This window comes from Lemur catta, chromosome 15 (genome assembly GCF_020740605.2).
Source record: "Lemur catta isolate mLemCat1 chromosome 15, mLemCat1.pri, whole genome shotgun sequence".
NCBI lineage: Eukaryota > Metazoa > Chordata > Mammalia > Primates > Lemuridae > Lemur > Lemur catta.
In genome coordinates, this window is record NC_059142.1 from 10127807 (window position 1) to 10188754 (window position 60948).

Sequence of the window (60948 nt, forward strand, 5' to 3'; positions counted from 1 at the left end):
TTTATTTTTTTAAAAACAGGGTCTCACTCTGCTGCCCAGGATGGAGTGCAGTGGGGTGATCATAGCTCATTGCAGTCTTGAACTCCTGGGCTCAAGGGATCCTTCCACCTCATCCTCCCAAGTAACTAGGACTACAGGCCCATGCCACGATGCCAGGCTAATGTTTTTATTTTTTGTAGATATGGAGTCTTGCTATGTTGCTCAGGCTGGTCTCAAACTCTTGGGGTCAAGGGATCCCCCCCACTTTGGCTTCCCAAAGTGCTGAGATTACAGGCACGAGCCATGGCCCTCAAGTTAACTTTATTGTTTATTCTAGGAACTTCCTGAAAGATCTATCAACTCTTCAATAGAAAGAAGCAATGGACAGTTTACTCCCTTCAGACTTTCTGAAGATCCTCACCTCAAAATCCTCCCTTTGCTGTGTTCATCCTAAACTATTATAGTATGGCCCTTGCCCAATCCTCATCAATCCCTGCCCCTACCCCAGCATTGAAAGCCAAGCCCCCACAACCAGACTTTCAAGTCTCAATGAATATCATGGCCTTGCCCTTCTTCCCACAAGGTACAGTCAGACAGTCGAGGGGTGAACCATAAACTCAGCTTTGTCTTTTCAACAGGTTGTTCCAGTAATAGCTGAGAAGCTGACATTTCATACGTGCTGGGGATATAAGGGTGACTAACGTCCTCATAGAGTTTACATTCTAGAGATGCAATAAGCAGGCAAATCAGGAAATATGAAATTTTATACAGTTTTACAATGTATTTGGGGAGGTGGACAAAACCCAAGTAGCCAAGTATATCATTCCAAATTGTGATAACTAAGAAAGAAATAAAGCTCACCAGGGTTCGAACGAGGGGACTTGGGGGGTCCTAATTTTAAAAGATGATCTGAAAAACTCTCCCTGAAGTGACCGAAATTGCAGGTGGAGATGGCTTGAGTATTCTAGGTAAGGGAATAACCTGTGCTGAGATCCTGGAGCAGGAAAGGCTGTTCAGCCGGTGACAGGACAGCAGCCACGAAGGGAAGGAGACCTGCCCGGCGGGAGGCTGGCCACATTCTTACCTTATTCAGAAACATCGCTTTACCCTGCTCTTTAATGATTACTCTCACGCAACTGTTTTCTAACACCTTCACTGCAGACGTGCGGAAGCGATCATTATAGGTTCAAAGGACTTTTCGCGGACCTTGCTGTGTACGAAACTGTTTTCACGGCAAAAGGGTCCAACTTTTCTTCCCCCAAACTCGTTTACAGGGCTCATGTTTGTCAGCTCTGCCTTGAGCTCCGTAAGCCCTACCATTAGCTGAAGTGGCGCCCGTGTTTCCAGGGAAGTACGTTCTGGGGACACACTGCCTGAGGACGCGCCCTGCGTCTGGCTCGCTCTCCCGAGCCGCAGGAGGCTGCAGTTGCGATCAACTACCAATTGATTAGCTCAAAGAAGTGACAACATAACCCATGTTAATAGACGTCCTCAAGCTCTTTTCCAGTTACTTCCTGGAAAGTACTGTCTTTAGTTGCAGCTGATAAAATCCAAACTGTCTACAGCGGAGGAGGAGGAGGGCGCCTCGGCCCTAACCGTGTAGACGGAGGGAATAACGACCCCGGCCCCGCACGGCCGAGTGCCGGGTTCCCTCGAGGGGGCTCCAGGGGCCTCGCAGCCGCATCGCCGCGCAGAGGCCCGGTGCAGTCCCTGCTCATTTCTGCTCTCACTGCCTCTCGGGCGCCCTGCCTGCAGTGCCACCCCGGGCACCGTCCCGCGAGGCCGCGGTCGCTGGGGCGCCTGGCGCTCTGAAGTCGGCTGCGCGCCCACCCCGTCCGCGCCGCGCCGCGTTCGGCGAGAGCGGAGTTTAATCACACAAACAGCGTCCGGCTTCCTGTCCTCGTCCCCCCCCTCCCGCCCCGTTTCCCTTGCCCCTCCCTCTCCCGAGCGCGGCCCGCCCGCCCGCTCCCCCTCCCCCGATCCCTCGGGTCCCGGGATGGGGGGGCGGTGAGGCAGGCACAGCCCCCCGCCCCCATGGCCGCCCGTCGGAGCCAGAGGCGGAGGGGGCGCCGGGGGGAGCCGGGCACCGCCCTGCTGGCCCCGCTCATGCTGGGCCTGGGCCTGGCGCTGGCCGGCCTTGGCCTCCTGCTGGCCGCGGTCAGCCTGGGGAGCCGGGCATCGCTGTCTGCTCAGGTGAGGCCCCGCTGCAAGCCCCTCCCTGGGCACTTTAGGAGCAGAGACTGCAGGAGCCGCTGGGGGCCGGGTGGGCTGAGGGCAAGGGTACCGGAGGATGGGTGGAGGGTGAGGTGTCAGGTGGAGAAGGACAGGATGACGCTGCCTCCTTCCCAGCAGGAGCCTTCCCAGCGGGAACTGGTGGCAGAGGAGGAACAGGACCCTCTGGTGAGTGGATGTGTGGGCGCTGTCTGCAGGCTGCTGGGCATGGGAAGTGTGCCAGTGTGCATGAAGGTGGTGCATGCATGGGTGTGTGTTGAGTGTGTGTGTGGGTGTTTGTGTGGGGGAGAGAGGGTGACCAGTGACAACTTTGTGTAAGGGGGCTTGTGCTGGGCTAGTGCCATCTCAGTCCGAAGTGTTTGTTGGCTGTGGGTGACATGGGAGTGTGAGATATGTGAGTGGGGAAGAGGGATGCTGTTGTGTACAGGGTGTGTGCACGCCGACTGTGGGTGGGGCTGTGTGCAATGTGCCAACTGCGTGCAGGGTCTGTGTGGGTTCTAGGGGGTGGGGAAGGTGTGGCTGGTCTCCAGAATGGGGTGAGGACAGGGCCTGATCTCCAGCGCCTTGCTCGCCCCTTGGCCCCAGCCATACTTGACCAAGGGGCGTGATCTGTCCCGGAGACTTCTGTGCCTATTGCTGACTGGGTGCTCTGCTGATAGGCCCCGTGTGTCTCAGTTTATGTCTCTGGGAGTCCCTGGTTGAGCTCTGCCCTTAATTCCCCTAGGAACTGAATCCCCAGACAGAGGAAAGTCAGGATCCTGTGCCTTTCCTGAAACGATTAGTTCGGCCTCGCAGAAGTGGTGAGCATCCTGCTATCCCAACCTCGGGAGTAACAGTAGAGCCAGGCTGCAGTGGCTTCTGGATTCATGACTGCTTTTGTTCATAAAGCCCCATAAAGTGGGCAGAGCAAAACCCTTATCCTCACAGAGAAAGTGAGGCCCAGAGAGTGGAGGGAGGTCCAGAGACACACAGCTAACCACTCCCACCTGGGGACTCTGGCCCTCCCTCTAAAGGGACACGCTTCTTCAGACCCTACTCCAAATATGAAGGGGGGATGGCCAGGAGTTAGGAGAACCCCTGGGGCCAAGGTGGCGGAGTCAGAGGCCTGGGATCCAATAGGCAAAGAGAATGGGATGACCATACGACCCTGTATCCAGGCTTTTTGTGGGACTGTCCTGGCGTGTACCCGTTATTGCAGTGTGGTTATTAATGGTATCCCGTTTTACTCTCAGAAGTACCCCAGTTTGGATGATAAATTATGTGTAACTCCACTTATGGAAGAAGATAAGGCCTGAGATTCTGAGGCCAGGAGTCTGGACAAGAATGAGGATGCCAGGGTCCCTGAGAGGGGAACAGGGCTGGGGGAGTGGCCCCAGAGGGGCCCATTTTGCTCATCTTTCTTTCCTTGATTCTCAGCACCTAAAGGCCGGAAAACACGGGCTCGCAGAGCAGTTGCAGCCCACTATGAAGGTGGGTGATGGGTGAGCCATGCCCAGGGAGGAGGGGCAGCAGAGGGGCAGGGCAGGTGTCACTGATGCTTTCCTGTCTTACAGTTCACCCTCGACCCGGACAGGATGGAGCGCAGGCGGGTGAGACCCCATCCCCCATGCAGCACTGGCCTCCTGGGAAAGGGACCCCTCAAAACCTTTGGCTTACTACTCCCTCCCTGCCTTCAGCCTTGGAACCCCAGAAGCCGGTTCATGAAGGTCCTCAGGGCTTGGTGCTCTCCATGATCTAGGCAGGGACCCCGCCCCTTCCCAGAACCCAGGCCAGCTACCCTACCAAACCACTGCCCAGCTGTCTCCTTCAGCCCTCATTCTTCTCCAAGAAGCACCTTTGATTCTTCTCTCTCCTTTCCCCCATATTCCATGTGTCTTCCCGCCTTGATCATTTTTCCTCAGAATGTTTCCACTGTCTGCTCATCTTTTCCATTTCTACCCCAGCCTCCACCTCAACACCGTGACCTCAGAACCTCAAACCCAGCCTCTTGCTCCTTCCCCCTTCCACACTCCCCCACCCCTCCCCTGGGTCCCACCTATGCTGCCAAGCAAAGCCCCCTACACTGTACTGTCGTTACTGCATTGCCTCTCTGGTTGGCCCCCAGCCTCTCTGTGGTCTGGTCTCAAGCTCATTTCCCTGCACACCTTATTCGTTCTCCATGCATGCTGGGCTAACGCCCCTGCCCCCCACCCCCCGTGTGCCTCTTCTGGGCTTTGCACATACCATTCCCTCACCTGGAATGCCTTTCCACTGTGGTAGGCTGGGAGGCAAGACACAAGGGAGCTCAGCCTAGGGGGTTGGCAGCAGGAGTGGAGAGAAGTGGGTGGATTCAGCATGTGGCTTGAAGACTTGCTTGTGGGTTGCATGTGAAGGATAAGAGAAAGGGAGGAATCACAAATGACCTCCAGATTATTAATGTGAGTTTCTGGGAATAATGATGCCATTTCCTAAGATGGGGTTGACCAAGGAAGAAATAGGTTGGGAGGTGTGTAAAATAGTAATTAACTTTGAGATGTCTAAAATAAACAATGATAATAAGTAAATTCCACAGATAGATGGCTGGAAATGGGAAACTAGCTCAGGCTAGGCCAGGACATATGAAGTCAGGAGTCACGACTAGACGGATGGTATTTAAAGGCATTTAAAGCCACAGGATTGAGTGAGACCCCAGGGGAAAGAAGGGCCCCAGGAACGAAGTGCTGAGGCCCCTGGACATCTTGAAGTCGGCCAGAGGAGGGAAACCGGTAGAGGAGACTGAGAAGCAGCTGGAGAGAGAGGAAGAAACCCAGGGAGGGTGGTGTCCTGGACTCTAAAGAAAGCACTGTTTCAAGAAGGAGGATGTGGCTGTCTGTGTTCAATGCAGCTGAGAGGTCACATGAGATGAGAACAGAGGAATGAGGCTGGGTTTGCTAACATAAAAGTCAACTGTTGACCTTAATGAGGGCGGTTTCAGTGGTGTTGTTAGGGTGGAAGGCAGCATGGATTGGGGTGAGAAGAAAATGGGAGCGAAGGAATCAGAGACAGGAACAACCCTTTTCAGAAGTTTCTCTGTAAGAAGGAGCAAAGAAATAAGTTGGTGCAGGGGGATGTGGATTGGGGAAAGGTTTAGTCCTGTCAGGAATACGAATTTAATCTCAGTTGACATTTATTGAGTGTTTCCTTGGCGTAGGCACTGTGTCTAGCACTCATGTGTTTGGTCTTAGCTAATCCTCACTACAGCCCTAAAAGGAAGATGCCCTGATTACCGCCATTTCACAGATGGAGGTTACACAACTTGTCTGAGGTCATGATGATGCTCAGTGTCGGAGCCAGGATTTGAACCCAGCTAGAGTGGGCCTGTGTACTGGACGTGGTCTGCATGAGAGGCGAGATTGCTGGTGCAGGGGTGAGGGGGACCTGCAGGGGCCACATCCAAGAAGGTGGGAGGGGATGGTTTCCAGAAGGAAGAGAGGACACATCGGCCATCATCACCAGAGGATCAGAGGAGAACATGAGAACTGATGGGTTTGCAGATTTGTGTGTGTGGGGGGGGATGAGGGAGCCGCTGCCTGGTCACTTCCAAGCCCTCTGGAGAACTAGGGAGACAGGAGTAGGAGGTTTGAGGAGAGATGGTACAACAATCCTCATCTTGGTGAGTACAAAAGCAAGCTTAGTGGGGAAAGTGGGATTGCCAGGCAGCATGAAATGTCCATGTGACATCTGTGGTTGGAGACACGTGACATCAGACAACACCTCCATGGTCCCAGGCACACCATGCCCTTTGGCCACAAGCAGCAGCCTTTCCTCAGACTGGCTCCATGCCAGGAAGAACAGAGCAGAGCTTCTCTCCCCTCCCAACTCTTCATGCCGGAGCCAGCCTTCCTCCCCTCCGTGTAGACCACTTATTTTGTCAGTTACCCAGACATTCATTCATTTATTGAGTCAACATACATCACTGAGAACCTGCTGTTTGCTAGGGGCAGGCTAGGCACCCACAGCGACTAATCCCCAGACCTATTCTCAAGGCGTCACTGTCTAGGAGAGGAAACAAGCATATACATTTGTGATTACAGTGTGATATGACAAGAACAATAATGGAAGTGGCCAAAGATCCATGGCAGCATGGGGGAAGACAGACAGCTATGTACTGTGGAATGAGGGACTCTCTCTCTGCGATGGCCGCTGGGCCTGGAAGTGTGAGTGTGAGATGGGCAAGGAATCAAGGACGTTGCAGGGAGAAGGAGCCACTGGTACAAATGCCTTGGGTTTGCCAAGAGCATGATGAGCCTGGGGGATTGTGAATTCAGCATCTCAGAAGCAGAAAGTGCTAGAGGGATGAGGTGGGTGTGAGGCTGCAGAAGACAGAAGCTGGGCCACAGCGTGGGAGCTGTCCTGAAGTGAGCCATCGAAAGGAGTGAGGCAAGGTGAGGCCTGCTCACGTCTACATTCTAGAAACATCTCTGTGGCTTTGTGTAGGGAATAAACTGGAGGAGGCTGAGACTAATCCCAGAGAGAAACCAGACGGAAAGAAATGGGACAGGGCTATTCAGGAGGCAGAATCTATAGGAACTGGCAAGCAATGAATGAAGTGGGTAAAGGAAAGGATGCCTTGGGCACCCAGGCAGTGGCATAACCACGATCCAAATGTGGAATACAGAAGGTAAGACAAGTTTGGGGTGAGGGGAGCCAGCTCGGTGAGCCAGACAGTGGAGGTAGCAGGATGAGGAAGGGGCTGGAGACTCGGGTCTGGACTCCCCAGGGTATAGGCGTGGTGACCGCTAAGTGGGAATGAAAATGCCCAGCAAGCCAGGTGCGGTGGCTCACGCCCTAGCACTCTGGGAGGCCGAGGTGGGAGCATTGCTTCAGCTCAGGGGTTCAAGACCAGCTTGAGCAAGAATGAGACCCCATCTCTACTAAAAATAGAAAAATTAGCTGCGTGCCTGTAGTCCCAGCTCCTTGGGAGGCTGAGGCAGGAGGATCGCTTGAGCCCCCGAGTTTGAAGTTGCTGTGAGCTAGGCTGATGCCACTGCACTCTACCCAGGGCACAGAGCAAGACTCTATCTCAAAAAAACAAAGAAACCAAAAAAAAAAGAAAGAAAGAAAAAACTGCCCAGCAAGAGTTACAGTTACTTTTTACTTGTAAAAGTGATGAGGGCAGAGCCTGTGGCTGGCAGACGAAGGGGGCTGGGGAAGGAAACTAACTGCCCAAGCCCCTGTGAGCCAGCCAGGGAGGACCCAAAGGAGGAGGGGGCTGCCAGCCATGGCCACTGTGTTCCCTCCTGCCTGGGCCTACTGGGTGCCCACTGAGGCCAAGCCCAGCTCCAGGTGCCAAGGACACAGTGGAGAACAAGATAACATAAGACCATCATCCTTACTCTCTCACAAGGGGCAGTGAGACCCCAAACGAACACATAGATAAATACACAAGATAATTTCTCATGTTATTGACTGCTATGAAAGAAACAGGATAGTGTGAAGAGATTAGTGCAGGCAGGGCTGGGGCTGGTGATTTTAAACTGGGTGGCCCAGGAAGAGGAAGCCAGGGCAGGGACCCTGGGAGGAGTGTTCTGGGGAGCAAGCCTGTGAGGTGACAGTGGCAAGGGAGGCAGGGTGCACAGGGGAGGAGCTGGGATGCCACCTGACACCCTGCTCTATTGTTTCATTATTCCTGTTCTTTTCACTTTGCAATTACCCTAGCACTAGGGTTTGGGTTTGTTTTTTTTTAATGACAGCTTTATTGAGACAATAATTCACATACCATACAATATACTCGTTTAAAGTGTACAGTTCAATAGCTTTTAATATATTCACAGAGTTGTATAATCATAAATCACTATGGTGATTTTAGAACATTTTCATTGTCTCAGAAAGAAACCCCATACCTTTTAGCCATCACCCCTATTCCTGCCATTCCCCAGCCCTAAGCAACCAATAATCTACTTTCTGTTTCTATTTGCCGATTTGGACATGTCATATAAATGGGATCATACAATGTATTATATGAGCATAATATTTTCAAGGTTCATCCATGTTGTAGCATGTATCAGTACTTCATTTCTTTTTTATGGCCAAATAATATTGCATTGTGTAGATATGCCACATTTTGTTTATTCATTCATCAGTTGACAGACATTTGGGTGTCATTATATTATTTTTAATTTTAATAATTCAAGTAATGTATGTACACATTTTCAACATAAAAGAAGCAAACAGAGGCTGGGCTCAGTGGCTCACGTCTGTATCCCTAGCACTCTGAGAGGCCATGGTGGAAGTATTGCTTGAGCTCAGGAGTTCGAGACCAGCCAGAGGAAGAGCAAGACCCTGTCTCTACTGAAAATAGAAAAATCAGCCGGGTGTGGTGGTGTGCACCTGTAGTCCCAGCTACTTGGGAGGCTGAGGCAGGAGGATTGCTTGAGCCCAGGAGTTTGAGGTTGCTGTGAGCTAGGCTGATGCCATGGCACTCTAGCCCAGGTGACAGAGCAAGACTCTGTCTCAAAAAAAAAAAAAAAAGCTAACAGGCTGGGCATGGTGGCTCATGCCTATAATCCCAGTACTTTAGGAGGCTGAAGTACAAGGATTGCTTGAGGCCAGGAGTTTGAGACTAGCCTGAGCAACATAGAGAGACCTCATCTCTACAAAAAAATATAGAAATTAGCTGGGCATGGTGGCATGAACCTGTCGTCCCAGCTACTCAGGAGGCTGAGGCAGGAGGACCAACTTGAGCCCAAGAATCTGAGGTTGCAGTTAGCTATGATGACATCACTGCACTCCAGCCTGGGCAACAGAACAAAATCCTTTCTCAAAAAGAAAAAAAAAGGAAAAGAAACAATATAAACACAGATAAAGTAAGATATAAAAGCCCCCACGTCTCCTTCAATCCTACTCTTCTCCCCAGAAGTGACCACTGGTTACAGTTTGCTCTGACTCCTTCTGGTCACATTAAGTCAGATTTCTTCACATAATGCGATTCACTATGGGCCCCACAGGGCATGGCTTCTCTGTTGCCCTGGGTGATCTATGTATCTTCTGGGTAAGGTGGGCCCCAAATGTTAATACCTTCAACAGATCCCTGAGAAGCATGGGGAGTCTGGAAAAGGACTTTTCCTTATCTCTGAACATCCATGTTCAGGTGTGGATGGGACAGTGAGTGGCTGGGAGGAAGCCAAAATCAACAGCTCCAGCCCTCTGCGCTATGACCGCCAGATCGGGGAATTCATAGTCACCCGGGCTGGACTCTACTACCTGTACTGTCAGGTAAGCCCCACCTGGCTCTATGTGTAAAGCAGGAACCAGGGGAGAAGGGTTTGTTTAGGGAGAGAGTGGGGGACAAGCAGAAGGCTGGGGAGGGAGAGTTTGGGGTTTGGGCGGGATGGGATGCCTACGTCTCTAAGGAAATTTGAAACTGGGGCAAGGGCAAGCGGAGGCCTGGATGCTGTCTGCCCTCCTTCACCCCAGGTGCACTTTGATGAGGGGAAGGCTGTCTACCTGAAGCTGGACTTGCTGGTGGATGACATGCTGGCCCTGCGCTGCCTGGAGGAGTTCTCGGCCACAGCAGCGAGTTCCCTGGGGCCCCAGCTTCGCCTCTGCCAGGTGTCTGGGCTGTTGCCCCTGAGGCCAGGGTCTTCCCTGCGGATTCGCACCCTGCCCTGGGCCCATCTCAAGGCTGCCCCCTTCCTCACCTACTTCGGACTCTTCCAAGTTCACTGAGGGGCCCTGGTCTCCAGGCAGATGTCCTAGGCTGCTGGCTCCCCACAAGAGCTCTCAGAGCACCCTGGTCCCCTCTGCCCCACCCTCAGCTGCTCTTGGCTCCTGGTCTGCTCCTGCCTCTGCCGGCTGTCAGGGTTTGTTCACGTTTTCCCTCCCACATAAATACAGCATTCCCATTCTCCCTTACAATGCCCCCACCTCCCACTCTTCGCCTCACCAACTCCCAAACCCCTGATCTTTGGAGGCCTCCATTTATCCCAACTCCCCCTGGCCACAGCCCCCCAGGACACTGTGTTTGCTGTACTCTGTGGGCAAGGATGGGTCCTGAAGACCCTGCTTCAGGCACTAGGAGGGGCTGCACCTGGTGGCAGGAAGCAGAAGAGGCTGGGCCTAGGCCAGGAGTTACCAGATGTGAGGGGTGAGAGACGAGGACAAGCTCTTCCCTTGAAAATTCCCTGTGGATTTTTAAAACAGATATTATTTTTAATATTATTGTGACAAAATGTTGATAAGTGGATATTAAAGAGAATAAGTCATGGTCTTTCTCTTTATTGGGGTTCAGGGGACATTCCAGGGTAGCTGAGAGCCATGGGAAGAGGGTCTGGGCATTGGGCAGTGGGGCGCAGGACAGCTGGAATTCCAGGCTGCTGTTCAGGCTTGCGAGTGGGCCCTACCTGCCTGGAACCCCAGGTGTGAGCAGAGAGTAGAAAGGTGCACCGCCCAGGAGAAAAATCAATCCTGTGCCCAAGGTACAGCACAAGCGGCCTCATTTCCCTAAGAGGCGGACTTCCTCCTGCGGGGGAATCCCTGGCTGGGAGGGGCAGGGGCCCTTCCTCTTAGTGGCCTTGGGACATTCAGCAGGTGCTGGCACAGGCCCTGGTTGGAAGGTGGGCGGGGGAAGGCCCAGAGGGGGCTCAAAGTCAGTAGGCTCACGGGAGCCTGGTCCGCTGGGTGCTGAGAGGACCCCTACAGTGGCTGGGGGGTCTGGGGCTGCCTCTTTGTCTCTTTGTCCAGAGCCTTATGTAAGAGCTTTTCTCGGGAAACAGGAAGTCCTGCTTGCCAAGTTCAGCACAGAGAGTAGTGCAGGCCTTATTCCAACAAATCGGCCCAGCCTTCACCCCAGAACTCAGCCAGCTTCTTGCTTCCGTGCCCCCGTTCTCCCTACTGACCCCGCCCCTCTTTCCCCACCTTCAGTCACCCCTAGCAAACTGCCCCAGAGCCCTGCCGTGCCTAAGCCAGAGGGCTCACCCTCACCCCTGCCCTGGACACTGCCCAGTCTGGCCCCCCATCCAGCTCCTGGCACCATGCCCCATAGCCAGCCAACCTTCCCTCCCCCAACTCTGGGGCTGCCCCAGGGTTCCTGCGCAGTGGCCGCTCCTCCTGGGTGTCACTGGCAGCCCTGTCCTTCCTAGAGGGACTGGAACCTAATTCTCCTGAGGCTTGGGAGGGTAAAGGGGTCTCAAGGCAACACTAACCCCACAACGGAGTGCCAGGGGCACTTATAGTACCCCTAGCTTGCTTTCCTCCTCCCTCCTTTTTATTTTCAAGTTCCTTTTTATTTCTTCCTTGCGTAACACCCTTCTTCCCTTCTGCACCACTGCCCTCACCCCTACCCTCCCCGCCATCTCCTTGCCATCCCACTCCTGAGGCCACAGCTGTTGGTGGGATCCCCAGCTCATGCCAGCCTCATCTCCTTTCTTGCTAGCCCCTAAAGGGCCCCCAGGCGACATGGGGGGCCCGGTCCGAGAGCCGGCACTCTCGGTTGCCCTCTGGTTGAGTTGGGGGGCGGCTCTGGGAGCTGTGGCTTGTGCCATAGCTCTGCTGACCCAACAAACAGAGCTGCAAAGCCTAAGGAGAGAGGTGAGCCGGCTGCAGAGGAGCGGAGGGCCCTCCCAGAAGGGGGAAGGGTATCCCTGGCAGAGCCTCCGGGAGCAGGTGAGCAAGGGGAGAAGGGTGTCTGGGAGAGAAGGATGGGTGGCAGGGGGGGTCTCTAGGCTTCCTGGCCTGCAAAGTTTCAAGGGGGTGCAAGAGAGGGTCTCAGGTTTAGAAGTCAAGGGAGTGGCCATTCCAGGAAAGAAAACTGTTAAAGGTTAATGCTTCGTCTACCTAACAGATCCTGGAGGGCAGCCAGCACCAGACTCAGGGTGCTGGGGAAAGGTGCATGAGAGATCTGAGGCATTCACGGGGCAGGGGAGAGCTGGCAAGGAATGCTGTCTGGGACCCTTGCATCTTAGTCTAACCCTGACCCTCTTTCCATGAGCAGAGCCCTGATGCCCTGGAAGCCTGGGAGAATGGGGAGAGATCCCGGAGAAGGAGAGCTGTGCTCACCCAGAAACAGAAGAGTGAGGCCTCCAGGGTGCAGCAGGGGTGGGAAGTGATCAAGCAGCATGAGAACTGTCAGCCCCAGCCAGGGTGAGGGTGGAGGCTGACGACAGGGCAACTGGGGTAGGTGGACGCTGCTGAGATTCCTTCCTTCTCTCCTCAGAGAAGCGCTCAGTTCTGCACCTTGTTCCTATTAACATCACCTCCAAGGGTAGGCACTATTTTAAATAATGGCTTTTTGGGAGGGGCAAGAATTAGGACTTTGGGGCTGGCACATGGGCCCAAGAGAATCGTATGGGTGAAAAGGGGAGAGCGGATAAGCATCTGAGAGTGCAAAGAAATCCTGACCACCACACCCCTTGCCTCCAGAGGACTCTGACATGACAGAGGTGATGTGGCAACCAGCTCTTAAGCGTGGGAGAGGCCTGGAGGCTCAAGGATACGTTGTGCGAGTCTGGGACACTGGAGTTTATCTGCTGTATAGCCAGGTAACCCCAGCCATAGCCTGAGCCTCCTGTGGGGCCCCAGAGGCCGGCTTGTCGCTGTTTTCTCAGTCTGTATGTCCTGCTTCTGAGCGTTCCTGATCACTCTGTTCCCACTAAACTTAGAAGACCCTTCTTTGTTCCCTGGCTCCCTTGTCAGGGATCAAGGCCTCCCAGGATTGAGCCATGCCATCCTGTTTCCTTCAACATCTCCTCCCTTCCCTGCCAGGTCCTGTTTCATGATGTGACTTTCACCATGGGTCAGGTGGTGTCTCGGGAAGGCCAGGGACAGCAGGAGACTCTATTCCGATGTATACGAAGTATGCCCTCCAACCCAGACCGGGCCTACAATAGCTGCTATAGCGCAGGTGAGAGCCAGGCAGGCAGCGGAGGGGGGACATGAGGAGAGCAGGACGTCTCAGACCTGGGGGCAGCAGTGCTATGACAGTGGGTTGGAAGCCTGCCTAGAGACTCAGATCTGAGGAATGAAGCACAGAATACCTGGGTTGTCCTTACAGGAGGCAAAGAATAGGTGGAGCTGGAGAAGGTGGGGTATCTGGCTGGCTGTGCTTCACTGAGGATCTATTTTCTCCCTTTTCTCAGGTGTCTTCCATTTACACCAAGGGGACATTCTGAGTGTCACAATTCCCCGGGCAAGGGCGAAACTTAGCCTCTCTCCACATGGAACCTTCCTGGGGTTTGTGAAACTGTGAAACTGTTATTGTGTTATAAAAGGTGGTTCTGAGCCTGGAAGACTGGGGTGGGTACATATTGTAGACAGCCACGAGCTGACGACTCAAAGGATAGGGAGCGGGCAGGAACAGAGGCCTCTTCCTGGGTTTGACTTCATGACTCTCTGTTCCTCCCTTTTCCCTTTCTACTCCCACCCTCCACACTTTGATTCCATGGATATCTTGCTTCTGTTCCCCATCCTGCCCCAAATTCTTGTGTATGTGCTGGTGGAGTGGAGGAGGGGGGGGCGGCTGCCAGGCATTGTCCAGGCCTGCCATGGGGCCACTGGAATGCATCCAGAACAGCACCACCATCTAGCGGCAGCTTGAGGGAATCATCCCGACTACTGGCAGAAGTCCACGAAGCCTCCCCCCGCTAGGGAAAACCCCTGGTTTCCCATGTTACACCTCTCTCCAGGTACCCTCTGCCTCTTTACCCCGCTAGAAGTCTCCTTCTCACTTCCTTCTCTCCATCTATTGGGGCCCAGTTTCCATCACTATCTCCAGAGGTTTGTCTATTATGTGCCAGTCTGCAGGGGGCTCCCGACGACGACGACGATGGTCCCTTTCGGGTCCCAAGGTTTGCCTTTTATGCTCTCCATTTCCCTGGCGTGTGCAGGTCACCTCAAGCCCCTCCAGGCTGGGACTGACCTCCAGGGACCCTTGGATGAATCGTACGCCCTGGTGTTGGTCTTGCCTCATTCCTCTGACCTTTCTGCTCAAGCCCTGCTTAAAGTTAAATAAAAGATAATGAATGATACCCCGGCTCCATTGCCCCCACTATCTCGCTTCAACGCCGTCCCTGTACCGGGATCTCCCTGTCCTCCTGGCTCTCCTTTAGAGGGCCCCACCGGACCAAGGCACTGGGGGGCCACCAGGCAAAGGCCCACGAGCACGGAGACCGTAGGGCTACGTCGCGGGGCGTGAGGAGACACGCAGGCGCACCAGGGCGCGGCCAGGTCAGCTGATATGCGCAGGCGCAGCCCTGCGTAGCGCTCAGGGCAGGTCCGCCCCGTGGCGCCTGCGTTCTTGGGTAGGCAAGACAGGGCGCGTGGTAGCCGCGCCGGCGCTCTTCGCCGGGTGTGACGTAGTAATCGTGCGCCACTACCGCCGGTGGGCTTGGGGCTCGCGGGAGGGGAAGGAGGAGGAGGAGGAGGGGGAGGAGAAGGAGGTGGTGGCGGCGGTGGTGGTGGTAGTGGTGGAGGTGGTGGAGGCTGAAGCAGAGCAGGAGGCGGCCGCGGCGGGTCGGCGCGGCACGCGGCCCAGAAGCGTTGGAATCCTGAATTGAGACGGCTGTGCCTGAAGACAGCAGGAGTGGCGGGGCCGCCGCCGTCGCCGGAGAGATGAGCCGGGAAGCTTGAGGCCGGAGACGCCCGCCCTCGGGCCCGTCCGCCCGGCTTCCCTGCTCCCGGTGAGGACGCCCCCATCCCTCCCCCTACCCCTGCCGTGACCTCTCCCATTCCTGGGCCTCGCTCTTACCTAACCGGAGCCATGAGGCCCTCCTAGGGGCTTCTTAAGGCCCTTGTGCGCCGAGCCGTCCGAGCTCATAGGACCACACCGGTGCTGGGACTCATTCTGGTTCCCGGGGATGAAGCAGGCGGGGCTGGGTCGGCCTGGCTCGCGCAGCTCAATTCTGTCTCAATTCAGCCTTGGTTCGGCTGCTTCAGCACCGATTCTGTTCTCTTTCAGTTTCCTTCAAAGTCCTTCCCCTTTTATCAGACTGAATCACCTGAACCATAGCCCTGGCATCCCCATTCCCTCCTGAGATGACCTCAGCATGCCCACACCTTCCATTCATTCCAGGGTGGCAGAGAAGAACTGTCTTCCCACTCTAGCTCACAGTTTCCCTGTGAAAGTTGTATTCTCCTCAGGTAGTACTGTATCATGTCAGGATTCCTCTCTTGAGCCATCTGCCTGAGCAAAGAAATCATTCTTATTAGGCTCTCAAAGGACAGCGCTGGTGGTATTCAAGTACAGAAGTAGAGCCTGACAATACTACTGGGTTTGACCTCGCGCTCTGAGAAATAAGATCCCTGAGGCCTGGTGCTTAGCCAGTTTCCCTTTCCTGTACCTGGGCAGGGGAGAGAATCTAAAGGGCCCTTTGTGGACCATGTTAAGTGGGAAAATCTGAAGTTAGGAGTTTCATGTTTTTCCTCTTTTCTTAGTTTATCTGTGTCTGAATCCAGAGGGATCATGCTAAGGAAGAGATGCAGGATCTGGGGGACAGGATGTTTGGATTCTGATACCCTAACCTTTGTTTTACAGGGTACTGGAAGATGAAAGAGACTGTACAAGGGACTGGGTCTTGGGGCCCTGAGCCTCCCGGACCTGGCATAGGCCCAGCTTACTCAAGCCCCAGGCGGGAGCGTCTTCGTTGGCCCCCACCCCCCAAACCCCGACTGAAGTCAGGTGGAGGCTTTGGGCCAGATCCTGGGTCAGGGACCACAGTGCCAGCCAGACGCCTCCCTGTCCCTCGACCCTCTTTTGATGCCTCAGCTAGTGAAGAGGAGGAAGAAGAGGAGGAGGAGGAGGAGGAAGATGAGGAGGAGGAAGTGGCAGCTTGGAGGCTGCCCCCCAGATGGGGTCAGTTGGGAACCTCCCAGCGGCCTCGCCCTCCCCGCCCCACTCATCGAAAAACCTGCTCACAGCGCCGCCGCCGAGCTATGAGAGCCTTCCGGATGCTGCTGTACTCAAAAAGCACCTCGCTGACATTCCACTGGAAGCTTTGGGGGCGCCACCGGGGCCGGCGGCGGAGCCTTGCACACCCCAAGAACCATCTTTCACCCCAGGAAGGGGGTGCGACGCCACAGGTGCCATCACCCTGCTGTCGTTTTGACTCCCCCCGGGGACCACCTCCACCCCGGCTGGGTCTGCTAGGTGCTCTCATGGCTGAGGATGGGGTGAGAGGGTCTCCACCAGTGCCCTCTGGGCCCCCCATGGAGGAAGATGGACTAAGGTGGACTCCAAAATCTCCTCTGGACCCTGACTCAGGTAAGGTGGGAAAGGGGTGGGGTGGGGTGGGGTGGGGTGGGGGGATAGGGATGGCTAAGAGCCTGGAGCACCAGGAGCGTCTTGCTTTGGTGAGAACTGGGCCTAAGGAAAGTAGGATGGCAGAGTGAGGGGTTCAGAGTAGCTGCAAAATGTCTTCATTAAGCCCCACTCTGAGCAGAAAGTAAGCCTAGGAGACAATGAGGGCTGGAAACAGAATCCCTAAGTTGGTGTCTTCTGGTCTTGAGCACAGATGAGAAAAGGAGCTGTGGCTTAGAAAAATTAGACGGTCTTGTCCACTTGAAATCCCTCTTAGGCCTCTCAGGATAAGAGCCCCTGTGTGAACATCTCCAGAAGGTGCCATTCTCATAGTGATGGTATGGGACCTCTCCCAATATTGAAGTATATCATTTGTATGGTTGTGTGTGACATTCTCGCTCAGAATATTTCCCTTTTGGAGAACTCCAGCCAAATGATTTCAGCTTTCTATATCTTTATTAAACATTCAAATATTTGTTGAGCCTATATATTATGCTGGGTACCATGCTAGGTGTTTGGTATTTAGTGGTGACAAATATCTCTGAAATTTACATCTCTGAATGCTAATCTTTTCTTTCTTTCCTCCTGTCTGTGAGTAGGAAGTTTCTCCCTGTCCTTTTAGAATCTCTTGGACATCCTTACCTTATGCTTTGTGGTCTCCATTTCTTATATTGGTAGATTCTGCTTCAGTTTATCCTTCTTGTGGTCTTACCATTTGTGTCCATCGTTCATTGTATGTGTCTCATTGTCCTTTCATCTGGCCGATTTCTCATCCCCATTCTATTTCCCCTGCCCTGTAGGCCTCCTCTCATGTACTCTGCCCAATGGCTTTGGGGGACCATCTGGGCCAGAAGGGGAGCGCAGCTTGGCACCCCCTGATGCCAGCATCCTCATAAGCAATGTATGCAGCATCGGGGACCATGTGGCCCAGGAGCTTTTTCAAGGCTCAGATTTGGGCACTGCGGAAGAGGCAGAGCGGCCTGGGGAGAAAGCTGGCCAGCATAGCCCCCTGCGAGAGGAGCATGTGACCTGCGTACAGAGTAAGGAGCCCTAGAGGACCTAGCTTCTTTTCTCTTGGCTGACTCCTAGAGCAGAGTCTGGAGGCCTCACCCCACTCCTTTCTCTCTCCCTCACTCAGGCATCTTAGATGAATTCCTTCAAACTTATGGCAGCCTCATCCCCCTCAGCACTGATGAGGTAGTAGAGAAATTGGAGGACATTTTCCAGCAGGAGTTCTCTACGCCTTCTAGGTGAGGCTTAAAAGACCAGTGCCCTTCAAAGGAGGTCTGGGACCTGGGGGATGGGGAGAGAATGCTGCTGCCTTTTCTCCCATAGGGTTGTACTTGGGGAGATGAATGAAGGTAGAGCTGAAGGGGAGGAATCTGCAGGCAAGGGGCCAAGTCCCTGTAACCTGCCTGGGAGGGTCTTTACCTGGCACCTTGAATACTGTGTATACCTGAGTATTCATGTGCCTCTTTCTAGGAAGTGGGCCTTCAGCAGAGCCTCAAGGGGACCTATGCCAAAAAAAACAAAAAACAACTGGGTCAGTTAAGATCTTTATTCTAGGAAGTAGTAGGTATTTCTATGTGCCCCAGCTGCATCGTCTCTTGTGTGACTCCACCCTTGGCCTACTCAGGAAGGGCCTGGTGCTGCAGTTGATCCAGTCATACCAGCGGATGCCAGGCAATGCTATGGTGAGGGGCTTTCGAGTGGCCTATAAGCGGCATGTGCTGACCATGGATGACTTGGGGACCTTGTATGGACAGAACTGGCTCAATGACCAGGTGAGAATTGGGTAGAGAAACATGCCTGAGAGGGGATTCAGAGCTCAGGGTGTCTGGGGGCCCTCTGCATGGGGGAGCCCTGTACCCATGCTGCACCCTCCATGGCAAGTTGCCTCCCATCTTTTACCCAGGTGATGAACATGTATGGAGACCTGGTCATGGACACGGTGCCTGAAAAGGTAGGCCCAACCAGATATTTCAGTTCCCAAAAGAACTTCTGCAGTTCTAAGCAGCTTTTTCAGTCCCTTTCATCTCTTCCATTTTACATAAAGAAGGTCTCCGTTTCTGGGGCAGAGGTGGTAGATGATAATCTTGGCCTTGAATTTATCAATTCTTTTCCTTTCGCCAGTTTTTAGTGTTTTTCCCTATGGCTAAACTCAAGAATTGGGATGGGAGCCTATCTATAAGATAAAGTTAGGGACCAAGTGTGCTGGCTCATGCCTATAATCCCAACACTTTGGGAGGCCAAGGCAGGAGAATTGCTTGAGCCCAGGAGTTCAAGACTAGCTTGGGCAACACAGTGAGATTCCGTCTCTACAAAAATAAAAAGGAAACAAAATTAGCCGGGCGTGGTGATGCATGCTTGTAGTCCCAGCTACTTGGGAGGCTGAGGCCAGAGGATCACTTGAGCCCAGGAGTTCGAAGTTAGAGTAAACTATTATACAATTGTGCCACTATACTCCACCCTGGGCGACAGAGTGAGACCCTGTCTTTAAAAAAAAAAAAAGATAAGTTTAAAAACAATAATTTGTTTTCTTACTGTCAGTGAATTAGTGAATTTGTGTGCAGATTGTTGAAACCAGTTCTTAGAGCCATCTGAAATGGAGTAGACTGGCAGAGGGGGGAGACTTCTCGGGAGGGTCTGTGGTCTTTTAATTCCATCCAGCTCTTTTGTGTCATTGGCACAGGTGCATTTCTTCAACAGTTTCTTCTATGATAAACTCCGTACCAAGGGTTATGATGGGGTGAAAAGGTGGACCAAAAACGTGAGTTATGAATTCACATCTACTTAAGTAACACCTTGCCTCTAAAGTTCTGTTTTCTATGAGCCCTTTCCCTGATCCTATTCATTCAGTCTTTCAAAGATTAAATGTCTCCTGTGTGTTAGGCACTTTTTAGGCACTAAGAATAGAATATTAAATAAGGAAAACTTTGTGGAGTGAGAATAAACAAGTTAAATTTCAGCTTGTTAAGTGCTATGAGCAGATCAAAACAGTAATGTGATAGCATGGGAGGTGGGTGCTTTAAATTGGGTGTCTAGGAACACCTCTCATAGCTGAGAGTTGAATGATGAGGGACCAGCCATGTACAGATCTGGGAGAAGAGTATTCTAGACAAAGGGAACAGCAAGTACATGAGACCCAAAGTGAAAAAGAACATGGTTGAGGAACAGAGAGCCCATGTGGTTGGAGCAGAGCGAGCAAAGGAAGACTGATAGAAATTTGGTCAGAGAGTACGTCATGTAGGCTGAGGAGGGTAAATTTTATTCTGTGTGTACTGAGAAGCCCTTGAAGAGTTTTAAGCAGGCTGAGAAGTGCCTCCAGTTTTAAACTCCTGTTTTGCTGATAGATTGAAAGGGGGCAAAGAGCAGAAGCAGGAGAGGAGCACAGTCAGTAGTCAGGTGAGAAACTTGGAGTGCAGTGCTAAAGGAAGAGAGAGGCAGAAGTTTTATGATAAGTTTTACAGGTTGAACCAGTATGACTTTGTGTCAGGTTGTGTGATTTGTGAAATACATATTTGGTATCTGTCCTGTCTCCTGGCATGCAACTCCTAAAATCCTTGGGATCTCTAAAGGTGTCCTTTTGTATGCTAATGAGTTGATTGATGGCTAGCCCCTCTAGGTAGCTTCACAATGGAGGCTGTCACTGGAAAGGCCAAGCCATGATTAGAGGGTTGGAACTTTTAGCCGCAACCTCTGGGGAGTGGAAAGGAGCTGACGATTAAGCCAATCAATGGCCAATGATTTAATCAGTCATGCCTAGTACTGAAACTTCCATAAAACCCTCAAAGGACAGGGTTCAGAGAGCTTCTGGATAGCTGAATACATGGAGGTTCCAGAGAGGGCATGGAAACCCCACACTCCTTCCCACATGCCTTGCCCTATGCATCTTTTCGTCTGTACCCTTGATAATATCCTTTATGATAAACCAGTAAATGTAAGTAAATGTTTCCCTGAGTTCTGTGAGCTACTCTAGCAAGTTAATCAAACCCAGGGAAGTAGTTATAGGAACCCAGATTACCTGGGCAGAATCACAGGTAAAACAACCTGGGGCTTACAGTTGGCATCAGAATTGGTGGGCAGTGTTATGAGACTGAGTCCTCAATCTGTGGGATCTGATGCTACTTCCAGGTAGATAGTGTCAGAATTGAATTGGAGGATACCCAGCTGGTGTCTGTTGCAGAATTGATTGGTTGTTGGTGGGGAGAAATCTCTACTCACTTGGTGACCAGAGGTCACAGAAGTATTTTGTGTTGTGAAAATATAGTAGGAGAGTTTGGTTTTTTCCTCTACAGATTAGATATAAGAAATGAAACAAAACAAAACAAAATAGGAGTAAGAATATACTGCCTAGGTTTTTGGCCTAGGTAACTGGGCAAAAGTGGGAGAGGAACAGTTTGTGTGAGGAAAATCAAGAGTTATTTTCTCCTCTGGTTTCCCTGCTCTTCAATTCAAAAGCAAGGAAACTTCCACAATGAGGTAGGACTATTGGCTCTAGCATCTCCTAATTTTTGTCTCCAAGTTCAAGAGCTTACACCCTCAGAGAACTGGCAGGCCCACTTCTCCCAGTAGAGGCAAGGGTGACATACAGTGAAAAGGTCTTGGCCTTCAGTATACCTGAGTTTGAATCCCACGTCTGCCATTTCTTATTTCTGTGGCCTTGAGCAAGTTACCACTTTCCAACTAGCAGTTTCCTTATCCCTTAGGTTAAATGTGTGAACTTCCTGGTATGATTGTTGTGAGCATTAACTGATTGAATATTTACTTCATGCCATGCATTGTTCTAAGTGTATTACGGATATTCACTAGTTTAATCCTCATAACAAATGGATGAGGTAGGTAGTATTATTTTCACCTTCTTACAGATAAGGAAACTGAGGTATAGAAGGTTATTAAGTAGCTTGCCCATGGTCGTAAGCCAGTAAATGGAGGAGCTGGATTTGAAATCTGACAGTCTGGTTCCAGAATACTGAGCCTGGGTTCTTAGCTACTAAGCACTTCTTCCTTAATGTGTGAAAGTGCCTGGCCCATCATGGGCTCTCAGTGTTTGTTCTGACACCGCCTCTTTTGTCCTACCTTCCTTCCTTACCCTGGAGAATCTAAACATCCAAATGCTGAGCCTTGCCTACAATCTAGGGCCTGGGTCTTCTATTCTCCCACTTGGCTCCCTTCCCTGCCCCTGTGTTCCTCTTTGGAACCCTCATAGCAATAAGCAGGACTCCTGTGTGTTGTACTTGACCTCTAGCACTGTCTCCTTAGGTGGACATCTTCAATAAGGAGCTACTGCTAATCCCCATCCACCTGGAGGTGCACTGGTCTCTCATCTCTGTTGATGTGAGGCGACGCACCATCACCTATTTTGACTCGCAGCGCACCCTAAACCGCCGCTGCCCTAAGGTTTGAAGGGGTAGTGGGGAGATGGGCAAAATGTGCAGATGCCAGTGGCAAGGCATTCCAGGGAAAAGGGTGGGCTTTGGACCTTTGAGGAGCAGCCTGGGCATTGTGTCTCCCACCACTGTGCCCTGGGTTCGGTTGGGAAACTTCAGGCATCACTTTTTCTTTTTCCCCATCCACGTAGCATATTGCCAAGTATCTACAGGCAGAGGCTGTGAAGAAAGACCGACTGGATTTCCACCAGGGCTGGAAAGGTTACTTCAAAATGGTAAGTGTCCAGAGGGAGGGGTATAAATTGAAGTCATTTCCCTGGAAGTCTCCAGGTAAAGGCCTATGTTCTTTCTCTTCTCTAGAATGTGGCCAGGCAGAATAATGACAGCGACTGTGGTGCCTTTGTGTTGCAGGTAAGCACATTATGAGGCCTTCTCCTCCTCCAGCTCTGGAGTCAGTTGAGTTAAAGGGTTGGGAGGCTGTTCTGCATCCCTCACTTGGCTCACATCTAGTTGTGGAGCAGAGAGTAACCTGTGTTAGAACATAGAAACCCTGATTTCACTGGTCTTCTGGGCTTCTCCATCTCACGTTGGGATTGGTTTCTGATCCTTGGTCCCTGGCACTGATAGAGCTGCCTCCTGACACTCAACTCAATGTATTTTCTCCCTCTGAAACTCTAGGTCTATCATATACCAAGTAAGAATGCTAGCTTTAGAGTCAGGCTGTTTTTGAAACCCAGACTATGGGACCCTGGCTCCCTTTGTATGTGAAATGGGTATATTCTCTGAAAGATTAAGTGAGATATATCTGTTATGTAATGTCCTGACCTCAGGGTGGGGGATGCTCAGTAGGTGGTTCTCATGGCCTGCCTTGTTAACACCCAGTACTGCAAGCACCTGGCCCTGTCTCAGCCATTCAGCTTCACCCAGCAGGACATGCCCAAACTTCGTCGGCAGATCTACAAGGAGCTGTGTCACTGCAAACTCACTGTGTGAGCCTCGTACCCCAGACCCCGAGCCCATTAATGGGCAGGGGGACATGTGCGACCCTTCTTGAGAAACTCCAGTTCCTTTTCTCTCTTGTCTCTCCCTACCCAATTCCCTTTGGTTTTTCATATTTAAATGTTTTGATTTCTGTATTTTTTTTTTCTTTGAGAGAATACTTGTTGATTTCTGATGGGCAGGGGGTGGCTACAGTAAAGCCCCTTTCTCCGTCTGTCTTGCAGGGGAGTGTGGCCTTGTGGCCTGGGTGGGGCAATCATCCCCTTTCCATTTGCCAGGGGCAGGAAATCAGTGCTGAGGGTGGTGGGCGGGCAACGGGATTACTGCCTGCCAGATCTTCAAACATTTTTTTATATATATATATATAAATGCCACGGTCCTGCTCTGGTCAATAAAGGATCCTTTGGAGATACATAAATGGTGGTCTTCCTTAAGGGGCCTCAAACTAGTGGATATGCTTATCTCAGGCCTTCTTCCAGCCAGTGCTGTTAGCTGACCTGTTCTGGGTCTTGATACTTCAGGGGCTAGCTTTCCATCCCTGGCTTAGGCAATGGCAACACCATGTCTTCATCACCCAAACAAATCCTCCAGCCAGGGGAGCAGAGGGCAGGAAGAGGGAGAGTAGGTAAGCCTCAAAATTAAAGAGACCTTGAGAGGGAAGCTGGGGAACTGGACACTGAAGGGACTGGGGAGGGGGCCAGCTAGGATTCATGACAGCTATCCCAAATGTTATTAGGCCCAGAAGTCGTTTTTTCCACTCCTTCCTCCAGCCACGGAATCCTCCCAGTCCTTAGGATATGGTTCTTGATTCCTTCATCCCTGGCACACTTAGAACACATCCAGGCAATGCCCCATCTCTTTTCTGCGGAAGGGGAGAACGTTAAATTTGGGTTCCGTGGAGACTTAGGGCAGAAGTAAAGGGAAATGGTAGTCCCAGAAGCCCGGAAGTCCCTGGAGGCTGAGGCCTCGCCCCCCTCGCGTGATAGGGCCTACAAAGCCACATGACTAAGGCACTATCTCCTCCGCACGTGTAAGGGTGCAGGGCCCCAAGATGGCTGCCAGGCCTCGAGGCCTGACTCCCGGATGTCACTTCCGTACCGGCGAGAAAGGCGGGCCCTCTAGCCAATCAGGCTGCGGGGCGGGTCTTCACCTTGATAGGTGCTCAAGTTATCCAATGGTTCCCCTCGTGCCTGAGCGCCTACGAACTAACGTCATGCGCAGTTGCTGAGCGCCGGCAGGCGGGGCCGAGGCGGGCAAGCCAATGCGATGGCTGGGGCGGGGTCGGGTGCTCTATAAGTTGTCGATAGGCGGGCACTCCGCCCTAGTTTCTAAGGATCATGTCTGCGAGTCAGGATTCCCGGTAAGAAAGGCATTTGCAGGAGATTGTGCCTACTTACCCTGCCGCTCCCTTCCGAGGGGCCCGCCGGGGGGAGCTGAGAGGCCCACCAGGGTTGCGGGGTAAAACCAAGCCGGGAGGAACCGTCCTGGGGGTGTGTGGGGGAAGGTCCATGGCCAATGCTGCCACCAGGGCCGAGGCGGAGGGCGAGGACAGCCCGGCTAGGGCTGAGTGTGCGAGGTTCGTTACGAGGCCTCGGTCTAAGGCGGTGCCGTGCGAGAAGTCCCGGCGCTGAGTGGTGAGACGAGGTCGCGACTTAGCGTGGGAAAGAAAGACAGAGGTGGCCCAGAGCCGGCAGGCAGGTCCGGTTGCCTCGCTGTGCCAGGGGGAGGGCTCGCGCTGGGGTCCGAAGGATTCTGACGGTACCACTCGGGAGAGGCGGGGGTGGCTGGGTGTTCAGATCCAGTCGTTTCGTCGCGGTTGAAATATGGGTCGGGGGAAAAGAAACCGGCCGTTCAGTGTGCTGGTTTTCTTGACGGCCAGGACTGAGCCTAACCCCGAGGAGCGGCCGCGTGAGGCACCAGGAGCCCACCCGGCGCCGGGCGGGCAGGTCCATTTTGCCGCACAAGCCGGGCAATTGGCAAACTGCGGATGGGCAGGTCCACTTTGCTTCGGGGGTGAGCGGTCAGAGGTATGGGAGGGCGACGCCATTTCGCGACGGGGGCGGGCGGGATGTGGATTGTTCCATGGAGGTGGGGGGGGCACGCCGCCGGGTGGTCGAGGGAGCGAGCACATGGCCGTCTGAGGTGTTCCCCTCCCCCAGTCTGCTTCGCTTCTAAGTGTTGTGCAATGTCCCCCTTTGCTAGCTCGGCTGGGGCTCATTGTGCGCGAGGCCGCCACCGCCCGCGGCCTCCCACATCCGGGCACTGTAAGGGGGGAGATCGGCTGGAGGGGTGGGGGAGGGCGCGGGCGGGATGACGTGGGGGGAAGGGGATGTCCTACCCTCGGATCTGGGAGGTGAAGGGCGGGACTTCCGGCGCCCTGGTGCTGTACTGGGTGGTGCACGCGTTGGGGCTTTGAGCGGCCAGGCCCAGGACACGTGGGCCCGGTAACAGGCACCACATCCGGGCACTGAGCGTGGAGGCAATCCCTCCAGCCTTTGGGTCCTTAGGGAGGGGCTACCCCATCATTTCCAGGGCGGCCTGGCCTGAGCTGCTGCTGAGATGGGGCAAACGCTTGGTTCAGTTTTAAAGTAACTTACTTGACTGTCTTTTGAGAACTGGTGAGGCTAGAATCTGGGAGTGAAGGTTGATGGCATCATGCAGGGCCAGTTGCTGACAGGAAAGAGCCCGCTGTCAGGATTTGAGTGCTTCAGTTGGGCAGGAGACAAAACTCGTGCTTTAAACCAACAGATCCAGAGACAATGGCCCTGATGGGATGGAGCCCGAAGGCGTCATCGAGGTGAGACTGAGCCCCTACCACCACTGCCCTCCATCTCTGAGAAACGCAGTGCTTACTGTGACCACAGGTTTCTGGAGTTGTTCCATGATTTAGGTATAAGTTAAAGCAGAGCAGAAGGTTCATTTTAAATGCACACTAACTGGCGTTAGTGAAGGCCCCTTCCATGAGTATCTGATCTCCTTTACAGTGGTTTGTTGGAAATCTTATTTATGTTCCTGAGGATGTGTGTAAAACATGACATTCAAATTGAGTCCTGTCCTCCTCTCCTACAGTCCTCAGCCTCATGGTAGTGTGAAGTTAAGTAGACTGGCCCCTTAGAGTGACTTCTCAGACCATCTGTAAGCAGCTGGCTTCCCTAAAGGGAGGGGGGCTTTTGGGTGCTGAAGCTTTGGTGTAGGCACCAGATCCTACTTGCTAGCCCAGCCCACCTCTTAACACCACTCAGGCTTTAATTTCCTTGCATCCTACAGAGTAACTGGAATGAGATTGTTGACAGCTTTGATGACATGAACCTCTCGGAGTCCCTCCTCCGTGGTATCTACGCCTATGGTTTTGAGAAGCCCTCTGCCATCCAGCAGCGAGCCATTCTTCCTTGTATCAAGGGTGAGACTTTTCAGCCCCAGAACATTAGATTCTGGACTGTCCCAGCCCTGAGTAGAGTGGCATCTGGTTGGTGGTGCCCATCTCATATCAGCCAGGGACAAAGCAACCCCTTGTTTATCCTAGCTTGGCTTTTGGTTTCTGCCTATGCCTGGTTCATGCCTTGGTCACATGAATTGCCGGTTTTCTTTTAATGAGTAGTACTGTAGCCAGCTTGTGCTTGGTTTTATAGCTTTATTTCTGTCCCAACTTGGTATAATACTAAATGAGTTAATATGTTTTTATTTCCTGATTTGTTTTCATTGTGTAACTATGGTGATTAGTGAAGTAAAGTTTCTGAAGCATGCTAAATTTGCAATGTTGCTTGTTTATGGATATCACTAAGGCTTGAATGTCCTATGAGCCTACAGTATATATGTTGTACCACATTTAACTCCTCCTGTTTATCTGTTTAGGTTATGATGTGATCGCTCAAGCCCAATCTGGGACTGGGAAAACAGCCACATTTGCTATATCGATTCTGCAGCAGATTGAGTTGGATCTAAAGGCCACCCAGGCCTTGGTCCTAGCACCCACTCGAGAATTGGCTCAGCAGGTAAGAATGTGGGTTTTCCCTCCTGAAGGGCTGATTTACGGATGATAAGCACAACCAAAAGTCAAGGGAAGTCAACTCCTCCCACCTTGGAGGAAGAAGAGATAGGTGCTCCTTACCAAGGGAGATGAGTTGATGACTTCTAGCTCTCTCAAGACTTGTTGGGTTAATTATAAGCCATTTCTTTCCCAAACATAGCTACCACTTCTCCACCCATTTCCTGCGTCAAATGGGAAGGCTATTGGGTGGAGCTTGGCTGGCTAGGCAAGTTTGGTGGCTGCTTTATGGGCAAACCCCCTGGCAATGGGCAAAGAGACACCTCATTGGTGGTGTTGCTCTTATATCAGTCAGGGGCAGAGCAGACTGATAGTCCTTTGTTCATCCTAGCTTGATGCCTGGGTTGGTGGCCAGAGCTGTTTCATGCCTAGGGCACATAAAATCCTAATGCTGGACTCCCATTTTCTTTCTGAGTGTTAGAGGGGAAACACTAGTTTCATATCAATACTGAGGCTCAGCTAATATTTTTAAATGTTTGGCAGATGTAATGATTATTCTGGACACAGGTAATGTAGTAAGCAAGAAGTTAGATCATAACCAAAGCATGCTTTTTTTAAGTGTGGACATTACTACCTAGCTTGGGTTCTGTGGCAGGGGTGCAACAGGATGTGCATATGTGTCATCCAGTTCATAAAACTGGTTGCTGTGAAATAAACAGATCACAACTAGCTTTCAGTAAAGTGAAGGATTCTGTCTAGAATGGGAAACTATTAAAATTATTTCAGGGAGGCATTGTAAATCCATGTACACTGAGAAACCAGATTGGGTTTGAGTCCTATCTTTGCTATTTATTGGCAGAATGATCATAAGTGGGTCATTTAGCCTCTGCCTGTTTCTCACCTGGAAAGTAAGTTTAATAATAGTGTATGTCTCATAGTAGTTGAAAATAGCAAATATATAAGAAGCATTAAAAATGGGGCCTGGCCAGTTCTAGCTGATATGTGAACACCTATCTTCTCTGGGCTCAGATACAGAAGGTGGTCATGGCATTAGGAGACTACATGGGTGCCTCCTGTCATGCCTGTATTGGGGGCACCAACGTGCGTGCTGAGGTGCAGAAATTGCAGATGGAAGCTCCCCATATCATCGTGGGTACCCCTGGCCGAGTGTTTGACATGCTTAACCGGAGATACCTGTGTAAGTAACTTAATTTTCCAGCCCTCTGGGTCACTTCCCTCTTGTGCATGGTTTCCTAGTCTTGTAGCTTAAGCCAATGCCATTCCCAAGGATGCTAGTTTCCCCTTCACTGAAAGTTGCTCTGTGATGAACCCCATGCGTGTCATCTGAGCCTGGCTTCCCTGTCATCCCAGCCCAGGTAGTGTTCTACTTCCCAGGGCTGTTGTCTGGCCTGGCAGGGAGGTCCTGGGCAAAGGATCAATATCTGTATTCTGAGAGCAGACCAACTGTGCCCTTTATATTCTTTATCAGGAAAGAATATATTTCACATTTCCCTTATTACTATATACGTTGGTATTTTTTTTTCTAATCTAGCTCCCAAATATATCAAAATGTTTGTACTGGATGAAGCTGATGAAATGTTAAGCCGTGGATTTAAGGACCAGATCTATGACATATTCCAAAAGCTCAACAGCAACACCCAGGTGAGAAAGACAGCCTTTTTTTTTTTGTATAGCAGTGGTTCTAGATGATGGTGTAGTTGGGGCAAAGAACAGTATTAAGTTCCAGAGGAACCATACAGAATTCTAGATTCTCACCCTCAACTTAAAACGTATTCTGCATCCACTTCGGTTTTAGGTATACAAGGGGAAGGGAGGGGCGTGCACCAATGAAGTATTTACCACCCTAAAGCTGACTTGTTTTTTTCATTAGGTGGTTTTGCTGTCGGCTACAATGCCTTCTGATGTGCTTGAGGTGACCAAGAAGTTCATGAGGGACCCCATCCGGATTCTTGTCAAGAAGGAAGAGTTAACCCTGGAGGGTATCCGTCAGTTCTACATCAATGTGGAACGAGAGGTGGGGCCCAGTGCAGGAGGCGGGCCTGGCAGTAAGTTGTTGGGTATAGCCCCTGACTGATAATTTCCCCCCACCTCCAGGAGTGGAAGCTGGACACGCTGTGTGACTTGTATGAAACCCTGACCATCACCCAGGCAGTCATCTTCATCAACACCCGAAGGAAGGTCGATTGGCTCACTGAGAAGATGCATGCCCGAGATTTCACTGTTTCTGCCATGGTGAATTTTCTCCCTTGTTACCAGCTTACTGTGGATGTCAGTCAGAGTCCTGCCTAAAGCCAGTTTTGCTGGTGTTCATTTGCCTACCTGCTCCACGCTTCTCTCTTCTAGCATGGAGATATGGACCAAAAAGAACGAGATGTGATCATGAGGGAGTTCCGTTCTGGCTCTAGCCGAGTATTGATTACCACTGACCTGCTGGTGAGTAGAGGGGAATTTAGAGCAAACAGGAAAGGGAGAATCCAAGGTGATTCCCTCTCCAAGGGGCCAGCTAGTGCCTCTCTCAGGAAAGTAGCAACTTGGAATAAAAACAGGCATGCGTAAGGTCTTCAGAGGACAGAGGATGCTTGTTTCCTTTGCCTTCCCTTGGCTGCCTACATGTATACTCTAAGTCCCTTGGGGTGGATTTTGTCCTCTTAACTCACATGCTGATGTTGTTGTCTTTCTTGCCATAGGCCAGAGGCATTGATGTGCAGCAGGTTTCTTTAGTCATCAACTATGACCTTCCTACCAACAGGGAAAACTATATTCACAGGTAAGCGTAGATCTGGAACACGTGCCCAACCTCTGGCTGAAGCTTTTGGTGTTTCTAATCCTCATCCCCTTCCTTATCCTGTTTTTCAGAATTGGTCGTGGTGGACGGTTTGGCCGTAAGGGTGTGGCTATTAACATGGTGACAGAAGAAGACAAGAGGACTCTTCGAGACATCGAGACCTTCTACAACACCTCCATTGAGGAGATGCCCCTCAATGTTGCTGACCTCATCTGAGAGGGGCTGTCCTGCTACCTAGCCCCAGCCAGGGTTCAATCTTGGGGGGCTGAGGAGCAGCAGGAGGGGGGAGGGAAGGGAGCCAAGGGATGGACATCTTGTCATTTTTTTTTTCTTTGAATAAATGTCACTTTTTGAGGCAAAAGAAGGAACCGTGAACATTTTAGATACCCTTTTCTTTGGGGTAGGCTCTTGCCCCAGGCGCCGTCTCTGCTCCCAAAAAACACTAATCCGTTTCCCTAACCTAGTCAACCTCCAGATCCCAGAGGCTCTCCCGGCCCCAGCCAAATCCCTTTGAAAATTACTCAAGGGGCTATATATGTCACTCAACCTCATTTGCTGGACCAAATCTGGAGGCAAAACCCCTGAAACCCCCAAGTGAGGTGCAGGGGATTGTCCCCAGGTGGGGGGAGCAGGGGAGAGAAAATGGTAGCCATTTTTACATTGTTTTGTATAGTATTTATTGATTCAGGAAACAAACACAAAATTCTGAATAAAATGACTTGGAAACTGCCTGTTTGGGCTTCTCATTTCTTAACCTCCCCTTCCCTCTCCCCACCTGCTGCTGAGTACATGTCACCTCCCGCTTCACCAGCTAATAACTTGGCTGTGTTCCTTCCTTCTGAATGCCATCTAAGTTAGATGATCCCTTTCCTCTGTCCCCCCCCCCCACCTGCAGCCCTGAGAAAAGTAAAGTGAACAGGAGAGTGTGACCCCCTGGAGGGGTTGGGTGTGCACTGTCATGAGTGCTTCACGTGCCTGGGCTAAGAGGAAGTGATGGGTGGGAGAGTAAAGGGGTCAAGGGGAATGGGAGTGGAGATGAACTGTTTCTAGTTACTGCTGAGCTCACTTCCTGGGAGGCCTGAGGGGAGGGACCTGCTGGTTCTCAGCTGGCCTTACAACAGCCTGCCGCAGCTGCTGAGCAGGTTCTGCTGAGACAAACAGTCCCTATGGATGAACTGCCCCAGAACTCCATCTCATTCTGTGTCCACGTGATATTCTTGACTTTGCCCTGACTGACAGTTTCGCTTATAAAGCTGGAGCCAATAGTCCCCTCAGTTAATTACAAAGATAAATGACTAAGAGGTTGGTGGCTGGAGCTGAGGTGCCTGAGTCAGGTTGGGGGTGGGATTGTTCAGTAACAGGAAGTAAAAGTCTTTCGTTTCCTCCTTTCTGAGAGAGAAGGCTGAGGGAATAGGGTTGAGCAACTGGTCCTCACAGCCTAGCTGGACTTTGGGTGAGGCGGTCCTGCCATGAGGCTGGCTGTGATTTTCTCCGGGGCCTTGCTGGGGCTACTAGCAGGTAAGGAGAAAGGGCTGGAGGGAGGGAGCCTCTGGGAAGGAGCCTGTCCCTGGGTTACTTAACTAACCAGTCTCTCTCACCTCTGTTGAAAGCCCAGGGGACAGGAAATGATTGTCCTCATAAAAAATCGGCCACTCTGCTTCCATCCTTCACGGTGACACCGACAGCTACAGAAAGCACTACAAGCCCTGGAACAACCAGCCACAGGACTACCAAGAGCCACAAAACTACCACTCACAGAGCCACCACCACAGGCACCACCCAGGGACCCACAACTGCCACTCATAATCCTGCCACCACCACCAGTCATGGAAATGTCACAGTTCATCCCACAAGCAACAGCACTGCTACCAGCCAGGGACCCACAACTGCCACTCACAATCCTGCCACCACCACCACCAGTCATGGAAATGCCACAGTTCATCCCACAAGCAACAGCACTGCCACCAGCCCGGGACTGTCCACCAGTTCCCCCCAGCCAGGACCACCTCCACCACCCCCTCCAAGCCCTAGCCCGGGCTCCCAGGAGGCTATTGGAAACTACACGTGGACTAACGGTTCCCAGCCCTGTGTCCAGCTCCATGCCCAGATTCAGATTCGAGTCCTGTACCCAACCCAGGGTGGAGCAGAGGTAAAGCTAAATCACAGCAGGGGACGTGAGGGGAAGGAAGGGACCTGCTATGGTTTAGAGGGAGGAAAGAAGAATAGTAGCCATGTATGTAGTCTTGTGATCCTCTATCTTTAACTTCCGCAGGCCTGGGGCATCTCTGTACTGAACCCCAACAAAACCAAGGCTGAGGGGGGCTGTGAGGGTCTTCACCACCACCTGCTTCTCTCATTCCCCTATGGACAGCTCAGCTTTGGATTCCAGCAGGTATAGCTCAGAGACTTCACCCTCATCCCTCACACACCCTCCCAGTGCCCTATCCCTATAATCCTCACTCCACTCCCCCTGCTGCCCCGAGCCTTTCTGTTCCCCCAGGACCCACAGCAGAGCACTGTCTACCTGAGCTACATGGCTGTGGAGTACAATGTGTCCTTCCCCAAGGCAGCACGTGAGTAACCTTCCTCTTTGCTAACACTAGATGCCGGGGCTCCTGATGGGACTAGGCTGGGGTGGGAAGGTGGACAGGACCTGACCCTTCCTCACTCCTTCAGAGTGGACATTCTCAGTTCAGAATTCATCCCTTCGAGATCTCCAAGCACCCCTGGGCTGGAGCTTCAGTTGCAGAAACTCGAGCATCATGCTTTCACCAGCCTTCCACCTCGACCTGCTCTCCCTGAGACTACAGGCTGCTCAGCTGCCCCACACAGGGGTCTTTGGGCCAAGTAAGACCTACCTCCTTTTTCTCTCCCACAATTCTCCCACCGCACTGAAATCCCCTTCCCCAGACCTCTATAAGCCAGTCATCTCCCGTTTTAAACCCCCAAATTTCCTCCCTCTCTCAGGCTTGTCATGCCTATATGGCAATGTCCCCTCCTCTGCAGGACTCTGCTCATTTTCCCCTTTAATTTATTGCAGAGTTTTCATGGTGAGCTCCTCACCAGTCTCCTACTCCCCAACGTCTCCCACATCCCTCCTTCCTCCTACCTTTATCTCAGCCACCATGTTGCAATGCCCACTTGCCCTGTCCTTCTGCCAGGTTTCTCTTGCCCCAGCGACCGATCCATCCTGCTGCCTCTCATCATCGGCCTGATCTTCCTTGGCCTCCTCACCCTGGTGCTTGTTGCCTTCTGCATTGTCCGGAGACGCCCACCCACCTACCAACCCCTCTGAGCATCTGCCCCAGCCCCCAGGGCACCCTCATTTCCTCACTGTGCAACTGACTCAAAGACAGAGTCATCTTCCTTCCTTTTCTTTCTTGAAGAACAAAAAATAGAGATAATGCAATTGGGAGGGAAGAGTGGAGAGATTTTTATTAAATGTGAGATTCTCCCTCCCCCATTCCCAGCAGGAAGAGTAGTGAAACCTACTCAAATCTTTGTCTTTGGTTTCCCTTGTCCCGCCAGGATTAAAAGCCATGAGTTTCTTGTCAAATGCCTTTCTGTGCCTTCCATGGTTGAGTCTCAGAGAGCCAGAAACAACTGGTGGAGGAGGACAAAAATGTCAATATGTGACCAAATTCCCTCATGGGTTCACCCCCAGAGGCTGGCACAGCTGGTGTTGTGTCTGCCACTCCGTCCCTTCCTCTTTCTTCTGGGACTATTGGCTGCTCCAGTTCCCTCTCTCCAGCAAGCCGTGGAGCCATCCATCCCAGAAGTCTCTTTCCCCACTTCACACACAGTTACAGGTGCAGCAGCCAAAGCAATGAGTGGGTGGCTGTGGAATTTCATTTCCAGAGGCAGCACCAGGGGCTCCTGAGCAATGATAATGTCCCACCCTGTCCAACGTGTCCAGGGCTAGCTGAAAAGCCTGAGTAAACCCTTGCTGCACGTGGGATTCTCCTACCCCACCTGCGATGGGCTGCAACAACCACAAGAGCATTAGGTACTCTGACCTGCACACTCACCCTCTGTGCTCCTGGGAACAGCATGCCCCCCAGCTTGGGTCACCCACCCAACCAACTCTGGTGTCCCCAGTACCTGATTGGGGGTGAGGGGGCAGGCAGTGTCTACCCAGGGAAGCTCATGTCCATGTGAGAAACGGCCTCCCACATGGCCATAGTCTGTACCACTACTGAATGCCAGTCCCTTTCTTTACAGCAGGCTGTGGCACAATCGCTGGGGGCTAGGATGAGCGCCCACCAGCTGTAGGTCTCAGAAAGCCTGGAGACGCGCCCGCCCCCCAGTAGGGCAGCCCTACCGCTACCTGCAGACATCCCCTATGACCTTGCAAACTGTGGAGCAGGAGCTACCCAAGGGCTGCTAGACAGCCGGATGGCGCAACCTGGGTTGGCGTCCTGACGCTGGGTGGCGTGCAGCACTAAGTAATGGAAGGTGCCCTCTCCCAAGCAGAGCTGCTGTGCCCACTGGGTCTCACTTAAGTCCTTGCTCAGCACGTGGTATGCCCTTGGGCCAGAGGAGTGGGGGAGAACCCAGGGCTGCCACGTCAGGCCAAAGCCAAGGGATGCCTCACCCTGGGCTTCACGGAGACTGCCAGCTCCCCAGCTGGGCTTGCCTCCCCCACCTCCTCTGCTTCACTGTCCCTGGCCCAGCAGTTGCTGGTGCACCCATCTTCCAAGGTGGGTGTGCGCGGCCGGTGCCTAAGGAGAGCTGCCCAGTGCAGACTGTCCTGCTCCCGCCAGCGCTGTTCCCTCTGGAGACACCGAAACAACAGGAGAAAAAGAGCTACAGGCGCCCCTACTCAACGCCATTTTGAAGAATAACGCTCCTTCACTCTCAACTTCGAACAATATAAAGTTGGCTGCGAGAAGGCAAGATGGCGCCTAGCCGGAAGAGCGGAAAAAGGCAGGGGGATAAATCTCGCTTCTGAACTGGAAGCGTAAACAAAGGCGCGGAAGGTCTAACGGCGCAGGCGTACAGCTTTACAATGCGAACAACGAAGTCCTTCCAAAACGTGGTCTCTGAATGAGACCTATTTTACGCTACTAAAGCTGGGGTGGCGGAAGAAAGAGCGGAGAATAGGGGGCGGTGCAGTTTCGTCGCGGGAGAAGAACAAGAGGCGGAGTGCTCGGGGTGCGCACGCGCAATATAAGGCAATGACGGTTTGTAGAGACTGGCGGAAGCTAGGTTTACAATATGGCGGCCGAGGTAGACGGACTGGTTAAACGGGCGCTGGTGCCGATTCTTGTACCTGAGAAATGCTACGACCAACTTTTCGTCCAGTGGGACTTGCTTCACGGTGAGTTTTATTCAGCATCGGATCCAAGTCCTGCTCGAACAACCGCGAACCCTAAGTCCAAGGCGTGACTGCCGACTAAATGACAGCGGCGACTTCTGCCATGCCGAGCTGGGCGGAAGTCATTTCTGAGAGGGGCGGAAGTGTCTCTCCTCCATAGAGGGAGGGCGCCATATTTGGGCAGGAGGGGAAGTCTGAAGTACTTCTTTGTGAAGTTTGGGCTTGTCGACAATGAGAAACGAGAAGACTGAGATTTTACGAAACAGAATAAAAACAGGTCAAGTCATTTCAACCTTTATTAGCTCGCTAGCAGGGTTAAATTTAATTCAAAGCCCCTGGTGAATCAGGCCCTCATCGGCACCCCAAAGGCTCTTGCCACACTGATTGCTTTCTTTCCAGCCTCCACGTTTCCTCATCCTCTAATTTTGGAATAATTTGCCTTCCTTCCTCATTGTATTTGCGGAGCAACTCTACAGCAATGTCCACCTCAGACATCAGACCCTTTGGGAAGCCTTCTTGGTCTGCCCCTCTCAGTTCATGGTACCTCCCCTGAGCTCGTGGGTCACTTTTTTAGGCACATTCATGATCCGTGAAAGTCTGAGTCCCACTGGGTCAAGCTCCTTGAGGGGAAGCCTTCAAGGGTAGAGAAGTTGTGGGTGGCCAGGGCATAAAAGCAAGTCCTGGAAGGGCAGGGTTAAGTTGCTGAGTAGGGGACGAGGGACAATCAGAGGGTTCAGGAATGAGTGATATGAAGGTCTGACTTTAGAGAGAGAAGACAGGTGAACTGGGCTGCCCAGGTGCCCAGGGGAGGGAAATAAAGGCTTAGAGGACTCTTGGGCATTGCTCAGCTTCATACAGGGAAGCAATGAAGAGTCTTGGAAGTCAAGCCAAGGAGTTTACATGTTAATTTGTAGGGGATGGAAGATTGGGTGAGAGGGAAGGCATTGTGCTAAAAGCTATTTTATTTTATTCTTATTTATTTTTTTTGAGACAGAGTCTTGCTCTGTTGCCGGGCTACAGTGAGTACCGTGGCGTCAGCCTAGCTCACAGCAACTTCAAACTCCTGGGCTTAAGCAATCCTTCTGCCTCAGCCTCCCGAGTGGCTGGGACTACAGGCATGCGCCACCATGCCCGGCTAATTTTTTGTATATATATTTTTAGTTGTCCAGATAATTTTTATTTCTATTTTTAGTAGAGACGGGGTCTCGCTCAGGCTGGTCTCGAACTCCTGACCTCGAGCGATCCACCCGCCTCGGCCTCCCAGAGTGCTAGGATTACAGGCGTGAGCCACCGCACCCGGCCTAAAAGCTATTTTAGAAAGTAACCTAGTCTGAATGTGAGATGGTTTGGAGCAGAAAGGACCAGGCATATTGTCCTTCCCCCCAGACAACACAAGACTTCCTTCCAGGGTGGTGGTGGTGGAGGTGGAGGTGGAGGTGGGGGGCAGCCCATAGGAGCACTTCAAGCCCTGGCCTGGATTTCGGAGGAATCCTCTCTGCTTAACCCTTTTTCTTTTCTCAGTCCCCTGCCTCAAGATTCTCCTCAGCAAAGGCCTGGGGCTGGGCATTGTGGCTGGGTCACTTCTAGGTATGTATCTCTCTTTCCTGCTGTTGGGATGAGTGGGGGGAGGTGCTGAGAGGCCATGAAGTATATGGGTCCCTTAACTGCAAGTGGGGTTAACATTGCTTCCCAGTCCCTTCTGTAGCTGTTGTTGCACCCCTAAGGAATGGAGGCTCCTCAACCCTGCCCTTCTCATCCTTTCCCCAGTAAAGCTACCCCAGGTGTTTAAAATCCTGGGAGCCAAGAGTGCCGAAGGGCTGAGTCTCCAGTCAGTAGTGCTGGAGTTAGTGGCATTGACTGGGACCATGGCCTACAGCATCACCAACAGCTTCCCATTCAGGTGAGGGGCCCACCCTTCATCCCCAAGGGTATGTGCCCACAACTCTAATGGGGGTTAAAGTGAGGGAGGTAAAGGGGCAGGAAAGCTTAAGCCCTTTAAGAAATCTTTTTGTCACCAATGGAGGTGATGAGGAGGTGAGCATCTCAAGAATGCCCAGGATCCAGAATGAGTGGGGCTATGGAGGACAAACAGTAATCAGAGAATTGTGTCCCCAGGTAGATGGGCTATGGAGGCTTTCGCTGGGTCTGTCCAGGCCCACTTTTATTCCTTCCAACTCTTGACTCTTCAGCTCTTGGGGTGAAGCCCTGTTCCTGATGCTCCAGACAATCACCATCTGCTTCCTGGTCATGCACTACAGAGGACAGACTGTAAAAGGTGCAGAGGATTTACCTAAGAGTAGGCTGTGCTGGCTCCTGGGAACCCACTGGGAACTTAGGCCTGGGGAAGCTGGCGGACATTGAGAGGTTGATGAGGACTCTGCCTCCCCAACCCACAGGTGTCGCTTTCCTAGCCTGTTACGCCCTGGTCCTGCTGGTGCTGCTTTCACCTCTGACGCCCTTGGCTGTAGTCACCCTGCTCCAGGCCTCCAATGTGCCTGCTGTGGTGGTGGGGAGGGTAGGTACCAGGAGCAAGGGGAAGGATGTTGGGAGTGGGGCAGGGTGCAGAGGCAGAAAAGAAGGCCGAAGTGTGGGGGTGTTGGAGTAAGGAGAATGGGGAAATCAGTGATGGGAGCATGGGAAGACAGAACCAAAAGTCTCAACTTTTCCCCTAGCTGCTCCAGGCAGCCACCAACTACCGCAATGGGCACACAGGTCAGCTCTCAGCCATCACAGTCTTTCTGTTGTTTGGGGGCTCCCTGGCCCGAATCTTCACTTCCATTCAGGTGAGCGCACCTTCTTCCCTCTAGAAGGCACTAAAATTTCATCTTACCTTTCTGGCTAAGAGCTAAAGGTGTCCCCTCTCTAGAACCTTTGTCCCTAGGGGAACCTTTCTTGGGCTATGCTGAAGGGTGACCCTGGTTCTGTCTCTTACAACCAGGAAACTGGAGACCTGCTCCTGGCTGGAACCTTTGTGGTCTCCTCCCTCTGCAATGGCCTCATCGCTGCCCAGCTCCTCTTCTACTGGAATGCAAAGCCTGCCCACAAGCAGAAAAAGGTGCAGTAGGGCTGAGCCAGCTACTGGAGTCATTCCATGTTTCCATTCGCCCATCCAACCTCAGGGTCCTCCCCATCTCAGCCAGTCTGCTGGTGTGACTTAATCATTCTCCATTCCTCTGCAATTGCAACTTGAGCCAGGGTTTGCTTTTAGTGAAAATGGATAGTTGGTGGACCCAGATCCTTAGAAAAGGAGAGAACAGGGGCGGAGTCTTTTAAACTGTCATTCTGACATCGGAGTGCTTTTCTAAGTCCTGGACCTGTACTATTAATCATTTGGCTGAGACTCCTTTAGCAGCAATTTCCAGCTGTTTAACACTATTCTGGACAAATATCTTACCCTGTCCTCCCATCTCCCCTTCTGTCCCTCGAGGACAAAACCTGGACTGTGGAATGGAGGGACTAAGGGCTGTGGCTGCCTCCCTCCCCAGCCTGGCTGGAACTGTCTCCTGGACTCCAGTGCTGGGGGTGGGGAATGACTCAGGCAGGGCCCCAGGGTGGGGTGAGGAGGTTCTTGCTCTGGCAGGTCCAGGCGGAAGGGAGTGGAGACGGGGACTAGTTCCTGCTGCAGTTGCAATGAGGGGGAACAGTGATGGGACAATAAAGACTCAGGAGACATGATTTAGTCATACAAAACTGTGTTTAGTCCTACAAAAAAAAAAAAAATAAGTTGTGTGTTCTCCCTGGTTCTCCTGGGAAGACTGCGGGCTGCCTGTGAACTGTAGCTTGCAGCCTGGGAGTAGGGGGTGGTTCTGAGTGAAAAAGGAGAATGCGAGGCCCTTACCCGGAGGTCCATGTCCATGAGAGTTAGAGATGGGTTAGGGGCATGGGGGCACCAGAGAGGGGAGGGCTGTACGCAGTGGGAGAGCCTGGGGGCAGGTAGGGATTATAGGGGGGGAACAGCTCCCCCTGGAGCCTAGGGTCGCTCTGAGGGAGGGAGCATGGCGAAGGGGCCTCCGGTTTACAGTGGGAAGAGCTGCAGAGAGAGAAACACTGGGTTAGAGGGTGCTTTTCTTGGGTTCCGGTGCAGCTCCCAAGTAGGGGACGAGTCTGACCAGTTCTGGACAGACAGGGGTAGAACTTGCCTCCCACCCAGCCCTGGCTGTCCAGGCCGCTGGGTACAGCAGACATGGAACCAGACCCAAGCATGGCTTAGACTCTTAAGAGAGTGCGTGGCCCTGTTGGGGCACGCTTATTGCGTGCTGTGCAGCTGTTTTCCTCGTTTTCCTGGGGCAGCAGGCCAGGAAGGGGCAGAATGGGCTTGGCCTCTCCTTGCCCTGGAGGCTGGGAAAGGCTGGTCACACATAGGCCAGAAGCAGGGGGAAATGGAGCGTCCAAGTAGCCAGAACGCAGTCACATCAAGGGGTCTGTCACCTGTCCCTGCAGGGCCGCCACCTCCAGGTTGAGATGGAAACGCCTCCTGGGAAAACCCTTAACCACTCCACCCTACACTGGGCCCTGGGAATACAAGGGAAGGTGCCCACCAAGCCTCAACCAAAGCAGCCTCAGCTTGGATGGGCTCAGGTCCCCCTCCAGCCAGGCCCTGGGGCATCGCCCCCACCCGGGCTCCAGGAGGGAGGCAAAGCGTCTCCTTCCTCACCCCGCTCCCAGGCACTCACCCGTAGCTGCCGGGCAGGTAGGCTGTCGGGTAGTTGGGCGGTCTGTACCCAAAGCCTCTGCTCGCCTGGGTGGCCGCGTACCCCGGCCCCCAGAAAGGGCCGCCGCCGGCCAAGCTGCCTCTTCCCTGGCTGAAGTGGGGAGCTCCAGTGCCCGAGCTTTTGGCCTTGCGCCGAGGTCGATACTTGTAGTCGGGGTAGTCGCGCAGGTGCCGTGCGCGGAGCCGCTTGGCCTCCTCCACGAAGGGCCGCTTCTCGTCCTCGCCCAGCAGCTTCCACTGCGCGCCCAGGCGCTTGGAGATCTCCGAGTTGTGCATCTTTGGGTTCTGCTGCGCCATCTGGCGGCGCTGGGCGGAGCTCCACACCATGAACGCGTTCATGGGCCGCTTCACCTTCTCCGGGAGGAGTCCCCCAGGGACCACAGGGCTCCCAGCGCCCTCTCGCTCCTGGGGTCCCGAAGATGAGGAGGCAGCAGCCACGGGAGCCGGAGGCTCCAGGCTCCAGGCCTGGTCCTGGGAGGAGCCGGGTAGCGCCATGGGTTGGAGGAAGCTTTAAGAGGGCGTCCTGAATGCCCTCCCCTCAAAATGAGGAGTCGACCCTGAAAATGCAAGTGTCTTCCCAGTCTGGAGTCGTTGAGGAGGTACTCAAGTCCTTAAAAAGTGTGTATCATCCACAAGTCCAGACCTTAAAACGGAGTCTTTGCTCCCAACCAATTCGGCACGGTTTGGAGACAGTCTAATGTAAAATCCGCTGCGTCTGATACCCGTACTGGAGAGGTGCTCTCCTTTCCTCAAGATCTACCGACTGGGAGACGACCGTCCCTCACAGGTGCCACGAAACCGACCTTCAGTGGAGGCAGTAAACCATAAACCTTCCCTTTGTCGTCTCCAGAGTCCCTGGACCTCTCCCACCTGGGCTCGGCGTCTGTAGCTGGCGGGCCAGACCCAGGAACAGCCTTTAAAGGCTGACTCCTCCCCAGTCCCTCCCACAAGACTGTGCCTTCTTAAGGGCGCCAACATCCCCCCCACCCTTAGGCAAACCCAGGTGTCCTGTGTCTCAGCCCCCAACATTCTCCCTCAGGGTACCACACCCCCTCCCCACCCAAGACCTAGATGTCAGGCCTTCCAGCCCGCTGTTACTTAGGATTGTCTCCCCTCCCTTCTTAAGCATTGGCAATTTAAAGCCAATTCCTTTCCACCAGGGGATTAAATGCCCTCAGGGTGCCCTGTTGTGCTAGGAGGAACTTGGGAACATCCCACCCCCCACCCCAACTCCTTTCATAGTGACTATAACTCCTCAAACCCCGGACCTGCCCTTGGGGCAAGAAAGTCAGGCTGAGGGAGGTAGGCCATTTTTGTTTCCTGAGTCATTCCAGCAGGTGCTTGGGCGGTGATTCAATCCCTTTCCCCAGGTGAGAAAACTTAAGCCCTCCTAACTGGCTCTAGCCAAAACCTAGATTTCTCCACAGCCATTGAATTATGGCAAGTTTTATCTTCCAACCTACAAATCAGGAGTGGGGAGCCAGGAAACCCAAGAGCTGAGAAGTCTGTGATGTGGATGCTGGAGAAAAAGCCTGAAGCCAGATCAGAACACCAACAAGGAACGAAGGCTGGACACGGGGGGTTCCAGTGGCTGGCTTGAGGGAACCCTGCTCCCTCCTCTGCCCAAGGCCCAGCCCAAGCCCTGGGCCTCAAGTAATCGGATTAAGCAGCCTGCCTTGGCTCTCAGCTTTTAGCAGGAACAGCTCCAGCTCTGAGCAGCCCTGCCTAGCCAGTGCTGTGTGACTCAGGGTTCAGGAGTGGCCCAACTCCCTCTACCAGCAAACCTGGGGGTGGGGAGAAGCAAAGAGGCACATGCCACCCTCCTCTGGACCAGGAGGGTACCTGGGCCTGGGGAATTTAGGAATGTCAGGAATTCACAGAAGACAGACCACCTTTGGAACACTAGAGAATGAGGACAAGCCAGGTATGGGGGAAAAGAAAACAAGAGCCAGGGGCCAGGGCAGGTCAATCCTAGAGAAACAAGTGACCAAACTGGGGACAAGGAAGGCACAGGAAGCAGAGAGCCATTTGGATTTTTTTATTCTCTTTTTAAATACTGTACAGTGAAAAATAAATACGCCTTCTCATCCACCAGACAAGGTTGGTCCCCCCTCCCCCTGGGGGACCTTGTCACCCCCCTTCATACATACCCCTGGTTCTAATCCAAAACCTTCCCCATGCCTCCCACCCACTTATACCCTTACTATCCCCGTCTTCCACAGTGATGAGGCCCCAGAAATGGGGGGTACAGGATGGGAGGAGGGATAGCAGGGGAGCCCCCCTGAACTGTCAAATCTGGGTGGGTCAAAAAGCACCCCCCACCAACAGGTGGAGAATGGGGGTGTTCAGAGAGAGATTGGGGCATTAGAGGATAAAGGCACATCCAGTCTGATGGGGAAGGAGAGAGGCTCCCCTTACCCTGGGGGTAGGGTGGACAAGAGGGAGGGGGGTATGACCCTGTTACACACCCCTCCAATAGCTCCTGGAGGTTGGGGGGGGGACCCAAGCTGCTGTGCCACCCCCCTCCCCCCTAGATAAGAGCAGCTCCAGCGCAGGTCATTTGGGCCTGTGAGGGCCATGGTGTTGGGCAGCAAGCGAGATGGAGAAGGGAGGGACGCGGGCCGGAGGTTTTATGAAACCCCATTCACCAAACTACCCAACTCCAGGGGCGCTGAGAGCTCCCCATTCTCCGAGGGGCCCTTAGGAAGCTTGCTGACAGAGTCACCCTGAGGAGGAAGTAGGAAAGAAAACCAAGAGAAAAGAAAGCAGACGGTCAGTAGAAATTCAGGTGGATGATACTCCCTGCCATTGAAACCCTCCTGGCATCTGGTGATCCAGGGGTTGGTTCCCTGATCTCATGCTCCAGTCATTCTTCCTGGGATCCAGAAGATGTGAGCCAAACTTGCCTCTCTAGACTATGCAAAGTGTGCACTGTTCTAAATGCAGTCTAAACGCCATGAGACACAGCTACCTCTGCAATTCAGTGAGGGATTTCTTCAGGAATTTTTTTGTGCCCTCTGTCCCAGAATAACAACAAAAAAGGGATGGGGTAAACCACACCTTGCCTGCCTACCTTTTGTCCTGAAAGAGAGTCCTCTGAGGGTTTAGTGCGTTCCAGGGGTGGCCGCTGGCGGCTCTGAGACTCTGCCCGTGAGATATAGTCAGCCACGGTCACTGGGGAAAGCAGAGGATCGAGTTTCAGAAGGAACTCCAGTATCGAGCCCTACACACCCACTGAACTCCAACCCTGGTTTACATAGGGTAGGAGGCACCCCATCCTCTCAGCTCTGAGGAAGAATTCTGGTGTCCAGTGTTAGCTGACCTGGCTGGCGGTCTCCACTGATAGAACCATCAGTCCGGTTACCGCGGTTACGGCGGCGGCGGCTGCGATTACGACGTTGCGGTCTAGATTCTTCTTCTGTTAGGGAAAAACAAGTCACACATCCAGTCTCCCATCCTTCAGTTCTTACCCATCTCTGATTTCTCAGACCCCAGGCACAGCCCTCACCTAGGCCGTTTTCTGTCATGTTGGGCCCATCTGATTCCAGGCCTCCATCCATGACAGTCCTATCTTCGTCAGTGCGGCGGCGGCGGGAGCGTCGGCGCCTAGCACTTGCTGGGGGGGGTTCCCCAGGCTCTGAATCAACTGGGGGCTCTGGTTCAGATGTGTCCAGTAGGCTGTAGGGATTACTGTCTGGATCCTTCAGCACTAGTCAGAGGAAGAAGAGGAGTTGGGAGTCAGGTATCCATCATCTTTCCTTTTAGCCCACATTCATGAACACAGCCATCTGGTGGTACCTGAGCTAATAGATGAAGAATTATATCTTGAGGTGGGCCGAGGAGCAGGTGGGGGTCCCCTACCCCGGCCCCCAATCGGCCGCCTCCGGTTTTCTTCCCCTCGGGTTGGGGGATCCCTGTCGCCGGGCCCAGCTCTGTGGGGCTCATCTCTCTTCTCTGACTCAGTCTCAGAAGCTGTGGATGGGTCTGAGCTGGGGCCTGAAGAACACAATGGGATCTATTCAGGGCCACTCATCCTACCCCAGGATCTATCACAGTTCCCAAACCAGAAGAATTCTCCCTCTCACTAACAAGTCCCCCGGTCAACCACCTCTTTTTTTTTTTTTTTTTTTGTTTGAGACAGAGTCTCGCTCTGTTGCCCGGGCTAGAGTGCCATGGCATCAACCTAGTTCACAGTAACCTCAAACTCCTGGGCTCAAGCAATCCTCCTGCCTCAGCCTCCGGAGTAGCTGGGACTACAGGCATGTGCCACCATGCCCAGCTAATTTTTTATATATATGTTTTGTTGTCCGGCTAATTTCTTTCTATTTTTAGTAGAGACGAGGTCTCGCTCTTGCTCAGGCTGGTCTCGAACTCCTGACCTCGAGCGATCCTCCCGCCTCAGCCTCCCAGAGTGCTAGGATTACAGGCGTGAGCCACCACACCTGGCCCCAATCACCTGTTTGTCATCTCCATCACAGCTTTCCCTCAAGTTTCCATCCAGACCTCTGCCTCTCCCTACAAGCCCTGCCACTCCTTGCCTCCCGCTCCCATAGCTGGCTTACCATAGGCAGAACCGCCTGTCCTCCGGCCCCGGCCCCGGCCCCCATAGCTGCCCCCATAGGTTCGAGTGGCATGAAGGGAGGAGGAGGAGCTCTCATCAGTGGTATATCCAGCTTTGTCACTGCCACCACTGCCCCGCCCACTGCCAGGAGGGCGAAAGCCCAGCCCGATCTGCCGAAGCTGTTCATCAATTTGCAGCCTCTCCAAGCGAAGCTGCTCCACCTCCTGGTTGGGTAGAAAATGGAAAAAGATACGGAAGGAGGAATAAAATCAATGGACAGTGCCTTTTCTTTCCCTGCACATCCTAAGCTCTCAGGAATTCAAGGAGAGGGAAGACATTGGCTAAACAAAAAAAATTCTGGCATACAACCCCACAGCCCCAGATTGCCACCAATGCTTCAGTGTTTCCTGTTCTACACGGAGAGACAAACTGGGCACCATAGCTCCTCAGTTTATCCCCCAGCCATCTTAGTCTCCTTTCAACACCCAGCTCTGTCCTCTTCCAGCTTGGGTACCTGCAGGTAGGAGAGGTGATATTCCAGCAGAGCCTGGGCATTGCTGATATTCTCTCGGGTGCCAACAAATATGAAGGGAACCATTCCCTGGAAAGCAGAGGAAAGATAGATCAGAAAGGAAAGTGAAATGGAAATACTAACCCCACCTGGTCTCCTAGGAGAGCCCATCCAATAGGGTCAATCTGGGCTCTAAAACTACTAAGGGGAAACAAAAGTTTCTGTCTCCACCCTCTCAAAAAGTCCCAACCCTGAGAGAACAATCCCATCTACTTCTGGAAAGCAATCTCTAGGTCTAGTTGCCCCACACCCATACCTCCTCCCTGGGGTTCTTCTTGTCATTGTCACCTTCCACTCGAACCCTCACCACACCAGATTTGTCCACAATCTCCTGGATCACTTTCCCGTTCTTTCCAATCACTTTGCCTGAATGGATAAAGGAGGAATTAGGCCTTTTAAAAAAAATTTTATAAAAAAGGTAATAAAGAAGAGTAAAAACAGGTAAGATAAGAGGTCTTTCAGCCTCAACCCCCTTCTCTATATGGAGTCCATTTAACTCATTCTTCTGTTTCCAGATTTCTGATGAGGACAAAATATTATAATCCCTAGAAATGTATTCCTCTATTTCACCACTCCTCCTACTACTGATTTGGTTTGTCGTTGTGAAACTGGGAGTCCATAGGGAGGAGCCATTCCCTGGCTACAGAAGCCCAGAATCACTTTAGATAATCTTGTACCTGGCCCCCAACTGTATTCTCTTTTATACATGCACACCCCCAACTCACCAACCAGGTTCCTGGGCACTTGCACTGAGTCCTCAGAAAACTCAAGGTAGCTTCGGGCCTGTCGGCATGCCTCGGGGGTCTAAAGGAAGAGTGGAGATTTGTTATTAAAACAGAGGACCTTACCCCATAAAGATATACAACTATTATGTACTCATGATTAAAAATAAAAAATTGAAAAATATAATAAAATAGAGGACCTGGATCTCAAACAATGATCTACCTGCCAGCCACTCTCTTTTCTTTGGGGGAAATGTGCTGCCACCAAAGTCAGGGAGGGTGGTCAGTAAAACTCAGGTTTGCTTTCTACTTCAACTTCTCTTCCCTCTACCCCCTAAAGCTGCGATCCCCAACCCCCAGGCTGCGCATCACCACCTGAGCTTTGCCTGCCCCCCCACCCTCCGCCCACCTCTGTGGAAAAATTATCTTCCATGAGCAAAGCTTCAAAGCTTCATCTGTATTTACAGCTGTTCTCCATCGTTCACATCACCCCCTGAGCTCCACCTCCCCCTGCACCCTCTGTGGAAAAATTATCTTCCATGAAACCTGTCCCTGGTGCCAAAAAGGTTGCAGACTGCTGCCCCACAGGACCCAGAAGATAGGGATCTTTTGCTGACCTCCCCATAGATACGGAAAGTGCAGGTCTCTTCACCCAACTCAATGGCGGTCACCCCAGGTACTTTTCGGGCCTGCTGGATGTTGGCACCGTGAGTCCCAATTGCCAGTCCCATCAGGTCCTCTCGCACTGTGAACTCCTCCTGGAATGCTGCTGCCAACTGCTTGCTTGTCTGAAAGGAAAAGGCACTTTAGGAATCATGGTGGTGGAATCTCAGAACACCAGTCCCAAGTACCTGACCCTTTGCATAACTTGAATGAGGACAAACGTGTGAAAGAAATCCAGAATCACCCTGGAGTCAGCTGACCACTGTGACCTGTGTGGAAAGTTCAGGAACTTTTTTTTTTTTTTTAAAGAGACCGAGTCTCACTCTGTCACCCAGGCTAGAGTGCAGTGGTGTGATCATAGCTCACTGTAGCCTCAAACTCCCACAATCAAGCAAAATCTTCCTGCCTCAGCCTCCCAAGTAGCTGGGACTACAGGCATGCACCAGCACATCCAGCTAATTTTTCCTTATTTTCTGTAGAGACATGGTCTCACTATGTTGCCCAGGCTGGTCTTGAACTCCTAGCCTCAAGCCATCCTCCTGCCTTGGCCTCTCAAACTGCTGGCATTACAGGTGTGAGCCACTGCTTTTGGCCAGAAATTTTTTTTTTTTTGAGACAGTCTCACTCTTTTGCCCTGGCTAGAGTGCAGTGGCGTCAGCCTAGCTCACAGCAACCGCAAACTCCTGGGCTCAAGCAATCCTTCTGCCTCAGCCTGCCGAGTAGCTGGGACTACAGGCATGCACCACCATGCCCGGCTAATTTTTTCTATATATTTTTAGTTGTCCAGCTAATTTCTTTCTATTTTTTTGTAGAGAGGGGGTCTCACTCTTGCTCAGGATGGTAGCCAGAAATTTTTAATTCTAATTCTAACTTACAAATACCAATGGCTTGGGGAGTGGGGTGGTAAGGAAAGTAATAAAGGCAAGATTTGGCCAAAGTTCTGGGAGTCACCAAAGTTCTGGATTTGGCTCTAACACTATCTGATTGTGTGATCTTGAACAAAACATACTCTGTACCTCTGGTCTGTCATCTGCTAAGTGATTACATCTGACCTATCTCATTCTCAAGAATAGCAAGAGGATTAGACAAGGTTGGTGTGAAAGTAGTTTTCACAAGGTACACACAAGTGTAAGAAGCTCTTACCTTAACCAAACAAACATCAACTCCTCCCAAAATAAAACCCAAAAAGGTAAGTGAAAAGCAAGGGGTTATGAAAAGCAGAAAATGAGCCTATATAACACCACAGTTCCACTTCATTTTTTTTTTTTTTTGAGACAGAGTCTCGCTTTGTTGCCCGGGCTAGAGTGAGTGCCGTGGCATCAGCCTAGCTCATAGCAACCTCAAACTCCCAGGCTTAAGCAATCCTACTGCCTCAGCCTCCCGAGTAGCTGGGACTATAGGCATGCGCCACCATGTCCAGCTAATTTTTTCTATATAGATTCTTAGCTGTCCAAATCATTTCCTTCTATTTTTGGTAGAGACGGGGTCTCGCTCTTGCTCAGGCTGGTCTCGAACTCCTGACCTCGAGCAATCCACCCGCCTCGGCCTCCCAGAGTGCTAGGATTACAGGCGTGAGCCACCGCGCCCGGCCTACTTCATTTCTTAACCAATTCTTAGAGGGATCCCTGGATTCAGGGGCAGGAAGACAGGAAAGGTTCTGGAAGAGTGAGTCCCACAAAGAAGCACCAAATAGAAAAAATATTTCAAATGGGACATTCCCAGATCGCAATCTACTACTTCCTACTTCCAAGGTGGGTAGGGCTAAATTACAGCAACAATTTACACCAGGCAAGAAGAGAAAGTTGGAAAAACCACTATATTAGGGAGGGAAGGGAAAATGATCTACAATGACTTACAAATGTCTCCTAGAAAAGTTTGCCAAGGGTTTTATTTCTTAAACTGCCTGATAATTTCAAGAGTGTTTATTGTATTATTTTTTATCACTCATACAGTATTTTAAAATAATTTTTAGAAAATGAAACAACATGGGCCAGGTGCGGTGGCTCACGCCTATAATCCTAGCACTCTGGGAGGCTGAGGCAGGAGGATTCCTTGAGCTCAGGAGTTCGAGACCAGCCTGAGCAAGAGTGAGACCCCTGTCTCTACTATAAATAGAAAGAAATTAGCTGGACAACTAAAAATATATAGAAAAAATTAGCCAGGCACAGTGGCGCATGCCTGTAGTCCCAGCTACTCGGGAGGCTGAGGCAGGAGGATTGCTTGAGCCCAGGAGTTTGAGGTTGCTGTGAGCTAGGCTGACGCCACGGCACTCTAGCCCAGGCACCAGGCAAGAGTGAGACTGTCTCAAAAAAAAAAAAAGAAAAGAAAATGAAACAACAAAGGCAAGACTTCTTAAAAATAAAGACATGTGCCTATTCTTAAGACTTTGGACCTATGGCTAACTTAGCTTATCTGGTACACTTTATCACATAGATTAATACAGCCAAGTCCTGGGAGAGCTAAATATTCTACCTTTTGTCATCATAAAACCTATTCTTTGGGAACTGGAACAGATATAATTTGTATCATCTGGGGCTAATGGTAAATTTTTAACTGCTAGGGTCCTGAGCAACATCCCAGGAGAAGTCAAAAGATTACTATGCCCCAGAATTTGCACAGGCTTGGAGAAAAGCCTCTTAAAAGGATCAGTTCACTTGATAAATGGAAATGGATGTTTATACACACATACACACACACACACACACCCCACTACTAGAAGGGTATAATTTCCAAGAAAGGGGAACCTGACAATTATACGATGTGAGAACTCAAAAAACTCTTTAGAAATATTCTAATCTACCATCTCATTTGTCACAGATAAGGAAGATAAAGTTCAGTGAAATCAAATGATTTGCCAAAGGACAATTATTTGCCAAAGCAAGACTTAGGATTGCAAGTCCAGTGGTATTCCCAGTGTACAAATAGTTCTCAAATATATCCCACCAAGCAGTTTGGTTTCCAGAGGTAATTTGGGGGTATCAATGGAGGTAAGGGCCAAGCCATGCCCCCTTTCCACTTTTAGACAGAGCTGCTCTGATTGTTTTATGCATTGTGCTTCCAAGTAAAATTTCACTTGATCAAAGGGTCCCATAGCTAAAAAAAAAAAATTGAAAATAACTGCACTATAACATAATGGAGCTCTGCCATCTGGAGGAGTCTGGGATAAAATAGCTGACCCAGGTTTAATGGCCCAGAAAAAAACCGTAGTCTTTTTGTTCTATAAACACAAGAGCATGGGTGGAGGATGGGGCAGGAAGGGAGGAGGACAATACCTTTCAGCAGGAGAAAGTGGATCCAAAACTTACCTCTAGATGCTTGGTAGCTTCTTCATTGCGGGACATGAGTAGCAGTTTGGTGCGCAGGCTTCGGAAATGCATATCACCCAGTAGAGATGCCCGCTTCACAGGGGCTTCTGTGGTTGACTAGAAAGAAACCAAAGGGAAAGTCATTAAAACTGACTGAATACACGCTGGAGAAGAGCCAGGGACTAGGAATAAGGATACCTGAGTCCCGGGAAAAGAAATGAAGCTAGGAAAGAGGAGAATCATTGTCAGTCTCACAAGCGGCTGACTCTCTGAGTGCCTATAGGAAGTGGCTGCAAGGAGCAAACATAAGGTGAGAGTTATACAGCCTATTTTTTGAAAGTCCAAATATCCCAGGGTGGTTCCCCAACCAAGACTGCAATATTATCAGATAAAAATAAAAAAGTCATACACGAGGTAAGACTAAGGAAAAGCAGGGCTACCTGGGCCCATAGGCGTCAGGATCAATAAAGTCCTCTCTGATAAATAAATACAAGCACGTTTTAGCTGCCCACTTTCTGTGAAGGCATTAAAACAGGAAAAGAAAAAAATTTGTTGAAGGAGCTTGTATGAAATTCAGGCAGAATAAACTCACCAGAATGAAGAGCTCACTATTGGTGATGTTGAGAAAGATGCAGTTGGCTCCCAGCGCTTTCTTGAACTCTTTATGGACATTTTCATTAGAGCAGCTGCAGAGAAAGAGTAAAGTGCTCAGAGAACAGAGTGCAGTGAAGAGTTCAGGGGAGAAAGAGTGGGCCCAAGAAAATAAGAGGGACCACAATTAAAGAACAGGAATGGGGAAACAGAAGAGCTGAGAGTCTAAATGGCAAGAAAGGTACTAGAGGGCCAGGGGAACAACCAGAGAAGACTACAAAGTGGGAGCGGGGCCTAGAAGAAATTAGGCCAGAGATTAGGGCTGTAAAGAGGGCCCCCCCCCACCACTTCCACTCCCGCCATCCCTAACACTCACGCCTCTCTCAGATCCTCAGGCACAGCCATGGTAACCTTGAAGAAGCTACCTTTGGTTGCAAGGGGATTGGGATTAACAGGCCGAAGTCGCTCCAGAGTAACAATCTCATTGTAGGTGGCATCACATGCAGCATATTCAATGACATAGAACTGGCAGAGGGGAAAAAAAGAAGTTGTGGATGACCTGAGCATCTATCTCCTACCTTTCTATGAATGAAATATTTGTTTCAGTAGTTTCCAAAGGCCTTCACAATCACTCACATCCCCTTTCATCATCCGCACCCGGGCAAGCCACCAGCCACAAGGTTCCTGTTCATTGGCTCGAGAATAAACCTGAAGAAAAGTTGAAAAAAAATAAGAGAGATATTGAGAACCATCCAGAAACATTAAGAATGGAATAAGCATTAAGATATTTGGGATGCATCCTAAACGAAGAATACAGAAAACCAGAGGAAAAAGATACTAATCAAAAATCATTGCTGGGAGCAGTGGCAAGCACCTATAGTCCCAGCTACTTGGGAGGCTGAGGTGGGAGGATCATTTGAGCCTAGGCTAGTATGGGCAACAAGTGAGACTCCAATCTCTAATATAAAAGAAAAATTATTATTATTATTATTTTTTGAGACAGAGTCTTGCTCTGTTGCCCGGGCTAGAGTGAGTGCCGTGGTGTCAGCCTAGCTCACAGCAACTCCCAGCCCAACTCCTGGGCTCAAGCAATTCTCCTGCCTCAGCCTCCCGAGTAGCTGGGACTACAGGCATGCGCCACCATGCCCAGCTAATTTTTTCTATATATATTTTTAGTTGGCCAGATAATTTCTTTCTAATTGTAGTAGAGACGGGGTCTTGGTCTTGTTCAGGCTGGTCTCGCACTCCTGACCTCGAGCGATCCACCCGCCTCAGCCTCCCAGAGTGTTAGAATTATAGGTGTGAGCCACCGCGCCCAGCCAAGAAAAATTATTTTTTAAAAAATAAATTATTTAAAATATTTCAAAAATAAATAATTTTTAAAAGATCAGAGGGCATTGGATTTTAGGCCAGGAGCAGTGGCTCACGCCTATAATCCTAGCACTCTGGGAAGCCGAGGCGGGGTGGATCGTTTGAGCTCAGGAGTTTGAGACCAGTCTGAGCAAGAGCAAGACCCTGTTTCTACTAAAAAATAGGAAGAAATTAGCTGGACAACTAAAAATATATATAGAAAAAATTAGCCAGGCATGGTGGCGCATGCCTGTAGTCCCAGCTACTCAGGAGGCTGAGGCAAAAGGATTGCTTGAGCCCAGGAGTTTGAGGTTGCTGTGAGCTAGGCTGATGCCACAGCACTCTAGCCTGGGCTACAGAGCGAGACTCTGTCTCCAAAAAAAAAAAAAAAATTAGAGGGCATTGGATTTTGGATGCTGTTACCACAAATGAAAGAAAAATAAATCCCCTAAAACTGGGGAGCTCCCTGAGAATTTGGCTGATCTTAACAGTGATGTTGAAACTGCTGCATTTTACTTTTCCATACTCTATGTGGCTGGATGTAATGGCTTTGATGGGGAGGAAGGAACATCAACCAACCAGAGAAGAGCCTACGATCCTGGGAAAAGTGACGTTTAGAAAGGGTGGACTCCATGGCCCTTACCTCTACCTCATCCCCTTCTGTGATCTCCTTATTATAATCAGCTGGAGGTGGAAGCCGGACATCCCCAAAAGGAATCTGTCTCTCACTTTGCCAGCTGGAAGAGAAACAATGATGTAACAATGATATAAAAGCTATTCTGACTGATGCGATTGTCCATTTCTTTAAGAAGGGGTTACTGCCTCAGCTGGGTGATTTTCACTTTCCCTGGTAATTAGAGGCTAAACCCCAGGCCCTGCTCCATAGTGGTGTCTTCAAATTTCTTTCTAGAATCTAAGTAGTGGATCAAATGTCCCCACCCCCTCACCAAATTCTTAGCCCTTTCCTCTCCTGGGATCCATATAAGTTGCCCACCCAAACCCTTGGCTCTCCCCCATCTATTACATGCCTCATAGGACTCAGCTGCCCCCTCTTCTCCACTCTCCTTCTAGGACCCAGTATGCTGGATTCTCTATTCCCAAGGTCTTACTTGTTTTCAAAGAAGATGGTGACAGAGTCTTCATGGACATCCTTCACAAAGCCCTAGAACAGATTTTAGAAAAAAAAAAAATATATACATATACACACACACACACACACACACATATATATATATATATATATAAATGAAGTTTTACCACCAGCTTAACCATCAAGGGAGCAGAGACAGTGGAAACTCTTTTTTTAAATTTAATCTTCTTTCCCCCTTCTTTAGGCAAGACGTAGAGCAGTAATTTTTTTTTTTTTTAATCTTTTTTTGGAAAGCCTTAAACTAGAGTTTTAGATGGAAACACAAGTAGTCCAAAGACAGGGCCAGAAAAGCTGTAGTGGAGAAAGAAAAATATGAGGTAGCGAGAAAGGAAATAATATTGGCTTGGAAAGATATGTATGTGGCAAAATCCAGAAATAAGATGGGACAGAAATTAAGCAGAAGGGGAAGTACTACCTGTATCAGAACAGGCTGGAAATTGGTGGTCTACCCAGACTCTCACAGGGGCCTCCCTATCTGTCTGCCTCCTGTTGTGCTGAGCAGCCTGCCAGAGTTCAATTAAAATACCAATGACATTCAGCAAGACTAAGAATATCCCATGAGACAGTGTGAGGCTGTCCTGGAACACCTAGAGGACATCAGGATCTGTCAAGAGAGAGAAGGGTCTAGCTCCCCAATACAGCAAGAGACCGGAGCACACTTAGTGTCCTGATGCCTGGGTCCTAAGAGAATAATCAGAATATTGAAGAGGTTCAAAATGATGAACACAATTTAGAGAAGAAAAATCAGGACTTAAAGGGTGTGGTATTATTGAATACTAGAAGAATGACACTGCTGAGAATTTGAAAAGGATAATAAAACTTATAGAAGACCCCAATCTTGAGATCATGACAAGAGAGGAACGGGGATGACTGAATAGCCAATCTAAATCCTGTTTTCTATGTCCTCACTAAGGAGGCCAAAGCTATGTGTTTAACCCTATGGTCCCAAGTTTTCTACCTTCTCTCCCTATTTTTCACACGCAATTAGAGATTTCTAATTTTGATACAGTCCAACTTATGAATTTGTTCTTTTATAGACTGTGTTTTTGGTTTCATATCTAAGAAATCTTTGCCTAATTCAAGGCTACAAAGGTTTCCTATGTCTTCTACAAGTTTTATAGTTTTTTTGTTTTACATTTAGGTCTATGATCCATTTTGAGTTAAATTTTATATATGGGATATTGATCCAAGTTCATTTTTTACCTATGGACATCCAGTTGTTTTAGTACCGGTTGTAAAAGACTATCCTTTCTCTGAACTGCCTTTTTTCACTCTTGTCAAAAATCAGGAAGCGTAAATTAATGAATTAATGTGTAATGACAGCAAACCAGTGATTAGTGGAAGACTTTTGGGAGTGATAGAAATGTTCATTACTTGATTGTGGTGACAGTTTCACAGTTATATACACATGTCCAAACTTTACAAACTGTACAGTAAGAAAAAAAAGTAGAGGTTTCAAAAGGCTAACACACAAGAACTATTCCTGAGCTTTGCAGCTAGGGACAAAGGCTGAGCTTAGGAGAGAAAACACCAGAAATGCCCTGGAGAATGCACAGCTCCCACCTCACAGAATTGGTCAATCATAAACACTTATTATGTTGCTGTTTCTTTCTGGTGGGAAAATCTAAACCTCAATTTTACATTTGATATAAGCCACCTTTCTCTTCTTTAGGGATAGGGTCTTGTTATGGAGCCCCAGTTCTTTTCTTTAGAGCCTTACTACTGCCCAAGGCATTAGTACTCCTGGTACCTCCTTGGCCTCTTTCTGACCCAGGCTTTATCTTTCTCTGACATTCTCTTTCCCAAAAATGTTTTTTGCACTCTTCATTCAGATTTAGTACCTACTCGTAATATTTTCGACTCAAGTTTTTTGAGGCACTTTTACTCCCCGTTAGTTGTCTGAATCCCTCTTCCCTTGTGGGTTCTTCCGTTAGCTCCTGCTCAAGTAGCCTCCATCCTCCTCCCACAACCACTTAATATTTTATCCCTTCCCTTTTCTTTTCCTCTTTATAAGAGTCTATCTGGATTTATAGAAACATTTTAACCAGCCACTTCAGCTGACTTTATCCAATTCTTTATCCAAAATATCTATCTTCAAGCCTTAGAAGAAGTTTATCAAGAAAGAGTTACCTATTGTCAAAACACTTTAGTAACGTGATAGAAGGAAGTGGAAAAGAGAGAGATGGGAATGAGAATCACTTGCCTGCATCCTTTGTAAAGAGATTCCCACTCCTAAATGTACTTATTCAGAAAGGCTACGCCAATGGCTCTAATCCAATTCTCCTCTACCATGCTGGGGTTGGCCCTCAGGGTGAGTAGCAATATTGCCCTGCTTTTTCCAGTGACCATGATTTTCAAGGCAGAAATGTAAAGCTCAGAAGGGAGTCACCCCTCACATCATTGAACAGTTCAACCAAATGTCACTTGCCCTTATACCTTCAGGGTATTTTTCCTTCAGTTATTCCCCAAAACAAGCTCCTTCCCCAACTTCATATTCCAATCCTGTCTCTGTTCCTTAATTTTGCCCATTTGCCCCAGATACCAGTTTTTTTCCTCTAAGGATACCAGTGAGCTCCAAGTTCTGCTCAGCCTATGCTCATGGGGAAAATAACCAGGCGAGGGCAAGAGCAGGTGAGTGGAATCTGTTAGAAAGCCACCTAGATTCTTCTAGCCACTTAAATTTTGGAATAAGGAAAAAAAAAAAAGAAAGCCACCTGGATGCAGAAGATGACTTGATTCAGCGGCCATAGCACATCGTGGCTTTGGCTCTGGAGCCTAGCATCAGGCCGGCAGAAGAGAGAGCCCTAAGTTCCTAGGTACTTCCGTTTCCTCAAATTAGAAGATATGAAATCAGTCCCCACCTTCACTCCATCTTCTAATCCTGGGCTCTCAAAAGAAAGTATAGAGTTCTAGGAGAAAAGCAGGAAGCGTCTGGGTAAAAACCGTGTCTTGAAGATGAGGATGCCAGGTTCATTAGGAAAGGAATGGGAAAAAGGAAATCCAGGCAAGGTCTGGAGAGTAGAATGACTGTGCCCTGGAAGGTAAATAAATATTTCATTTGGGACAGTACAACTTAAAGAATAAAACACACTAAGTTCTGACAAAAAAGGAAGGGTTGGAGAGCTAGGTACAGAAAAACTTAGATCTCAGATCTGACATTTGCAGTTCTATTCTGTAAGAAAACCAGCAACAGGACCCAATTCTCAGAGATGAGAAAGGGACCTTCCCAAATTTATAGTTCTATAAGCAGTGTAAACATTCCTTGACCCACACCAAAGTTTGCTGAGTCATGAATATTAAATCAGTAGCAAGATCAGAATGGATAAATATCTATATGGCACTGAAAGTTGAAGAAAGATTAGTCTGAATTTAGGAATTTGTTGTTTTTAATTCAGGCATGTGGCAGAAAATGCTAAAGTGGCCAGAACATAAAATCCACATTACCTGGCTTTCAGCTTACTCCAAACTCTACTCTCCGAATCAGAGTACCCTGTTCCCCATTCCCTCAATTCTATCAATGCCACAGCCCACAGGAGAAAAGGAAAAGATTCAGAGAGACTTTCTGCTGGACACTTATATGTGGAACAGGGAATATATCCCTTCCCAGTCATCTCATACAGTTAATTTGAACTGGATACCAATCTTTTCCAACTATGCATGGCTCCCATGCTTCCTACAACAAAAGCAAGCATCATTATCTTGATCTAGGACTCAATTTAATAATCACCTTTCTTGGAACCCAGAATTTGGGGCTGGGAAGGATCCAGATGAAGGACAAGATACTGGGGAAAATAGGGCTAACATCTTATGAGGAAGGGCATTTCAACAAAGGTAATGCAAATTTGGGAGAAAGGATATAAAACACAAATGTGCTCTATCAGAACCAGAAAGGAATTAGAGACTGTTTGCCAAAGAAAACAGAAATGCTACGGAGGCAGGCTAGAAGAAAAAGTCCCAAGAGTTAGGAAAGTATGCAGAAAATGACAAAAGAGATCAGCTGGAAGTTTCCTTCAGCTAGACCATGAAATAAGGTGGTTTCTGAGGATTACACAGGAATACAGAAATAGTAAGATAAAAGGTAAAGATTTGAATTGAGAAGTTACGATAGATAAGATTTGAGTACCCACAGGCACTAGACACAAAGAAACCTGATGAGGGAAGTAAGGCAAAAATGGACAAGCATTCAGAGTGAGTAAAAAATGACTACAGTGAACTTATCAATTGAAGCTGGGGCAGAAACCATCCAAGGGCAAACACAAGACCCTTTGCAGTTATAGTAAAATGACTTCACAGGGAAGAAGTCAGAGAAAGTCATTTCCAAGGGCATGAGAAGTAGAGAGGTCAATTATGGGGGAAAAGGCCTGAGGACAACTGGAAAAATGAGGCTTTTCTCACAAGTGATATTATGAGAAGATCTCTCTTCTCTGTCTCCTCAGGGAGAAATCAAAGAATGAGACAGAAATCAGGAGAGTCTCTGGCACAATTACAGGCATAAAGTCCAAAAGAGGTTTGGAATAGCAACAGTCACATAAAGAAAAACTCTTAGGAAGCAAGAAAAGTCTCTCTCTGGCATAATCTAAATGGGAAAAAATGTCCTAGAAAATGGATTCAGAATAGAAAAAGAAGGTACTAGTAAAAGGACTTCTAAGGAACCAAACCTTCGGCAAAGGGGGAGATGAAATAAGCAAGGGTCTTTGAAAGATAATCCTCTTCTCCTTCCATAAAAGGCCTCCAGATCCCCAAATTGGGAGAGTTAGCCAAGTCTTCTAGAAGTAGAAATCCTGAGGAAGATACACAGAAGGAATTCTCATGAGGTTCCCTTTCAGAACTCATGAATATGAAGCTTACACTCCTCAAGATGATCTAAATGTATCTCAGGTCAAAGTAAGATAACAAATTCGAATCCAGCCCTAGGTAGAATGGTAGAGTAGCAGGCCTTGGAATAAAGAGGTGGTGGGGTGAGAGGCTCGTGAAAAGATGCCACCTTATGGCTGGCTGGGAGGTAACTTGACTGATACAACCCTGATTTCCTGAGCTCAAAGATGCCAAATGTCATAAATGGATTTTGACCGTTTCTCCTTGGGTTGGGAACAAGGAATGTAAGATGAAAGCGGGGTGAGTGTTCCAGAGCAGTAGGCAGAGGCCTCTCTGAGGAAGATGAAAGGATCTAATATGGGACAGACGGCCTTCCCAAGGGGGTCATGTGGAAGAAGAAAGAGAATTCTCCATGTGCTTGGGGAAGATATGATTAAGGTCCAAGGTATGTCTTCCACTAGGAAACAGGAAAAGTCAATTAGAAGCTGGGTAAAGGGGTCTCTCCTGGGGTGCAGGGAGCGCCGATCCAGGCACAATAATACCCTGAAGTTCATTCTCTCTGAAATAGGGGTAAAAGCAGGTGTAATAGAGGAGTCAAAAATAAGAGGAAGAGGGTTAACTCCCAGCGGTCTCCCCGGGAGGGCTGCAGATGGGAGCGTGAGTCTAAGGGTCAGGACTCAGCCCCAGAAGCTCGATCCCGCCCCACTCCTCCCTGCTCCAGCGGGGGGAGGAGGCTAAAGACGGGTGTCCCCAGTCGGCGCACCGCCTCACCTTGTAGAAGGCCCCGTTGGAGCCGCGCACCTCGACGGGCAGTCCCGGCTCCACATCCCCCCCAGAGGCCAGGCCGCCCATGGCGCCGCCACCGCCTCCGACTCCGACTCCCCCGGTGGCCGCTGCAGCAGCAGTCTGAGTGCGGGCCGGGCCAGGCCCCCGGCGTCTCCCCGGAGGAGGAGCCGGAGGGGGAGCCGCAGGGGGCGGGAGCCGGGCCGGCCCCACGGCGGCCCTGCCACAGCCAACGAGCAGGGGGCCGGGGCCGGGCCGCTCCCCGTCCGCCGCCGCCGCCTTGGTCTCCGCCACCGTGAGGGAAACGGCTGCCGCCGCCGCTGCCTTCGTCACCTCAGCTTCCGCCCGCCGCCGCCCCCGCTGCTGCCTCAGTCCCGGGACCCGCTGCTGCCGCTGCCGCTCCACAGCCTCCACCTCCCCCTGCCGCCGCCGCCTACTGCGCAGGCGCGCCGGGCACCCGCCCGCCGCGCGCGGGGCCCCGAGGGCCACGGCGCAGGCGTCAAGGCTGGCGACCCAGCTCGCGCTCGCCAGCGCATCACAGCTTCCACATTCCCTTTCACTCTCTCACGCCCTCTCCTGGTGGCTTACTTGCGCATGCGCAGAACAAGACTAGCTCTCTTTCTTCGCCACCCCACCATCCCACCGCCCCACCGCTTCCATTCCCCGCCCCACAACACTGAGAGCTGACCAATCGTGGGGAGGGAGGGGCCGTGCTCTCTCGGCCGGATTGGATTTCTGCCGCTCCTGGTCAGACCACACCCACTCCGCAGCTGCGAGCCCCGCCGGGCTCGGATGAGGTAGGGATGGGCATGCGCCTAAACGACTGCTTGGTCACTATCCCCACCTTTGTCTTTCTTGGTGCGCAGGCTCCAAAGGAAAAAAAGAGGAGGAGTCGAAAGGCAAAAAATGCCGGTGCGCACGCGCTGAGCTTTACTCTCCGCGCGCATGTATTGATTCTCTTTTAAGCATCCCTAACTCTGTGCTGTAGGAGACTTGAGAGTCAAAGGTTCTTGTCTCGAGGAGATTCTGGTATAATGCAAGATTAAAGAATAATTTCAGCGCAGTACCGAAAAGCAGATGCATCTTAGATTGGCACAAGATTCTATATCTAAATGCTGAGGAAAAATTGTCATGGAGTAAGGGTATTAGCGGGAAAACTTCCGATTCTTTTATTTCCCTTCCTTTTACTTACGAAATGTTCTCCAGGAAAAACTTCAGATTCTTTTTTTTGTATTTTTTTTTTTGAGACAGTCTCACTCTGTTGCCTGGGCTAGAGTGGCATGGCGTCAGCCTAGCTCACAGCAACCTCAAACTCCTGGGCTCAAGTGATCCTCTTGCCTCAGCCTCCCGGTAGCTGGGATTACAGGCACGCACCACCATGCCCGGCTAATTTTTTCTATTTTTAGTTGTCCATCTAATTCCTTTCTATTTTTGGTAGAGACGGGTCTCGCTCTTGCTGGTCTCGAACTCCTAAGCTCAAGCAATCCTCCTGTCTCTGCCTCCCAGAGTGCTAGGGTTACAGGCGTGAGCCACCGTTCGTGGCCAAACTTCAGATTCTTGAACTAAGATAAGCAAAGTTTAAGTAGAAGTGACTAAAGTGTAGAAATTAGGATCATGTGCATTTAATCATTTAGCAAATGTTTATTTAGCTCCCCTCATACACACATACAATGTTCCAATCACTGCGATAAGTGCTAGAGATACAAAGACAAGACATATTCCTGATCTCTGTGAATTTATAATATACTGGGGAAGGGGCAGACAAACATAAATGCATGGAGTTTGGTCGAAGATGTGATAGAGGCCAGGCAGGTTGGCAGGTTGGCACACTTTGGGAGGCCCAGGCACCACTGCACTCTGGCCTAGGCGTCAGAGTGAGACTCTGTCTCCAAAACAAAACAAGAAAAAGCAAAACAAACAAACACACAAACAAAAAAAAAACGACGAGGAGAAGGAAGAAGAAATAGAGATGAGGAATAGGTATAGAGGGGAATCCTAAGGAGACAATGGTTAATTGTTCTTAAAAGGGGTCAGGGAAGACCATGAAGAGGAGGTGATGCAAACTGAGATTTAAGGGATGAGTAGGAGTTTGCCAGAGGAAAAGTGCAGTAAGAGTATACTTTACAAAACAAGTAATACAGTGCTGCAGGGGAGCAGAAAGAGCATGTCCTTTGAGGAACCACAACTAGTTCAAATAGCATTTGGCTGAAATAGAGAGCTGCAGGGAGCTGAACCATGAGGGCTTGTAAATCAGGTTAAGGAGAATGGCTTTTACTTAATAATGGAAAGCCATTGAAAGATTTTGAGCACTAGCATAATGTGATAAGATTTTCAGTTTACAACTATGAAGAATAGGTTGAAGTGTAAGGGTGGTCCCAAAGCCAGTGAGACCAGTGAGGGGCTGTTGCAGGTGAGAGAGATGCTGAGGACCTACTTAGATTTGGGTTCTCGGCAACAGAGGTACAGCCTCCATGAATTTGAGCCTGCTAGAAGCAGAACCACCAAGAATTGGTGATGGAGGACGGGGTGGGGTGAGAAAACAGTTAAGTAATGGGTGGAAAATAGGACAACTGCCAGATATCTAATTTGGGTTACAGAATAAATGGTGGTACCAATCACTGAAGAGAGAACACAGGAGACAAAGTTTTGAGGGAGAAAGTGATGAGTTTAATGAAGTTTGCTTTCCTCTCTGAGTTTGAGGGCCCTGTGGGCCATCCAGATAGAGACAATCCCTTGTCCCCAGCAAATTTCTCTTTCAGGTCCCAGTGTA

General features: G+C 50.7%; 8 protein-coding genes, 1 long non-coding RNA gene, 3 other non-coding genes and 1 pseudogene across 15 annotated transcripts; 10 read left to right on the forward strand and 3 right to left on the reverse strand.

Annotated features, from left to right (window-relative positions):
* Window positions 1-1917: 1917 nt before the first annotated feature.
* On the forward strand, window positions 1918-10434 carry LOC123650885 (tumor necrosis factor ligand superfamily member 12). 2 transcript variants are annotated; one of them, XM_045570112.1, is made up of 7 exons: window positions 1918-2172; window positions 2332-2379; window positions 2936-3011; window positions 3628-3681; window positions 3765-3800; window positions 9320-9444; window positions 9646-10434. In XM_045570112.1, the coding sequence occupies exons 1-7, from the start codon at window positions 2014-2016 to the stop codon at window positions 9895-9897; spliced, it is 750 nt and encodes a 249-aa protein (XP_045426068.1). In that variant the 5' UTR covers window positions 1918-2013; the 3' UTR covers window positions 9898-10434. The 2 variants fall into 2 exon arrangements, with proteins under 2 accessions (XP_045426068.1, XP_045426067.1); XM_045570111.1 differs by having other exon boundaries at window positions 1944-2172; window positions 2329-2379.
* Window positions 10435-10516: 82 nt separating this feature from the next.
* On the forward strand, window positions 10517-14192 carry TNFSF13 (TNF superfamily member 13). 2 transcript variants are annotated; one of them, XM_045570108.1, is made up of 7 exons: window positions 10517-11832; window positions 12161-12239; window positions 12383-12430; window positions 12589-12707; window positions 12931-13069; window positions 13305-13398; window positions 14052-14192. In XM_045570108.1, exons 1-7 carry the CDS (start codon window positions 11575-11577, stop codon window positions 14080-14082), a joined length of 768 nt encoding a protein of 255 aa, XP_045426064.1. In that variant the 5' UTR covers window positions 10517-11574; the 3' UTR covers window positions 14083-14192. The 2 variants fall into 2 exon arrangements, with proteins under 2 accessions (XP_045426064.1, XP_045426065.1); XM_045570109.1 differs by having other exon boundaries at window positions 12967-13069.
* A 292-nt stretch (window positions 14193-14484) lies between these two features.
* On the forward strand, window positions 14485-23261 carry SENP3 (SUMO specific peptidase 3). The gene is made up of 11 exons (XM_045570113.1): window positions 14485-14843; window positions 15698-16423; window positions 17260-17499; window positions 17598-17709; window positions 18096-18243; window positions 18375-18422; window positions 19152-19229; window positions 21722-21859; window positions 22041-22124; window positions 22210-22260; window positions 22732-23261. The coding sequence occupies exons 2-11, from the start codon at window positions 15709-15711 to the stop codon at window positions 22840-22842; spliced, it is 1725 nt and encodes a 574-aa protein (XP_045426069.1). The 5' UTR covers window positions 14485-14843; window positions 15698-15708; the 3' UTR covers window positions 22843-23261.
* Window positions 23262-24043: 782 nt separating this feature from the next.
* EIF4A1 (eukaryotic translation initiation factor 4A1) lies at window positions 24044-30014 on the forward strand. Its single transcript, XM_045570114.1, has 11 exons — window positions 24044-24208; window positions 25597-25645; window positions 26116-26248; window positions 26701-26840; window positions 27863-28031; window positions 28386-28495; window positions 28725-28868; window positions 28949-29086; window positions 29198-29287; window positions 29542-29621; window positions 29711-30014. Exons 1-11 carry the CDS (start codon window positions 24186-24188, stop codon window positions 29853-29855), a joined length of 1221 nt encoding a protein of 406 aa, XP_045426070.1. The 5' UTR covers window positions 24044-24185; the 3' UTR covers window positions 29856-30014.
* LOC123621406 lies at window positions 26286-26420 on the forward strand. The gene has a single exon (XR_006729134.1). It is a non-coding gene; the product is annotated as a small nucleolar RNA SNORA48 (small nucleolar RNA).
* LOC123621408 lies at window positions 27130-27274 on the forward strand (annotated as a pseudogene).
* Window positions 28150-28290, forward strand: LOC123621434. The gene has a single exon (XR_006729155.1). It is a non-coding gene; the product is annotated as a small nucleolar RNA SNORD10 (small nucleolar RNA).
* LOC123621394 lies at window positions 29327-29468 on the forward strand. The gene has a single exon (XR_006729122.1). It is a non-coding gene; the product is annotated as a small nucleolar RNA SNORA67 (small nucleolar RNA).
* An 888-nt stretch (window positions 30015-30902) lies between the features above and the next one.
* On the forward strand, window positions 30903-33195 carry CD68 (CD68 molecule). The gene is made up of 6 exons (XM_045570117.1): window positions 30903-31157; window positions 31250-31788; window positions 31912-32031; window positions 32140-32212; window positions 32316-32486; window positions 32801-33195. Exons 1-6 carry the CDS (start codon window positions 31109-31111, stop codon window positions 32932-32934), a joined length of 1086 nt encoding a protein of 361 aa, XP_045426073.1. The 5' UTR covers window positions 30903-31108; the 3' UTR covers window positions 32935-33195.
* Window positions 33049-35060, reverse strand: LOC123650893. Its single transcript, XR_006739507.1, has 2 exons — window positions 34234-35060; window positions 33049-33242 (listed from the first exon to the last, which is right to left on the reverse strand). It is a non-coding gene; the product is annotated as an uncharacterized LOC123650893 (long non-coding RNA).
* MPDU1 (mannose-P-dolichol utilization defect 1) lies at window positions 34487-38631 on the forward strand. Its single transcript, XM_045570118.1, has 7 exons — window positions 34487-34959; window positions 36478-36543; window positions 36724-36856; window positions 37146-37231; window positions 37353-37471; window positions 37629-37739; window positions 37895-38631. Exons 1-7 carry the CDS (start codon window positions 34857-34859, stop codon window positions 38018-38020), a joined length of 744 nt encoding a protein of 247 aa, XP_045426074.1. The 5' UTR covers window positions 34487-34856; the 3' UTR covers window positions 38021-38631.
* A 7-nt stretch (window positions 38632-38638) lies between these two features.
* On the reverse strand, window positions 38639-40169 carry SOX15 (SRY-box transcription factor 15). The gene is made up of 2 exons (XM_045570119.1): window positions 39630-40169; window positions 38639-38986 (listed from the first exon to the last, which is right to left on the reverse strand). Exons 1-2 carry the CDS (start codon window positions 40160-40162, stop codon window positions 38818-38820), a joined length of 702 nt encoding a protein of 233 aa, XP_045426075.1. The 5' UTR covers window positions 40163-40169; the 3' UTR covers window positions 38639-38817.
* A 22-nt stretch (window positions 40170-40191) lies between these two features.
* On the reverse strand, window positions 40192-58623 carry FXR2 (FMR1 autosomal homolog 2). 2 transcript variants are annotated; one of them, XM_045570116.1, is made up of 17 exons: window positions 58167-58623; window positions 52540-52592; window positions 52074-52167; window positions 50717-50788; window positions 50457-50605; window positions 50082-50175; window positions 49490-49606; window positions 46139-46309; window positions 45525-45603; window positions 45056-45165; window positions 44743-44829; window positions 44230-44452; window positions 43466-43663; window positions 43176-43376; window positions 42990-43085; window positions 42741-42841; window positions 40192-40470 (listed from the first exon to the last, which is right to left on the reverse strand). In XM_045570116.1, exons 1-17 carry the CDS (start codon window positions 58245-58247, stop codon window positions 40417-40419), a joined length of 1980 nt encoding a protein of 659 aa, XP_045426072.1. In that variant the 5' UTR covers window positions 58248-58623; the 3' UTR covers window positions 40192-40416. The 2 variants fall into 2 exon arrangements, with proteins under 2 accessions (XP_045426072.1, XP_045426071.1); XM_045570115.1 differs by lacking the exon at window positions 40192-40470 and adding an exon at window positions 41691-42393.
* Window positions 58624-60948: the final 2325 nt, after the last annotated feature.

Coding starts and splice junctions, on each gene's coding strand:
- LOC123650885 (XM_045570111.1), top strand. CDS start 2,014: ATGGCCGCCCGTCGGAGCCAGAGGCGGAGGGGGCGCCGGGGGGAGCCG. Junction 3,012..3,627: donor AGTTCGGCCTCGCAGAAGTG/GTGAGCATCCTG, acceptor CTTGATTCTCAG/CACCTAAAGGCCGGAAAACA. Junction 3,801..9,319: donor ACAGGATGGAGCGCAGGCGG/GTGAGACCCCAT, acceptor ATCCATGTTCAG/GTGTGGATGGGACAGTGAGT.
- EIF4A1 (XM_045570114.1), top strand. CDS start 24,186: ATGTCTGCGAGTCAGGATTCCCG. Junction 29,087..29,197: donor ATTTCACTGTTTCTGCCATG/GTGAATTTTCTC, acceptor TCTCTCTTCTAG/CATGGAGATATGGACCAAAA. Junction 29,622..29,710: donor AGGGAAAACTATATTCACAG/GTAAGCGTAGAT, acceptor CCTGTTTTTCAG/AATTGGTCGTGGTGGACGGT.
- SENP3 (XM_045570113.1), top strand. CDS start 15,709: ATGAAAGAGACTGTACAAGGGACTGGGTCTTGGGGCCCTGAGCCTCCC. Junction 17,500..17,597: donor GCATGTGACCTGCGTACAGA/GTAAGGAGCCCT, acceptor TCCCTCACTCAG/GCATCTTAGATGAATTCCTT. Junction 17,710..18,095: donor GAGTTCTCTACGCCTTCTAG/GTGAGGCTTAAA, acceptor TGGCCTACTCAG/GAAGGGCCTGGTGCTGCAGT.
- SOX15 (XM_045570119.1), bottom strand. CDS start 40,162: ATGGCGCTACCCGGCTCCTCCCAGGACCAGGCCTGGAGCCTGGAGCCT. Junction 38,987..39,629: donor TACCTGCCCGGCAGCTACGG/GTGAGTGCCTGG, acceptor CTCTCTCTGCAG/CTCTTCCCACTGTAAACCGG.
- TNFSF13 (XM_045570108.1), top strand. CDS start 11,575: ATGCCAGCCTCATCTCCTTTCTTGCTAGCCCCTAAAGGGCCCCCAGGC. Junction 11,833..12,160: donor GGCAGAGCCTCCGGGAGCAG/GTGAGCAAGGGG, acceptor TTCCATGAGCAG/AGCCCTGATGCCCTGGAAGC. Junction 12,240..12,382: donor GCTCACCCAGAAACAGAAGA/GTGAGGCCTCCA, acceptor TTCTCTCCTCAG/AGAAGCGCTCAGTTCTGCAC.
- MPDU1 (XM_045570118.1), top strand. CDS start 34,857: ATGGCGGCCGAGGTAGACGGACTGGTTAAACGGGCGCTGGTGCCGATT. Junction 36,857..37,145: donor ACCAACAGCTTCCCATTCAG/GTGAGGGGCCCA, acceptor TTGACTCTTCAG/CTCTTGGGGTGAAGCCCTGT. Junction 37,740..37,894: donor GAATCTTCACTTCCATTCAG/GTGAGCGCACCT, acceptor TCTTACAACCAG/GAAACTGGAGACCTGCTCCT.
- CD68 (XM_045570117.1), top strand. CDS start 31,109: ATGAGGCTGGCTGTGATTTTCTCCGGGGCCTTGCTGGGGCTACTAGCA. Junction 32,032..32,139: donor TCAGCTTTGGATTCCAGCAG/GTATAGCTCAGA, acceptor CTGTTCCCCCAG/GACCCACAGCAGAGCACTGT. Junction 32,213..32,315: donor GTCCTTCCCCAAGGCAGCAC/GTGAGTAACCTT, acceptor TCACTCCTTCAG/AGTGGACATTCTCAGTTCAG.
- FXR2 (XM_045570115.1), bottom strand. CDS start 58,247: ATGGGCGGCCTGGCCTCTGGGGGGGATGTGGAGCCGGGACTGCCCGTC. Junction 44,453..44,742: donor ATCACCTCTCCTACCTGCAG/GTACCCAAGCTG, acceptor CTACCCAACCAG/GAGGTGGAGCAGCTTCGCTT. Junction 42,842..42,989: donor CAGTGGAGACCGCCAGCCAG/GTCAGCTAACAC, acceptor TGCTTTCCCCAG/TGACCGTGGCTGACTATATC.